The sequence below is a fragment of the Triticum aestivum genome, chromosome 4D (genome assembly GCF_018294505.1).
Source record: "Triticum aestivum cultivar Chinese Spring chromosome 4D, IWGSC CS RefSeq v2.1, whole genome shotgun sequence".
Classification (NCBI taxonomy): Eukaryota; Viridiplantae; Streptophyta; class Magnoliopsida; order Poales; family Poaceae; genus Triticum; species Triticum aestivum.
In genome coordinates this window covers 294,656,773-294,728,861 of record NC_057805.1, presented here as the reverse complement: position 1 = coordinate 294,728,861, position 72,089 = coordinate 294,656,773, and the positions used below count along the sequence as shown (strand labels likewise).

The window sequence follows — 72,089 nt, the reverse complement described above, 5'->3', positions numbered from 1 at the left end:
TATATCCTCTGAATGTAAGTGGATGGCCGCCCAGGCTCAAAAAGATCAGACAGACTTAGTGACTAGTAACTTCCATGCACAACCACTAGCTAAATGGGCTCTGGCTTAGTTGAGTAGGTTGTCGGATCCTCGCCCAGGTAAGCTAGCAGATGTAGACATGAGTAGGTGTACCGGCTACCAGTGGGTGGAGGTGACTAGTTCTGAAAGACTTCGTCTCAATCTTCGGGTTGAGTCTAGTAGGTAAAGTGTGCAAAACACTGCAGAGTATTAAAAACTAATCATGATTAGCCATGCCCCCGGTTATGGGCAAATTTGAACGACTATGCCATTACAGTTGTTGGATGATCTTGACAGATGTGACACTTAATAATATTTGTGGGTAACTTAATAAAGGGTAGGTTGGAGTTGATTTTGCCAACTCAACCTTTTGTATTTAATTGTAGTAATAAAAGAACTAAATTAAAATATGACTATTAGGTAGTTATGAGGACAAAATCAACTTTCCGCAAAAATAAACCCTCAAGCCTTCCTTTTGTTATACTATGCATATACATGTAGGTCTATTTTATTATTGCTCATGTGTAACTTGCCATTACATTCAAAGTATTGACCTATATGGCTGCAATGTCTCATGTTGCAGGATATTCAGACGAAGAGTAAGGTACCGTTAGGGTCACGAATCTGCACTCAGCATCGCCAGTGGGCTATGATGGGACTCATCGTTATTTTCTGCTACTTTCCGCTGTTTGATTGAATAAAGCTAGCCATGTGCTATGCCAATTGTTTTATTTTATACATTCTGGATCATACGTTGTAATAAATGATGCACTTGCTATTCTGGTATTCATCTATACTATGTGTGCTAGCGAGTTCGATCCAGGGACTAGCACGGTAAGCACAGAGACTCAAATCCTTCGAGGTTTGGTCGTTACAGATGGTATCAGAGTAGTGTGTTGACTGTAGGACGTGACCCTAGAAAATGGATTAGAAAAAGCCATGGGACTGGAAATTATTTTATAAAACTGTCTATACTTCTTACTATTTATTAGTTAACCCCCTCAAGTATCTTGACCAGTTAAGTAGGAACTAGTGCTGAGACAACCATTCATGTTTTTTTATATTGCAATGTTATCGTGTTAGCGCATCTGATTATGTCCACTTTCGTGGTATGAAGATACTAGATTGTTTGCTTGATTGGTAGTTTATTTGTTAAAGTACATCTTATTGAAATTATTTGACTATATATATAATATTATATTATTGTTTGTAATTTGTTTGTGGTGTTATTCGTTGTTGTGTTTTTGTTGGCTTGATCATATTATGCATATGGGTAGAATATATTTATATATACATAGTCTTTGGCCCTATTATATTTATAACTCATCTATTCTTGCCAACCAAAATCCTTAGTATGCCTATTAGAGTGAGTTCTCCCGGAGCTGAGATGATAGCAGGTGTTGGTTGTCATCAGTTGACCTTGTCTATTAGGAAGCATGTTTTTCCTACAGATTTGATTATATTGAAGTCCCAAGGTCTGGATATTATTGTGGGTATGGATTGGCTACAGTTATATAAAGGTCATATTGATTGTGTCAGTCGATCTATTACTCTCAGTGCACCAGGAGGGAAGAGGATCAAATTTAAGTATAAGCGTAATCAGGTACATGTGAACTCTCTTAAGGGGGTAGCCTGGAAGAGGTGCCAGTTGTGAGGGAATATCCAGATGTGTTTCCAGAGGAGTTGCCACGTATGCCACCTTGAGTTTCTTATTGATTTAACACGAGGCACTAGACCAATTGCAAAGAGACCGTATAGAATCCCTCCTCAAGAGTTAGAGGAATTGAAGAAGCAGATAAGGGAATTGCAGGCACACGGATTTATTCGCCCAAGTTCATCACCTTGGGGAGCTCCAGTTTTGTTTGTGGATAAGAAGGATGGGACCTTGAGGATGTGTGTTGACTATCGTTCCTTGAATGAGGTAACCATTAAGAATAAGTATCCTTTGCCTATGATAAATGATCTATTTGACCAGTTGGAGGGAGCTACTGTGTTTTCTAAGATTGATCTTTGTTCTGGTTATCATCAATTAAAGATTCGTGAGCAAGATATTCCCAAGACTGCTTTTACTACGAGGTATTGGTTGTTGAATATAGTGTTATGTCATTTGGATTGACTAATGCCCCTGCATACTTCATGAATATGATGAAAAAGGTGTTTATGGAGTTCTTGGATAATTTTGTGGTTGTTTTCATCGATGATATATTGGTGTTCTCCAAGAATAAGCAAGAGCATGAGGTGCATCTGCGTTTGGTATTGGAGATATTGAGGGAACATCAGTTGTATGCCAAGTTCAGCAAATGTGATTTCTGGCTGGATGAGGTAGCATTCTTTGGACATGTTGTGTCAGGTAATGGAGTTGCAGTTGATCCATCTAAGGTTGTTGCAGTTACAGAGTGGGAGACACCCACGATAGTTGGAGAGATTCGTAGCTTTTTGGACCTTGCAGGTTATTACAGGAGGTTTATTGAGAACTTTTCCAAGATTGCAAAGCCTATGACTGAATTGTTGAAGAAAGAGAAGAAATTTGTTTGGACTGATGAATGTGAAGCCAGTTTTCAGGACTTGAAGCAACGTTTACAGCACCAGTCTTAACTCTGCCGGATATACATAAGGACTTCCAAGTATATTGTGATGCTTCTCGTCAAGGACTTGGGAGTGTTTTGATGCAGGAAGGTAAAGTTGTTTCATATGCTTCACGTCAGCTTAAGAGTCATGAGCATAATTATCCTACACATGATTTGGAGTTAGCCTCAGTTGTGCATGCATTGAAAACTTGGAGGCCATATCTTATTGGTAATCATTGTGATATATTTCCTAATCATAAGAGCTTGAAGTATATTTTTACTCAGAAGGATTTGAACCTCAGGCAGAGGAGATGGTTGGAGCTTATTAAGGATTATGATTTGAATGTGCAATATCACCCTGGTAAGGCTAATGTTGTTGCTGATGCATTGAGTCGTAGGAGCCATGTTAATGCCGTTAATATTGATGATATGCCACCGGAGTTATGTGAGCAGTTCAGGAATCTCAGGTTGGAGATGGTTCCTAAGGGATATTTAGCAACACTGGAAGTAAAGCCTACTTTGCTTGACAGGATCAGAGAAGCTCAAAAGGGTGATAAGGAGATTGCTGAGATAACATAGAATATGGTTAAAGGTAAGGCAGAAGGTTTCCTTGCGGATGAACATGGGGCCATATGGTTTGAGAAGTGTATTTGTGTACCTCAGGATGCAGATATCAGGAAGTTGATTCTTCAGGAGGCGCATGATTCACCTTATTCTATTCACCCAGGTAATACTAAGATGTATTTGGATTTGAGGGAAGATTTCGGTGGCCTAGCCTGAAGAGGGAAATTGCTGGATATATTGCAACATGTGATGTGTGCCAGAGCGTTAAAGTAGAACATCAGAGACCAGTAGGTTTGTTACAGCCATTGCCTATACCTGATTGGAAGTGGGATGAGATTGGTATGGATTTCATTACAGGTCTACCCAGGACTCGGTCAGGTTATGATTCTATTTGGGTAGTTGTTGATCGTTTGACTAAAGTTGCTCACTTTATCCTGGTAAAGACTACTTATACCAGTGCTCAGCTAGCAAAGATTTATATGTCTAAAATTGTTTGTCTGCATGGAGTTCCAAGGAAGGTAGTGTCTGATAGAGGTACTCAGTTCACATCTAAATTTTGGCGTCGGTTGCATGAATCCTTGGGCACCAGGCTGGAGTTCAGTACAGCTTTCCATCCACAAACAGATGGGCAGACAGAGAGGGTAAATCAGATTTTGGAGGATATGTTGAGGGCTTGTGCTTTGGACTATGGGTCCAGTTGGGATCATAGTTTACCTTATGCAGAGTTCTCATATAATAACAGTTATCAGGCTAGTCTGAAGATGGCACCATTTGAGGTATTTTATGGTAGAAAGTGCAAGACACCATTGATGTGGGATGAGGTTGGAGAGCGTCGGTTCTTTGGACCAGACTTGATCAGAGATGCTGAGGAGAAGGTCAAGTTGATTCTTGACAGGCTGAAGATAGAACAGTCTAGACAGAAGAGTTATGCAGATGCAAAACGTAAGGAGGTGACATATGAAGTAGGAGACCGTGCATATCTTAGAGTTTCACCACTTCGTGGAATTAAGAGGTTTGGAATTAAAGGTAAGTTAGCACCATGTTTTGTGGGGCCTTACAAAATCTTGGGGCATAGAGGAGAGGTAGCTTATCAGCTGGAGTTGCCAGAATCTTTGTCTGGAGTTCATAATGTGTTTCATGTATCTCAGTTGAAGAAGTGCCATGCGGAGATGATGGATGTTCCATTGAGAGACACAGTGCCACTTGAGGCAATTCAGTTGGAGAGTGATTTGACATATGAGGAGAAGCCTGTTAAGATTCTAGAGACAGCAGAGAGAGTTACTCGCACCAAGACAATTAAGTTATGCAAGGTTCAGTGGGATCATCATACAGAGGAGGAAGCCACCTGGGAACGAGAGGAAGATCTCAGGCAGGATCACCCACACCTATTTGCTAGCCAGCCTGAATCTCGAGGGCGAGATTCATCTTAAGGGGGGTAGGTTTGTAACATCCTATTTTTTCCTAAATTAGGATGTTAATAGATCATACATATGCATGTCATATTTTCCATGCATTATTTGTTTTTCTGCAATACTCTTTTCATTATGCAACTAAAGGCAATTTATTGGAGTTGAGAGAACATGACTTCTCCCCTATTTTAAAAATGTTCATAATGTCCAGAATATTATTTCCAGTTCATCTGATATGGTCTGGTATTTTTCTTAGTCTCCATAATATTTTATTTGACTGTTTTATTGCTGTTTTGTGTGGCCTATTGCATAAAAACTATTTTTCAAAATTGCATTAGATGAGGAACTGGGTTCCTGTAGTTTATATTAGTAGGGTTATTTTTTACTATGTGTCTATATATATATTTTTCGTTTTTATTCTGGTGTTTCCATTTTAGTTATTTTGCTTCTGTAGTTCTGTTTTAAAAAAAGAAAACACCAGCCAGCCCGCGGCCCAGCGCGCAACAGCCACGGCCCAGCCCATCCGACTAAACCAGTACGTGTCACCGCACCGCACCATCCCGCTCGCTCACCTCCAGCCGCTAACTAGGGGACCCGCCCGCGGCCCTGCTCGTCTCCTTCCCCGAGTCGGACTGCAGCGCGCCGCACGCACAGCCGAGGCCGAGCCGGATCGCCACGAGCACCCAACCGACCCCGTGCATCCCTAGGGCTCCTTGGACGCGTAAGGATTCGCCCGGCACGACCGCAACCCCTTTCTGTCCCTTCCATCGTCTGCACGCCCCTGTTGGGCGAATTGGATCTCGCCGGGGAATTCAGCCGCCGCCGCCTTTGTTGCTTGCGCTCATCGCCGTTAGTAGCCCCTGTCGCTCCAGCTTGTGCCTTTCGAACCCGTCCCACTTTCGCATCTTATTGACGGGTTTTTTTGCCACAGAGCACGGGAACAAGCCTCCCGAGCAGACCCGACGCTGCCGGAGCACCACGTTCACGAGCCCGTCGTCGCCTACAGAGGGAGCCACGCCGCCGTTTAACACCACCTCCGTCACCGCCGAGACCTGCCGCCCCTGTACCTCACCTCACCTTTGCCGGAGGCCCGCTGGAGAAGCGCCACCATCGACGCCCGAGACCGCCGCCGTGTCCTCTGTTGCTGGTGAGCACACGCGCGCACATGAACTCTTCAGCCAATCACGTGGCGACACGTGGCAGATGCTGCAGTAAACGCTACAGCGATCGCTACAGTATTTCAGAGAACAAAGTTTTCTTTTTGTTTTGTTTTTCACAGATTTTCATCCAAAATTCAACTAGGTATATCTTTTAGTCTCTATACCCAATTTAGGTGATTTCTGCATGCTTTTATGCTACTATTGTTGCATTTTAAAATGGTTTTCTTGTTGTTGGTTTTATTTTGGCTTTATTCGAACTTCTGTGTTTGATTTGTTGATTGTGTGAAACGTGTAGATTGTTCGGAGTGCGACACGAACTATTGTCAGGAGTGTGACTTTTTGAACCAGAACCAAGGCAAGGTACATGTTGATCATCCTTTACCTATTGTTTTCTATGCATGTAGTCATATCACACTATGAATATATGCATGTATAGGATTACTATATTATTTTGCTATATTGTTGAGCTATCTCCCGTTAATGCAGATCGTGGTAGTTGTAGTTTGTTATGCTTTGTAAACGGGGGTGGTTCGTGTATTCATTGAGCTTGTGAGGATTATATATATAACAAAATTAGTAGTAATTAAGGACTTAATTCACCTATGGGCGGAATTGGTATTGATGGGTGGTTTCAAGAACATCATGGTTTATACCCTCTGAATCTAAGTGGATGGCCGCCCAGGCTAAAAAAGATCAGGCGGACTTAGTGACTAGTAGCTTCCATGCGCAACCACTAGCTAAATGGGCTCTGGCTTAGTTGAGTAGGTTGTGGGATCCTCGCCCAGGTAAGCTAGCAGATGTAGGTATGAGTAGGTGTACCGGCTGCCGGTGGGTGGAGGTGACTACTTCTGAAAGACTTCGTCTTAATCTTCGGGTTGAATCTAGTGGGTAAAGTGTGCAAAACTCTGCAGAGTATGAAAAACTAATCATGATTACCCATGCCCCCGGTTATGTGCAAATTTGAGCGACTATGCCATTACAGTTGTTGGATGATCTTGACAGATGTGGCACTTAGTAATATTTGTGGGCAACTTAATAAAGGGTAGGTTGGAGTTGATTTTGCCAACTCAACCTTGTGTATTTAATTGTAGTAATAAAAGAACTAAATTAAAATATGACTATTTGGTAGTTATGAGGACAAAAACAGCTTTATGCAAAAATAAACCCTCAAGCCTTCCTTTTGCTATACTATGCATATACATGTAGGTCTGTTTTATTATTGCTACTGCGTAACTTGCCAATACATTCAAAGTATTGACCTATATGGCTGCAACGTCTCATGTTGCAGGATATTCAGATGAAGAGTAAGGTACTATTAGGGTCGCGAGTCTGCACTCAGCATCGCCAGTGGGCTATAATGGGACTCATCATTATTTTCTGCTACTTTTCGCTATTTGATTGAATAAAGCTAGCCATGTGCTATGCCGATTGTTTTATTTTATACATTCTGGATCATACGTTGTAATAAATGATGCACTTGCTATTCTGGTATTCATCTGTACTGTGTGTGCTAGCGTGTTCGATCCAGGGACTAGCACGGTAAGCACAGAGACTCAAATCCTTCGAGGTTTGGTCGTTACAGACTGAGGGGCGTGCTTACACATTATGAAGGTACGTTATAATGTGCAACAGCCTGGGTTTGCCCCCCTTCTTGGAAGGGAACCTCTTGTTGGACAATGTGCCATTGAAGTCAGGCATTGTGAAGTGCTACGTGACTAAAGTAAAGCCTAGATTCAATGAATTTTCTCTAAAGAACGCCCTAGGGGTCTTTGATGAGTAGAGGACCTTGGGATAAACACTGTTACATCATATCCGGTGGCCACGAAAGGAAATAGACTTCATGGATGAGATCCCTCAAGCCCCGCCAATACCAACCAATGTTGCCCTTCAACCAGTGACTCTCATTGCCACAACAGCTCTCGCGTGCTTCCCCCAAGGAACCTAATACTCGTAATCCGACGGCTGATGCATCAATCTATGATCAGCCCGCCCGACTTTGTGATGTACAGGCCATGTCATCGTCCGCCCCTGAGCAGCCAGTGTCAAGGCCTACAACTGCTGAAGATGGACCACCGGTCCAGATGCCGGCCACTAAAGAGTAGGGGAGACTCAGCGGCACCGCATGCTGAGCAGACCAACCTGGTGGAATAGACTGCTGAGTAGTCGGATGCTTCGGAACCACCTGCTAAGCAGTACGGAGGTCCAGAACCTACTGCTCATCAGTTCGTCGGTTCGCAGCCGCGTGATCAGCATATCAATGCGTCGGCACTGCCTACTCAGCAAACGAACACGTTGGTAGAGCCTCGTCAACACACCGACAAGTTGGCACCACCTGCGTAGAAACCCGAAATAGCTTCAATGCCTGGTCAGCAATCTGATGCCTCTGCTCCTACAGCCCAGCAAGCCGTCATAGCAGCACCGCCAGCTCAGCAGTCTGGCATAGCTAAATTGTCTGCTCAGTAGTCTGCTGCTCGGCAGTCCACCTTTCAACCATCCAGACCTTGCACCAGAAGTGCTTCAAGTACCAGAAAGGAAGCGGGCAAACATGCCGCACCCCGAGGAAGCGGGCCTCGAGACTGAGGAGGAATGAGAATGATACCCACTTACTTGAAGCACTCATCGCCCAGAACCAAATTACTAGAAAGTTGTTGGAATCGAAGAGTAATATTGTTTCTGACATCATGGACGATAAAGAACTCAATACGATGCTTGCTAAAAATAAAGCAGGCGTACTTCAAGCACGTAATTACGTCCATGACCAGCCATTTCTTGTTGTCGAATACTCTGAGGAGTGTAGTTCCAGTTGTCGCATGTTACATAAATATTGCATGGATCAAATGTCAAAAGGTCATGGGGTTCTGCTAGTCCACTATGACGGAGATAATTTCTGTCACGGTCCGAGTTCCATCAGTGTGCATGTCGAGGACTTACATCTCTTCTTCAACTTCAACGTGCTCGATGCCACTCTTGTTAAATGCCTAATTTTGTAAGTACTTCACAAACTCTGATCAACTTCTCCATACAAGGTTCTAAACGATACAAAGCTAATTGTATTGTATTCCTCTCAGGGGATTGATCACGCAGAGAAGAAAAAGGCAGCGTGTGTATTTCATTGATCCTGCATTCGCAAATGGCACATTATTACGTGATAAGGATGAACGGGAGTGGGCCATTAACAAGGTCGCCAGAATCTTCGAAAACACATCCTGATGACCCATAAGTATAGGGGATCAATCGTAGTCCTTTTGATAAGTAAGAGTGTCGAACCCAACGAGGAGCAGAAGGAAATGACAAGTGGTTTTCAGCAAGGTATTCTCTGCAAGCACTGAAATTATAAGTAACGAGTAGTTTGATAGCAAGATAATTTGTAACGAGCAAGTAACGATAATAGTAAAAAAAAAGTGCAGCAAGGTAGCCCAGTCTTTTTGAGGCAAAGGACAGGCCAAAACGGTCTCTTATGATAAGAAAAGTGTTCTTGAGGGTACACTGGAATTTCATCTAGTCACTTTCATCATGTTGGTTTGATTTGTGTTCGCTACTTTGAATTTGATATGTGGGTGGACCGGTGCTTAGGTGTTGTTCTTACTTGAACAAACCTCCTACTTATGATTAACCCTCTCGCAAGCATCCAAAACCACGAGAAAAGTATTAAGAATAAATTCTAACCATAGCATTAAACTTTTGGATTTAAATCAGTCCCTTACGGAATAGCACATAAATTAGGGTTTAAGCTTCTGTCACTCTCACAATCCATCATCTAATAACTAATCCACAATGCATTCCCTTAGGCCCAAATATGGTGAAGTGTCATGTAGTCGATGTTCACATGACACCACTAAGGGAATCACAACATACATACCATCAATATATCAAGCACATATAAAATTCACATGATTACTTGCAACAAGATTTCTCTCTTGACCTCAAGAACAAAAGTAACTACTCACAAATAATAATCATGCTCAAGATCAGAGGGGTATTAAATAGCATATTGGATCTGAACATATAATCTTCCACCGAATGAACCATATAGTAATCAACTACAAGATGTAATCAACACTACTAGTCACCCATAAGTACCAATCTATAGTTCCGGTACAAAGATTGAACACAAGAGATGAACTAGGGTTTGGGAGGAGATGGTGTTGTTGAAGATGTTGATGGAGATAGCCCTCCCCGAGATGGGAGAGTTGTTGGTGATGATGATGACGATGATTTCCCCCTCCGGGAGGAAAGTTCCCCCGCCGGAGGGCAAAAGTGCTCCCGCCCAAGTTCCACCTCGAGACGGCGTCGCTTCGTCCCGAAAGTCCTCCATTTATTTATTTTCTAGGTCAAAATGACTTATATACCATAAGAGGGGCACCGGAGGTGGGCCGAGGAGGACACAACCCACCAGGGCGCGCCTGGGCTCCCTGGCGCACCCAGGTGGGTTGTGCTCACCTGGTGGACCCCCTCTGGTACTTACTGGCTCCAATATTTCTTATATATTCCATAAAAATTCCCCGTAAAGTTTCAGCTCATTTGGAGTTGTGCGGAATAGTTAGCCTCACGTAGCTTTTTCAGTTCCAGAATTCCAGCTGCCGGTATTCTCCCTCTTTGTGTGTACCTTGCATCTTATGAGAGAAAAGGCATTAGAATTACTCCAAAAAGCATTATTATTCATAAAAACAATATAAATAACAGTAGATAAACATGATGCAAAATGGACGTATCACATCCCATGCAGAATTATTTCTCTGGCCATACCATGAAGGGTAAGTCAAATAAACAACCACGCATATATTGATTGTCTTTCATATTTTGAGATAGTTCATAAGTTCATGGTTTTCTTAATCTGTAGAATTCATGGATACGTATTGAATTCTATGATGTCGAATTTGCATTCATATCTGGTTCAAGAATTGAGTATGTGAAAATCCATCTTCATTTACAGTGTGCTAGCATTATGCAAAACTAAACCAGGGACCCTAATCAAGAGGGAACTACCTCTGCAGCACGAGATCGTTTCTCCGGTAAGACACCGAAATCCGCTATTTTTGGAAAATGCATCCAATAGTTTTCAAATACCTTTTCTTACGCAAGTCAAATGTTCAGGTTTCTAAATAAACCTCTTTCTATTTCTGTCCAAGTAAAAAAATACCATACACCGGTTAGGTTGTTCTTAACAAGGGAAATACATGACTGATTCTGTACAAAAAATTCAAGTGTCCTCAGCAACAAGCAGGGACCAACCTTTGTGGATACTATGTTTGCAGACACATGATGTCCATCTGCAAATCTGCTGATTGTTGTGAAGATGCTTGCGGATTAGTACTAGTAAGTCTATCTTAATTCATATCTTCTACTCCACTCATATGGCACATTCTGATCTTAAAAATCATGCAGCTCATCTTTAAACCGATGACCCCTGAACCGCTCCCCGCTGATGAATTGTTGATGGTTAGGACATTTATCAGCAACTTCTTCTTGAATCACTACATCAAGCCCACTGGTGATAATGAAGATTTCAGCATGGCTTCTCCTCAAACAATGAGTAAGAGTTAGCCGCTAAACATATATGCATGGATGCATTGTTTTCCATGTCATGAGGTCTTAGTATTTTGTACACTATGATAATTATGTACTGCATATGTCGACAAATCATTGGAATTTAGCTACCATTTATTCAATTGCATATTGTTGCAAATTCTGATGAATGTTCTTCCTATGGACACTATTTGTTCAATTGCATATTGTGGTGAATTTTCTTTCTGCATGGCGATTCAAATGCAATATTTTTGCTTCAACCTGGCCATTGATGCCCACATGGTTCAACTAAATGAGTGTGTGCGATCCAGAACGGAAAGCACACGTCAATCATAGCAGAACGTTAGTGATACACAACAAATTGCAGACAATTTGCAGCACTTCTATGTGTGCGTAGGGGCTCCTGAACCGTTTGTGATAGCACATTACCACACATGAGAGCTTATAGTAAATCGTTCCCAATGCAAAATGCAATCCCACTCGTAAATTGTTCAGGAAACATGTGCGATCCAGAACGGAAAGCACATGTCACTCATACCGCAACCGTCGGTGATACACAACAAATCGCACACGATTTGCAGCACTTGTATGTGTGTGAAGGGGCTCCTGGACCATTTGTGATAGCACATTATTACACACGGTAATTGTTCAGGAAACATGTGTGATGGTGTCATGCATGGCAAACGATTGCCATAGAATACTCGTGTGTGATGGGGCACATATCACACACAGTTCCGATGATGGCCCGTGTGCCTTAGGTACTATTTCGCAAATGGTCCAATATGAAACACCATTTGGTTTCACTGTCTAATTAGAAACGTTTGATCACCAATCCCACACATGTGCTAGAATGTGGTGTGTGCGATATGTTGCTGCATCGCATACGATTAGATTTGGCAACATGTCTGCATCATGGCTCCCTGTCCCCGACGGTTTTTGGGTCGTGTGGGAAGGACCCCCCCATCACACACAGGCAAGGCGATGGTTTAAAACCCCACCGCGAAAAGGGGTTAAAAATTGTTTGTATAGCAGCTCGTTGTACCAGTGTTTATTGACTCATTAATATCATACTTAGGTGGCAAAAAATTAATTTTAAGAGTGTCCGAATCATGAGCAATTCTATCCATGTTTCTAGCCATATCATCAACTTTATGTAGTTTTTCTTCTACCATAGCATTGAAAATCTTTTGAGGACTATAAATTATTTAATGTGGTTCTCAAGATCAGTAGGTATCCTATTATTATTATTATTGTAAGAATTTCCATAGGAATTACCATAATTATTAGAGGAATTACCAGGATACGGTCTAGGATTGAAATTACCTCTATAAGCATTGTTGTTGAATTATTTCTAGAGACAAAATTCACATCAATAGCCTCATTATTTTTCTCAATATAAGTAGATAGTGGCACATCATTGGGATCAACATGAGAATTTTTACTAGCAAGCATTTTCATAAGAGCATCCATTTTATCACTCAGAGTAGCAATTTCTTCGACAGAGTTTACCTTCTTACCAGTTGGAGCTCGTTCGGTGTGCCATTGAGAATAATTTGTCATTATATTATCAAGTAGTTTTGTAGCTTCTCCCAATGTGATTTCCATAAAAGTACCACCTACAGCAGAGTCTAGAAGATTTCTCGACACAAGTTTAGTCCCGCATAAAAGTTTTGTATTATCATCCATAAGCTTAAACCATGAGTGGGACAATTTCTAATCATTAATTTCATTCTTTCCCAAGATTGTGCAACATGTTCATGCTCAAGTTGCTTAAAGTTCGTAATTTGATTTCTAAGAGAAATAATCTTAGCGGGAGCAAAATACTTGGCAATAAAAGCATCCTTACACTTATCCCATGAATCAATACTATTTGAGGCAAGGATGAAAACCAAGCTTTAGCACGATCTCTTAGCGAGAAAGGAAATAATTTCAAATTAATAATATCATTATCCACATCTTTTTTTTCTTTTGCATATCACATAATTCAACGAAGTTACTAAGATGGGATGCAATCTTCATTAGGATTTCCAGAAAATTATTTTTTCATAACAAGATTTAGCAATACAGCATTAATATCGTACGACTCCACACTAGTGGCGGGAGGAGCAATTGGAGTACTAATAAAATCATTATTATTAGTATTTGAAGAGTCACACAACTTAGTGTTCTGTTGAGACATAGTGACAAGCAAGCAAACAAACAAGCAAACTAACAAAGTAAAATATTTTTGTGTCTTCAATTTTTAGAGAAGTGGAGGGAGATGAAAAATGGAGGCAAATCAAAAGGCAAAATCAAAAAAGTCGAATAAAAATTAGAGCAAGTAGATGATAGTTTGTATGCGGGAACCTGGTAAGAATTTGGCGATGTCTCCCTGGCAACAACGCCAGAAATTCTTTCTGCTACTTGTAAGCTGCGTTGGCATTTTCCCCAAAGAGGGGAGGTGGAGTAGTATAGTAGAGATAATTATTTCCCTCGATGAGAACCAAGGTTATCTAACCAATAGGAGAACCACGCAAATTCTTGTCTTCAGAACCTACACACACAAAAGCAAATACTTGCACCCCAAGGCGGTAAGAGGGTTGTCGATCCCCTTGAACTCATTACTTGCAAGGATTAATTCGGATAGTGATAGATAGATAAAAAGAAAAGTAAAATAAAAAGAGTAAAATTGCAGCAAGGTACTTTTAGTTTTTATAATATGACTAAAGTAGACTCGGGGGGCCATAGTTTTCACTAGAGGCTTCTCTCTCAAAAATTTAGCATACGGTGGGTAAACAAATTACTATTGGGCAATTGATAGAAAAGCACATAGTTATGACATCATTCATGGCAATGACCAATGATCACACTGATACGTCTCCAACGTCTCTATAATTTTGATTGTTCCATGCTTTTATATTATCAATCTTGAATATTTTATAATCATTTTCTAGTCATTTATATCATTTTTTGGTACTAACCTATTGACATAGTGCCAAGTGCCAGTTGCTGTTTTTTTCCATGTTTTTTACATCGCAGAAAATCAATATCAGACGGAGTCCAAATGCCCCGAAACTTTATGGAGAATTTTTATGGGCCAGAAGGAACACGCGGGGCCCTGGCTGCACCTGGGGGTGCCCCGAGGGGGCACAACCCACCAGGGTGCGCCAGGAGGCCCAGGCATGCCCTGGTGCGTTGTGCCCACCTCGGGTGCCCCCCGGACCACCTCTTCGCGCTATAAATATCCCAATATTCCAGAAACCCTAGGGGAGTCGACGAAATATTCATCCAGCCGTCGCAGAGTCCAGAACCACCAGATCCAATCTAGACACCATCTCGGATGGGGTTCACCACCTCCATTGGTGCCTCTCCGATGATGCATGAGGAGTTCTTTGTAGACCTTCGGGTCCGTAGTTAGTAGCTAGATGGCTTTCTCTCTCTCACTGGATTCTCAATACAATGGTCTCTTGGAGATCCATATGATGTAACTCTTTTGCGGTGTGTTTGTTGGGATCGGTGAACTTGAGTTTATGATCAGATCTATCTTTTTATATCCATGAAAGTATTTGAGTTTCTTTGATCTCTTTTATGCGTATTGCTTATAGCCTCATATTTTTCTCCGATATTTGGGTTTTGTTTGGCCAACTTGATCTATTTATCTTGCAATGGGAAGAGGTGCTTTGCAGTGGGTTCGATCTTACGGTGCTTGATCCCAGTGACAGAAAGGGCAACGACATGTATGTATCGTTGCTACTAAGGATAAAACGATGGGGTCTATCTCTATATAGATAGATATTGTCTACATCATGTCATCGTTCTTATTGCATTACTCCATTTCTCCATGAACTTAATACACTAAATGCATGCTGGATAGCGGTCGATGTGTGGAGTAATAGTAGTAGATGCAGGCAGGAGTCGGTCTACTAATCTTGGACGTGATGCCTATATAATGATCATTGCCTGGATATCGTCATAATTATTCGAAGTTTTGTCAATTACCCAACAGTAATTTGTTCACCCATCGTTTGCTATTTTTCTCGAGAGAAGCCACTAGTGAAACCTACGGCCCCCGGGTCTTCTTTCTCATATATTTGCCTTTGCGATCTACTTTTCTCTTGCATTTATTTTCAGATCTATTAATCCAAAAATATAAAAAAATACCTTGCTGCGTTTTATTTCTATTTATTTTATTTGCGATATATCTACCAATTTACTACAAATTTATCTCACGTCCGTTTGCCTATCTTGAGGCGTCGTACCCCGGAAGGGATTGACAACCCCTTTAACACGTCGGGTTGCGAGGATTTGTTATCTGTGTGCAGCGGCTGTTTACGTTGTGTTGCTTGGTTCTCCTACTGGTTCAATAACCTTGGTTTCATATCTGAGGGAAATACCTACCACCGTTGTGCTGCATCATCCCTTCCTCTTTGGGGAAATACCGACGTAGCTTCAAGCGACATCAAAAGGAATTTCTGGCGCCGTTGTCGGGGAGGATCTTCAACATATACATGGTTCCTAATCACAAATCTCATCTCCTCGCAATTTACATTATCTGCCATTTGCCTCTCGTTTTCCTCTCCCCCACTTCACAAAAAATTTCCGTTTTATCGCACTCTTTTTGTTCGCCGTTTTCTCGTCAGATCTCATGTTTACTTGTGTTACCGTGTGCCTTCTATTTGCTTGCATCTTTGCTTGTTAAAAATCTGTTGATATGGATCCTCATCCACTTGCTAATCTTTTTAAGAGATCCAATTATTATGAACCAATTGCTAGTGATTTGAGTGAAGTAGATTATCTTTATGAAGTTTTGCTTGAGATTCGTGAATCTGAAAATTGTGATGAAGAAATTTATGAAGTGATTAATGATAGCTCCTTGAATGAAAAGCATGATTGCAATAATTTTACGATAAATTCTATTAATGTCAATTGTGCTAATAATATGCAAAACCCCAAGCTTGGGGATGCTTGTTTTGTCATGTCCGCTACTTATTGCAATGATCATGATTGGGGTGATGATGTTTCTTATGATCTTGAAAATTTATTCAAGCCTCATGATGAATATGTTTGCGATAATATTGAAAGTGGGTTTGGAAGAGTGTCAACTTTAGCTAAAAATAATCCCACATATTTGGAGAGTGTTCAATCTTATGAAATTTTTTATGAAAGTGGGTTTGGAGAGGTCATGACTTTATTTGATGATAATTCCACTATTTTGGAAGAGTGTCAACTTTGCATGCATGTGGATCATAAAGTGAAAATTTTATATGATAGCTCTATTGTTGAATTTGAATATGATCCCACATATAATTATATATGATAGAGGAAAATATGGTGGTAGAAATTTTCATGTCATTAAATTTCCTTTTGTTATGTCGAGATTGTCAATGTTTTATTCCTCTCCTTTGCGTATGCTAGATATTTCTTGTCTTGACAATTTGTTTTCCTATAAGATTTCTATGCATAGGAAGTATGTTAGACTTAAATGTGTTTGTCACATGTTTCATGATGCTCTCTTTGTGTTTCAATAATTATCTTTCATGTGAGCATGAATAAGATCTTATGCCTAGCTAGGGGCGTAAAACTATAGCGCTTGTTGGGAGGCAACTCAATAAATAAAATTTATTTTTGCTTTTTGCTTTCTGTTCTTGAGTGTTAGCGCAATTATGCTACTGTTATAATTGTGTTTTTTATGTTATAACTAGCAAAAGGGCCCGTGTGTTGCAACGGGGTGAAAGTATTATTCATTCTTGTCCTCATTGTTGATGGTGGCATGGTGTCCATATTGCAATGGGCGTGAACATTGCTCAATCCAAGGCGATGAGCTCGACCATCACACGATGCACACATGTCACAAAGCCACGCCGGAGCAATGGAAAGTTTAAAACTTTAAAACTCCAACCTCATCGAACTTGACGTGGGGGCAGCCTGCAAGGGATACTCCTTGCACCACCCCTCACATTTCTACTCATTTTTGACTTCTAATGTTGATAGTAGGCAATAGGATGATATCTCCAATAAGTCCCCGAATTGCGACACTAAATAGGATCGATTAGAAAATGCGGCTTACACACAATAGAGGGAAACAATCAGTATACACAGGATACATATTAAAAACTGGAAGTATATGCAATGCAGAAGATCAAGCTAGGTGAAAACATCATTGTAGATGGTACTGCCAGGCGGGAGGTTAGAATATTGTATGACAATTGACAAAAGAAATTTACCTGCTTCCTGTATCACATCAAAAAAAATCCTGTCAATATCATATATTCTGCCTAACAGATAACAAATTAAGTATGGTTCCAGTAATCAACCACAACATGATAAAAAGTTCATTTCAAGACATATGCATTCATTTGAAGTCGTTCTTTTATCACGTGGCATTTTCTCCCAGTATATCTGGTACATGCTTTACTGTACTACTTTTTCTGCCATAGTAACGACTTTGTTATACCTTTTGTGGGAGGTTGCTACTTCTCAGGCAGTAGTAACACCACAAAGTCATCTTATTTTTTCAACTGTAGCACTGCCAACACCTTTGATGCAGAACATCTTGATGACCCATCTTAGTGATAAATACAAACTATATATACAATTATAGCAGTTGCATGCTATAGTTGCTCTACAGTGATACCCTTTCAGAGAGCTAGTAAACCAGCAAATTTCAGCTAAGCACTCAAGGGACCTATAATAACAGGTATTTAAAATAAAAATACTGTGACATCCCCTTAGATAAGTACCATACATTTAGACAGAGCTTGCTGCTGACAGATTTTGAAGAGAAGAATGGAAGAGAACCATTGGCATCACGGGGCTAGATAGTTGAGGAATTTAACCTTGGGCAAGAGGGGATCCTGTCCTCACTGTAAGAAAGCTCCAGAGAGTCCATTTCCTCTTAATACCCCACGCGCCTGTGGACGAGCATTGACTAACTTAGAGAGAAATAACATACATCTAGACAGAGCGTCTGTTAACAGGTTTTGCTAATACGGTTTTGTAGCCCCAGTATTATATCTTTTTCCTTCCAATTTTCTTTTCTCACGTTACCTCATGTCCGTTGCTCAACAAAGATGCTCAGCTAAGGATCTTTTCACCTTGTTGCTACCTGTTAAATTTGGGATGAATGTTTTAGATATGGTGTGACGTTTGCATGTACTGGTTCGGATAAATAATTAGGAATTCAGTGGGCCAAACACACACACACACAAATACTTTTAAAGTAATTTTCCTTGTAAATAGGCATGAAGAAGAAACTTACAGTGGGCAGGTTGGGAAGCTTCTCATTCACCATCTTTTCAAGAGCTAGAGCCAACTCCATTGGTAAAATCACAAGAGGCGTACAAGATATAACACATGAATATTTCACAAGCTATAGAGTTCCACAAAATGAAAGCAGCAAATCAGATTTAACAACTTGCTACTTTCTTTCTGATTTGTTACGTGTCCTCCTTGTATATTTGATTGATGACATGTTGAATTCAAAAGGTCATTGGAGAGCAGCTACATAACTGACCAACAACTAAAACGTCACATATGTTTGACGAAGCTACATAACTTTACATACACCTACTAACTTTATTACCCTGTGATCAAGTGTTACTTTCCCTAGTTGATTAACCTGGCACAAATGACACCCCTTTTTCGAACAACTGAATATGCAATGAACAAACAGGGCAAACACATCAATAGAAACACACACAACCATAAATGACTTTGATCTCCAAGTCTTTCTTCAGCGAACACCACACAAGGACCCTGCCATACTTCTCACTCTCCATCTCCTTGTCAAACAGTATGTTGTCCTGAATTTTTGCCGCTCTGCATCCATACTGTCTGGCTGGCATATGCCATTGTTCCGGAAGTCTTGGCATCTCCTAATAGCTTTGGCACCTCACTGAGAGCCGGTCATCCCACAGACTGTAAAAGAGCAAACTTGATTTTCCAGAGCCGATCATCCCATAGACTGCAACACGCATGCCTTGCTGATCTTGAAAATTCAGATCCTTCAGTGTTGGTATCTCAGGTGAGCCGTCCCAGGAGAAGCACCCATTGCTGACCTTCAATTGCAAGATTGGAGCTACCACTTGGTAGCCTCTGCATATCATCCATCGGCAACTCCTCAAGGCATAGGAAAACATCTAGAACAGAAAGGTAAAATTATCAAGTTCAGTACCCTGTTTAGAACAGAAAAACAAATCTGCTTAATTGGGATGTACCTTATGCTGATATATAGAAGTTCAGTACCCTGTTCCTCCTTTCCAAATCTACCAGACTGCTTAATTTACAAACAAAGAAACTTGTGCTGCTTGCCATAATTTGTTTACATGTAACATCAACAGTATATACATGTAGTTGCCTCCAAAATTGACCATATGAGCTTTCAAATGAAAGAACAAAAATGAAAAAGGAACAAAATTGACCTTATGAGCTTTCAAATGAAAGCTTTCATGAACAGGATATACACGTAGTTGCCTCCAGAATTCTGCAACACTGAATTCAGAGGTTGCTAGCTGATGCCGCTGCACTGGGTAGCTGCTCCCTCGCGCGCGCACGTAGCCCTCAGCTCGAACGCGAGCTGCTCAGGTGCTCCCCTGGACGCGCGCAGCTGGCGGCTCCCTCGGGTCCAGCAGCGGTCGCGAGGCGACGCAAGCAGCAGCTCGGACGCATGCGGTGCCTCACCGTCAGCCCGGGACGCCACCCGAGCGGGAGGCACCGGCGGACTGGAGAGGCGAGCAGCAGCACGCCCCAGCGGCAGCAGCATCATGCGGCTTTAGTTCAGGGGCGGCAGCAGTTCTCGGCCGCATCCATGCGCGCCTGCCGTGGCGTGCTCCTACTCGCGCGGCTAGTCCATGGCCGTCGGCGCACGGCAGGGCAGGGGCGGCAGCAGTTCTAGGCCGCATCCATGGCCGATGGTGAGCTCCTGCTCGCGCGGCCGATGCTGGCGAGGAAAGAGATGAATCGGGAGGGGTGCTCACAGGCGGTGCAACTCATCTCCTCGGTGGCCAAGGGGCTCGCCGGGGCGGCGAGGAAGGCTGGCTGCAGGGCGAATCGGTAGGGGGCGGCGAGGGGATCCGTTACCGTGAGCGGCAGCCCGAGGAAGGCGCCGGAGTTGGCCGGAATCGGGCGATCAATGGAAGGACGGGGTGCCGCCGCCGTTGAAGCGAGGGGATCGAAGGTCGAGGAGGACCGCGCCTAGGATCCAGGACCAGCGCGGACACAGCGGCGGCGCGCCCAAGCTCGGGCGCACCACTGCGGGGCGGAGGGTCGGCGAGGGCCAGGCGTGAGTCCTGCGCTGCCGCGGCTGGAGAGGGAGCGTGTGGATAAGATAGAGGAAAGGAGGTCGGGTTGAATTCTAATAAATCCAGGGGTCAATTTGTCAAATCGAATCATTTTTTAGATATTACTTAAAGAGGGATTGCGGGTACAATTTCTAGAAAAGAGAAGGGCCTTTTTGCAAAAGTGTCACAACGTGTGTGCGGGCAGAAGCAATATATGCTTTATTATTTGGTAAAGATTAGTATTTGTGCCAAGTAGAACCGATAGGATCTTCTTGGGTGATAGTTGTTTGATCTTGCTGAAAAAGACAGAAACTTTGCGCTAACGAAACCAATTCTCATTTTATATCAAAAGTGTTTTTGCCCTGATTCTTTTTGCAGAAGATTAATATACAAATTGCTCAGGTCGTCCTATTTTTTCAGAATTTTTGGAGTTCTAGAAGTTTTCGTCTAAGTCAGATTGCTACAGACTGTTCTGTTTTGACAGATTATGTTTTCTTTGTGTTGTGTGCTTATTTTGATGGCTCTATGGTTTTCTTTGATGAGTTTTTTCCATAGAAAAGTTGGAATACAGTAGATATAATACAAAAACAAAATATGAATTGGTTTGATACAGTACTTATAGTAGTGGTTTGCTTTCTTACACTAACGGATCTCATGGAGGTTTTGTTGAGTTTTGTGTGATTGAAGTTTTTAAGTTTTGGGTTATCTTACGATGGATGAAGGAAGGATGGTAGAGCCTAAGCTTGGGGATGCCCCGGCATCCCAAGCTATTATGCAACAATGAGCAACCAACTAAGCTTGGGGATGCCCCGAGTGTCATCCCCGCTTTCTTCCAACGATCATCGGTATTTTACTTGAAGCTATATTTTTATTCGTCACATGATATGTGTTTTGCTTGGAGAGTCTTGTATGATATGAGTCTTTGCTTGTTTTATTTTGTGTTTTAAGTCTTGATCCCTTGCTGGACACACCTATTTGGTAGAGCAAAATTACGTTATGACTTGTTAGAATTGCTCTCTATGCTTCACTTAAATTTTTATGAGCTATGGACTTGCTCTAGTGCTTCACTTATATCTTTTTGAGCACGGTGTGCTTAGTATTTTTGAACAAATGCTCTCTTGCTTCACTTAGATTTATTTGAGAGTTAGTAAAAAATTCAAGAAATTCTCTCTTGCTTCACTTAAATTATTTTGAGAGAAAGAAAAAGAATTATGCTCTTGATCTTCACTTATATTTGTTTGAGCTTATCAAAAGCAACACATGAAAATTAGTCCCAAAGTGATAGATATCCTAGAAGGATATAATAAAAACTTTCATGAAGATCATTGGACAAAATAAACTTGATTCTTAGTAATATTTTTGAGATATGATGATGTGATATGTGAGTTATGTTGATGAGTAATTGTGCTTTAGTAAGAATATTGGTGTTAAGGTTTGTGATTCCCTATGCAAGTACGAAAGTCAATAGTCATGCAATGAAATTATATCCTACTTGTGGGGCATTATTCAGTGTTATTTATGCTTAATGCTTGCTTATGAGATTATCCGTTTCTTGGTTGGTCGCTCCTCAATCTTTTGCTAGCCTTCATTTTGCACTAAGTATGATCTCTACTTGTGCATCCAAAACCCTTAAACCAGTTTTGCCACATGAGTCCACTATATCTACCTACATGTGGTATTCTTTTGCCGTTCTAAGCAAATTTGTACGTGTCATCTCTAATTTTCAAAATAAACTTCTCTTTTGTGTGTTTGTTTCACTCGCGGAGTGGTGAGGGGTGGCTAATATTTTCCATGCTAGATGTGTTATTCTCAAGATGAGTGTTTATTCACTTGTCATTGCACGAGAGTAAGGCAAAGGTATTAGGGATGCCCAGTCCCTAAATGAAAAAAATGAATTAACTTTATGTTATCAATAATAAATTCCTTGGAAATTGTTGGTATGGAGGGCGACCGTGGATACGGCTAGCCATGGAAAGTGAAAGTATGGTGGGAAAAGGAATAAACTTTATTTTCTGTTTGGGAACCGCCTATGATATATCTAGCATGGAAAGTGTTGGGAACTCTAAGTCGTTTTCGTTGGTGGGATGGATACACCTCCCAAAATGTTTTTATCTCTAAGTTTTTTGCTTTGAGCTCTGGCACCTCTACAGATCCCTACTTCCCTCTGCGAAGGGCCTTTCTTTTTACTTTATGCAATTTTTATTTTTGAATTTGAGTCTCCATCTCCTCTTATAAAAGCACCAACTAGGAGGCAATATGATCGTACTTAAGTATTGGGTGTAGCTAATATTCGAGTGTGTTTCATGAATGGATCAATGTTTGAGCATGATGGGCTAGGGATAACTTATTTTAGCGTGATATTTTGAAAGACATGGTTGCTTGTTGATATGCTTGAATATCTAAATTGTTATGTCAAAACTAGACTATTGCTTTGAACAATATAAAAGTCCAAATGTCCATGCTATAAAGAAAAGAATATGATATGACATGTTAGGCAGCATTCCACATCAAAAATTCTGTTTTATCACTTACCTACTCGAGGACGAGTAGGAATTAAGCTTGGGGATGCTGATACGTCTCCAACGTATCTATAATTTTTTATTGTTCCATCCTGTTATATTATCAATCTTGGATATTTTATACTCATTTTCTAGTCATTTTATATCATTTTTTGGTACTAACCTATTGACATAGTGCCAAGTGCCAGTTGCTGTTTTTTACATCGCAGAAAATCAATATCACACGGAGTCCAAATGCCCCGAAACTTTACAGAGAACTTTTATGGGCCAGAAGGAACACAACGGGCCCTGGATGCGTAGACCTTCGGGTCTGTAGTTAGTAGCTAGATGGCTTTCTCTTTCTCGCTAGATTGTCAATACAATGGTCTCTTGGAGATCCATATGATGTAACTCTTTTGCGGTGTGTTTTTTGGGATCGATGAACTTTGAGTTTATGATCAGATCTATCTTTTTATATCCATGAAAGTATTTGAGTTTCTTTGATCTCTTTTATGCATGATTGCTTATAGCCTCGTATTTCTTCTCTGATATTTGGGTTTTTTTGCCAACTTGATCTATTTATCTTGCAATGGGAAGAGGTGCTTTGTAGTGGGTTCGATCTTATGGTGCTTGATCCCGGTGACAGAAAGGGAAACGACACGTATGTATCGTTGCTACTAAGGATAAAATGATGGGGTCTATCTCTACATAGATAGATCTTGTCTAGATCATGTCATCGTTCTTATTGCATTACTCCGTTTCTCCATGAACTTAATACACTAGATGCATGCTGGATAGCGGTCGATGTGTGGAGTAATAGTAGTAGATGCAGGCAGGAGTCGGTCTACTAATCTTGGACGTGATGCCTATATAATGGTCATTGCCTGGATATTGTCATAATTATTCGAAGTTCTGTCAATTGCCCAACAGTAATTTGTTCACCCACCGTTTGCTATTTTTCTCGAGAGAAGCCACTAGTGAAACCTATAGCCCCATTTTCAGACCTATTAATCCAAAAATACAAAAATACCTTGCTGCGTTTTATTTCTATTTATTTTATTTGCGATCTATCTATCAATTTACTACAAATTTATCTCACGTCTGTTTGCCTATCTTGAGGCGCCGTACCCCAGAAGGGATTGACAACCCCTTTAACACGTCGGGTTGCGAGGATTTGTTATCTGTGTGTAGGGGCTGTTTATGTTGTGTTGCTTGGTTCTCCTACTGGTTCGATAACCTTGGTTTCATATCTGAGGGAAATACCTACCGCCGCTGTGCTGCATCATCCCTTCCTCTTTGGGGAAATACCGGCGTAGCTTCAAGCGACATCACACACATATAGGCATCATGTCCATGACAAGTAGACCGACTCCTGCCTGTATCTACTACTATTACTCCATTAGTCGACCGCTATCCATCATGCATTTATGGTATTAAGTTCTTGACAAACAGAGTAACGCCTTAAGCAAGATCACATGATGTAGACGAAGTAAAATCAAGCAATATGAATAAACCTCGTCGTTTTACCCTTAATGGCAACAATACAAATACATGCCTCGCTACCCCTTCTGTCACGAGGTGAGGACAACGCAAGATTGAACCCATTACAAATCACCTCTCCCATTGAAGATAAATCAATCTAGTTGGCCAAACCAAACGGATAGATCGGAGGGAAATACAAAGCTATCATAATCATGCATAATATAAAGTTCAGAAAATACTCAATTATTTTCAATGAATAATCTAATCATAAACCCAAAATTCATCGGATCCCAACAAACACACCGCAAAAGAAGATTGCATCATATAGAACTACAAGAAGATCGAGGAGAACATTATATTGACGATCAAAAACAGATAAGAAGCTGTCTAGTTTAGCTATGGACCCATAGATCTGTGGTGAACTACTCACGCATCACCAGAAGGCGGCAAGGTTGATGTACAGGCCCTCCGTGATCGATTCCTCCTCAGGCAGAGTATCGGAAAAGGCCACCAGATGGGATCGCGGAAGAACAAAAGGTTGCGGCGGCGAAAAAAATGTTCCGGGTGACTCTCTATTGGTTTCTCAATATTTGAGAATTATAGAAGTGGAATTAGGTCACACGGAGCCATGTGGGGCCCACAAGGTAACATGGTGCTCCCTACCCCCTCGGCGCGCCTAGTTGCCTTGTCATTTCCTCGCTTCACGTCTAGTCTCCTCCCGAAGCTTCTAGGGTCTCTTTTTTCCAGAAAAAAATCGTCAAAACATTTCGTAGCATTTGGACCCCGTTTGGTACGATTTTCTGGAAAACCAAAAACAAGCAGAAAACAGGAATGGCACTAGGCAGTGGGTTAATAGGTTAGTTCCCAAAAATGATATAAAATAGCATAAAAATGCATATAAAGTATCCAAGATTGATAATATAATAGCATGAAACAATAAAAACTTATAGATACGTTGGAGACGTATCAATGTAGTGCTCCTGAATTGTATTGTAATCCTATCATGGACGTCATGTTGTTAGACAACGATGAACCTACGAACTATGAGGAAGTGATGATGAGCCCGGACTCTGGAAAATGGCTAGTGGGCCGGCCATGAAATCCGAAATAGGATCCATGTATGAAAACCAAGTATGGACTTTGGTGGACTTACCCGATGACCGAAAGGCTGTTGAGAACAAATGGATCTTTAAGAAGAAAATAGACGTTGATGGTAATGTCACCGTCTATAAATCACGACTCGTTACAGAAGGTTTTGATCAAGTTCAAGGGGTTGACTATGATGAGACTTTCTCACCCGTAGCGATGCTAAAGTCTGTTAGGATTATGTTAGCAATTGCTGCATTTTTTATTATGAATTGATGTCAAAATTGTGTTCCTTAATGGTTACATTAAGAGTTGTATATGATGCAACCCAAAGGTTTTGTCAATCTTAAGGATGCTAATATGGTATGCAAACTTCAGCGATCCATTTATGGACTGAGGCAAGCATCCCAAAGTTGGAATGTAGCGACCCAACCTCAGACGGTCAAGTCTCTGTGCTTAAGTGTCATCCCTGGATCGGTATGCTGACACACACAGTACTCGAGGATTTATAACAGAGGTAAATCACATGTATAAAGTAACATAAATACTATTACCTCAATCCAAATAGCAGAAGTAACAAGGTTGTAGATTCCCATCAACACCAACGGCAAGGTTGAGTGTAGAAATCGTAACCCTAACGTATCACTTACTCGTCGTAAGATCCTGCAACATGAGACGTTGCAGCCACAAAGGGTCAGTACATTGAATGTACTGGCAAATTCACACCATAGGATAATGATGAATAATAGCTATCACTACATGCATATATGGCTGGTGGAAAAGCTCTAAGGTTATAATGTTTTGCGGAAAGCCAATTTTTCCCTACTGCAAAGGAATAAATTTTATTTAACTACAAAGTTGGTTGGAAAATATTGAGAAGGTAAACCCCCTCTCAATCCCAATTAAAAGTAAACATTAACAACCCAACAAATTATTTAAGTAACGTGATGAGATCAATATGATAATCCAAGAACCAGATACTCAAGATGTCCATAACCGGGGACACGGCTAATCATGATTAGTTTGTACACGGTGCAGAGGTTTGCGCACTTTTCCCCACAAGACTCGATCTCCTCCGTTAGATTTCTCGCACTACATGGTGTTTGAGAAACGGATGACCGAGAAACAGTCTTTCAGAAGCGTTAGCACCTTACGATGGGTAGACCGGTACACCTACATCCCCTACATCTGCTAGTCTACCACTGTAAGAGTTCACACGACTTAATCAACTATGCTAGAGCCCATAATAGCTTGTGGCTGCACACGGAAGTTTCTAGCATGAAAAATCTTATGATCCCTTTGAGCCTGGGTGGCAGTCCATAGGAGAATCACACGGTACGCCGGGATTTCCAAAAAATACAGGCAATCACTGGGTTCCCCAGGTGCCTCAATCCACCCAGATGTGTATTAAAGTTGCCATCTTAAGTTGAACCATTATATAACAATCTCACATCTGTCATGGATTCACTCAAACCCAATCCACGTCTACGAGCATAGCATGGCAATACAAGCATAACGTAATAGTAACTCCCGAGGTTTGAATGCAGGGCAATAGGTTCCTACCTCATCAACTACTTCCCAATACCCACATGTTATCAATCCTACTCATGCAATGTTTGAGGGTGAAACTAATGCATAAAAACTGGGTATGAAAGGGATATGATCAAAGTGTGAACTTGCCTGCAATGTTGATGAAGATGATTCGCACTCAAAACTCTTGATAGTTCTACTCGTCACACTCCAGTCAATCTATCGTAAGCAAGCAATAGTAACCACACATAAGCAATCACTCAAAAGATCGGAAAGTACGATCAAAACAATTCAGAACGCTTCAAAACCAAGAAAATACTCTTGCAACATAAAACTATTTTTAACAGTACCAAAATTATATGAATTTGGCCTTATCAGAAATTTTAGGTCAAGAGCTTCAATTAGCAAAAAGAATCAACTAAATCGGGGTTACGAAACTCAAGTTACGAACAAAAGAAGTTTGAATACAAATCTGTTTAAATTCAAATTTTAAAACTTTCAAAAACATGTTTAAGTTGATTATCCGGATAGATGAGATCATAACGAAGAAGTGGGCGTTGGTTTCGTCGGATTTGGATAAACTGGCTAAAAGTTGTGACCGTTTGAAGAACAGGGACTATTCGGTAAAAACTTTAATTGTGAAAAGGTCCCTGACCTAAATAAAACAGAAAAACGAAAAGGCTAAATAATGAACGTTCGTTACAGAACGCTGACGAACGAATCCGTTCGCAGCGAAGAGTTAAACAGCGAACGTTCTCTGAATAGGACTAACCACAAAAAAAGATCTAAAAGGAAAAAACCGAAGAAAACCGGATCGGGTTTTTACCGGTTCGCGAAAAAACCCGTAGTGGCGGATCGGACCGGCAGATCGGCGACGGCGGCTCTTCTGTGAGGCAGGGCGAGGCGCGTGGAGCGGCGACGCGAGGGGATCGGGCGGCGACGGCGGAGCAGCGGCGGGCGGTGGTGGCGCGGGTGCAGGGTCCGGCGGGCGAGGCGTGGGATGGCGGTGGCATGCAGCGCGGGGCGGCGGCGCGGCGAGATGCAGGCGGCAGCGTGATGCGAGCGGCGGCGCGGCGAGATGCGGGGAAAGGAGAGAGGGGCCCGGGGTGCGGCTTTATAAAGGGAGGCGAGGCGGTGGCTTGGCGTGCGCGAGGGGGCAAGGCGGACGCGGAGTCCGGCCGGACTCCGGCGGCGGCGCTCCCGTGCGGGAGACGAACTCCTGCGGGAGCTCGGGGACGAGCGGGGCGCGGCACTGGGCTGGGCCGGCTGGCTGGGCTTCGGCCCAGTTGGCCCGCGGGGAAAGAAGTCTTTAAAAAAACATTTTCTCAGACAAACAAATTAATAATAACAAAAATATTATATAGGCATATAATATATCAAAAATTTCAGAAAATTATTTTCTACAACCTGAACATTTTTCTAACATCAAATAAAATCTATAAAAAATCAGATAAAGCAAAGAGTGCTACAGCTCTAATAAAAATCTAGTAAAAATCATTTTAAAAAATACCAAAATGATTTCAAATTTAATTTTCTCCAATTTTCTGATGTAGGGAATCATTTTACCCTATTTTCTGTATATTTTACTTTTGGAGAAAAATAATTTGAATAAAACTCAAATAACTCCAAATTGAAAATAATTTCAAAAGGACTTTAAATTTGATCCTTTTAAACTCCCAACTCATATTTCATATAATTTCAACATAAAGTTTCAGAATTGGAAATATTTTCAAATGAACTTCAAATATTTTCAACACCCCTTGTCATTTAAATAAATGGAAGAAGTCATGTCATCTTCTATCCAGGGTTTTGTGCTTGAAAAGAATTTGAATTCATGGAGATCATAAAAGCAAGATGAAAGTTTGGGAAAGTCCTTTTATTCCCTCTCATTTAACTTTCAAAAGTTTCAAATTCACTCACTTTCAGTCAATCAATCACACCACAAACAAGCAAACATTCAAATCTATCTATTTAATATAACATTCGAAAATTTAAAATTTTGGGATGTTACAAACCTACCACCCTTAAAATGAATCTCGTCCTCGAGATTCGGAGAGGCTAGAAAGAAATAGGTTAGGATTGGGGCCTTCTCAAAATCCATCGATCAACACAGGAGTCTCGGGTGCTACCACCCTTAAAAACTTTGTTACGGTCCCATCAATACTCATGTCCTCCATCCTTATTTCTTGACGGGGTCGGTCTTCTCAAATTCTCGGGAAAAATCCTTCTCTGGGCTCTTCCGGTAGTGGCATAACCTTTACCACAATTCTTCTGTCCTTTCATCTTGGTAAGGTTATTCCGAGATTGGGTCTTCTGAGCTGACGGGTCTGGCGCCAAAACTAAACAACTATCGATATCTCATGGTGGTCAACAATTTATGGTTTCTCCTGCAGGAAATGGGTCTGGGCTGTACCTCACCGTATATCCTACGATTGGCAAGAGCTGCCTTGCACAAGGGAGAATTGCTATACCATTCTAAGGTTGAAACAAGGTTTTGATCGTCGTCTCTCTACTATAGGAAAGTCACTCAGATTTACCATTCCATATAGCCAGGCAAATAATAAGAGTAAGTCGGTATGGTGATCAATCCATCCCGCACCCAAATCATTACCTTGTATACGGTTTAGCGAATCTCGCATTCTAACACTCGGTCATCCTCACAAGCATTGCAGAATTTCTCTTGTCAACGAACTAGGTTCGGATACATCCATTGATTCTGCAAGCCAAACAAACATCTATCGTTCCTTCACAACTCTCAGGTTTTGCGTTACTCCTATAATACCGTCTATCGATAAAATCGTAACTTCTTCCAGGGTTTTTTCCTTCAGCAAGATTGTGCTTGCTTCTTGGCAGGTCCTGGGGCCTGTGGGTTATGGCCCATCTCATCACTTGCAAACCTTGAACTCATCATCGGGGCAACTGACCATTATGCCAACATCAAGCTTCCAACATTCTTAAATCCATCCAATTGTACTGTCTCCCTTCCTTCTATTGGCACCAAACTAAGACGTGATTACTCAGACTCATCACGGAGTTACAATTGCTCCTTATTACCAACATTATACCTCCTTTATATCCAATAGTACTTCATCTCTTCATACTCCTGGGGATACCCCACATATCGAGACAAAACTCGTACTTATGAAGTCCACTCCGTGGAACATCATTATCCTTTCCAGGGTTCAAGTGTCCTCACAATTACTACCACCCTTAAAATGCACAAACTCATCCATAGACCATATTTCTCATATCCTCGAAAATGGTCAAAATCTTTCATCACAGAGTAACAGCTCGTAAAATCCAATCAGTACTAACGATGCTATCTTTATCCTCAAATTACTACAATCTCCTGCATATCCATTACATGCCTCAACTCATCACTTCAATGAAAAAGAATTGTTCCCACTACTACTACTACTATATTCCTTTCTTGCAAACTCAACTATTTATCACAAGCCTCCTTCTCTTTGGGACAATCCCTGGCAAAGTGCCCTGCTTCATCACAACGGAAACATATTACTTCTGACAAATCTCGAGGTTTCCTTGTGATTATATAGCCTCCTGGGGTCCTCATCTTCCCTTTTGGGCAATCATTGAAGTAGTGTCCTGAATTTTTGCACCTGAAACATGTGATATGACTCAGGTCTTTCTTTGTAGAAATTGAGTTGTTCCTGGGATCCAATCTACTTCTCTTCCTGGACTTTTCCGTTCCAATCAGGGCTTCTATTTCCTGTGGGTCATACTCTACTTCCTCCGTCGGGAATTCTACTAGATCCCCATTCAGACAATTTTGGGAGATGTGTCCTTCTTCTCCACATGAATAGCACGACTTGGTGCATGGTCTAAATGGTTCTTCTTTAGGTGTGTCCTCCACCTCTTCCTTCATCACATGTTCTTCTAAAATTTCCATAAGGGCTCCTTTCGTTGCTTCTTTCTTCTGCTGGATGGTTCTTCGAACCATGGGGTAAATGCGACACTGAGCAGGGTAGTGGGTAGTCCCTTCACACAAGAAACAAGTAATCTGCCTAGTTGGGCATTCTTCAGCTGGGTGGCTTTCTTCACAATGAGGGCATTCCCTCTTGTGTTCTTTATGGGTGTGTCCTATTTCTCCACAGAGCTTGCATGCACAAGTTTCTTCATATCACTTCCATAAGGCTTCAATTTCTGGGACACAAACCGAGACTTTGGCAAAGTCAACTTAAATTCTTTCCAAGTGGTTACTCCCTTCCATCCATTGATGGTTTGGTACATCCTCCACCAAGTAGCAGAACCTCCTTCAAAGCACTGAAGAGCATGCTGGGTCATATCCTTTCCGACTATAGGGTTATTCTTCATGTGATCCTCCATGTTCTGAATCCATCGGTCCGTCTCCAATTGACTCATCGATCCAGAAAATATAAGCTCATCATTCATCCTCTATTGGGTCCAAGGGTTTTGGGGAGAGATAAGAGAGAGAGAGGGATACACACAATACAAACAATAGTTTTGAAAAGACAAATTTTATTTGTGGCTGTCGAAAAAACATCAAACAAGTGACAGCTCACAATCGGCGCATCTAACGCAGGTATATAATAGGGGTTTGGGCTTCTAAAGGTCAACAAATCTTCAACATCGCCAAACTCTTCAAGTCTTGTTCATGTCTCCGAGGGCTTCTTCCGATCGTGCTTGTCCTTCTCAAGTTCTTTTGCCAGATCCTCTCTGTTGACGCGAAGTCTCTCGTGGCGTCCTTTAATAATTGCGTTCCAAACTTCTGGATTTCAACATCCTTGGCATGAACCATGGTCCTACTGTCCTTCAGTTCCTCACGCATCTCCGGTATCTCGAGGTTTTGCTCCTCCAGATTGGCTACTTTTAGATTCCGGGTCCTGAGTTCTTCACGAACGCTTCCTTATCAAATACTGCTTCCTGCAGGTCCATCTTAACTTCTTGATGTAACACTCCAGATCCTGGCGATACACCAGCTAAGGTTTAAACTTCGTCTTGCAGATAGGTGCTCCATCAGCCTTCTTGTCATCCAACCCTTCCGAAGAAAATGCATGCTTAACTCAGCATGGTGACAATAGCATAAGCAGGCGATAACACCATATATAGCCGTGTTTCTGCTCTTGTCATTTCCATGAGCTACCATTCCATAGTTGATATCTCCTGCCTTAGGGTTTTCTTGACAAAACTTTGAGTTCTAATGCTCCATGTTCCGGTCTTTCTCTGATACACCTTGATCTCGGGTATTGACAGCTTCCATTGTCTGACAAGTTCCATAAGGGTAGTCTTACTAGGTCATACTAAATCTGGAATTTCTTCATAGCCTCCAATTCTCCTAGTCTTTGGAGTCTTCAGTCGTTGTAGTTTCCATTATTCAGGTACACGGTAAAATCTTCTTCATTCCGTAGTAGTCTTGGTTGTCCGGTATCTTGTCCTTCTTGGAGTGGTCTCATCAGTCGAATCTTCGTGGTCAAATGGGGAAAGGGGTATAGTCTCACTAAAAGGGAATGCTTGAATAAGCTCAGAAGAGAAGAGAGGTAAAAGATCTTTTTGTAAATGAAGTTGTAGAGAAAATCTTTCCTATGGGCTTGCCAGTTTCTAGGGTCACGTCCTACAGTCAACATGTGCTCTGATACCATCTTGTAGCGACCCGACCTCAGACGGTCAAGTCTCTATGCTTAAGTGTCATCCCTGGATCGGTATGCTGACACACACAGTACTCGAGGATTTATAACAGAGGTAAATCACATGTATAAAGTAACATAAATACTATTACCTCAATCCAAATAGCGGAAGTAACAAGGTTGTAGATTCCCATCAACACCAACGGCAAGGTTGAGTGTATAAATCGTAACCCTAACGTATCACTTACTCGTCGTAAGATCCTGCAACATGAGACGTTGCAGCCACAAAGGGTCAGTACATTGAATGTACTGGCAAATTCACACCATAGGATAATGATGAATAATAGCTATCACTACATGCATATATGGCTGGTGGAAAAGCTCTAAGGTTATAATGTTTTGCGGAAAGCCAATTTTTCCCTACTGCAAAGGAATAAATTTTATTTAACTACAAAGTTGGTTGGAAAATATTGAGAAGGTAAACCCCCTCTCAATCCCAATTAAAAGTAAACATTAACAACCCAACAAATTATTTAAGTAACGTGATGAGATCAATATGATAATCCAAGAACCAGATACTCAAGATGTCCATAACCGGGGACACGGCTAATCATGATTAGTTTGTACACTCTGCAGAGGTTTGCGCACTTTTCCCCACAAGACTCGATCTCCTCCGTTGGATTTCTCGCACTACATGGTGTTTGAGAAACGGATGACCGAGAAACAGTATTTCAGAAGCGTTAGCACCTTACGATGGGTAGACTGGTACACCTACATCCCCTACATCTGCTAGTCTACCACTGTAAGAGTTCACACGACTTAATCAACTATGCTAGAGCCCATAATAGCTTGTGGCTGCACATGGAAGTTTCTAGCATGAAAAATCTTATGATCCCTTTGAGCCTGGGTGGCAGTCCATAGGAGAATCACACGGTACGCCGGGATTTCCAAAAAATACAGGCAATCACTGGGTTCCCCAGGTGCCTCAATCCACCCAGATGTGTATTAAAGTTGCCACCTGAAGTTGAACCATTATATAACAATCTCACATCTGTCATGGATTCACTCAAACCCAATCCACGTCTACGAGCATAGCATGGCAATATAAGCATAACGTAATAGTAACTCCCGAGGTTTGAATGCAGGGCAATAGGTTCCTACCTCATCAACTACTTCCCAATACCCACATGTTATCAATCCTACTCATGCAATGTTTGAGGGTGAAACTAATGCATAAAAACTGGGTATGAAAGGGATATGATCAAAGTGTGAACTTGCCTGCAATGTTGATCAAGATGATTCGCACTCAAAACTCTTGATAGTTCTACTCGTCACACTCCGGTCAATCTATCGTAAGCAAGCAATATTAACCACACATAAGCAATCACTCAAAAGATCGGAAAGTACGATCAAAACAATTCGGAAAGCTTCAAAACCAAGAAAATACTCTTGCAACATAAAATGATTTCTAACAGTACCAAAATTATATGAATTTGGCCTTATCAGAAATTTTAGGTCAAGAGCTTCAATTAGCAAAAAGAATCAACTAAATCGGGGTTACGAAACTCAAGTTACGAACAAAAGAAGTTTGAATAAATCTGTTTAAATTCAAATTTTAAAACTTTCAAAAACATTTTTAAGTTGATTATCTGGATAGCTGAGATCATAACGAAGAAGTGGGCGTTGGTTTCGTCAGATTTGGATAAACTGGCTAAAAGTTGTGACCGTTTGAAGAACAGGGACTATTCGGTAAAAACTTTAATTGCGAAAAGGTCCCTGACCTAAATAAAACAGAAAAACGAAAAGGCTAAATAATGAACGTTCTTTACAGAACACTGACGAAAGAATCCGTTCGCAACAAAGAGTTAAACAGCGAACGTTCTCTGGATAGGACTAACCACAAAAAAACGATCTAAAAGGAAAAACCGAAGAAAACCGGATCGGGTTTTTGCGGGTTTTTACCGGTTCGTGAAAAAACTGCAGCGGCGGATCGGACCGGCAGATCGGCGACGGCGGCTCTCCGGCGAGGCAGGGCGAGGCGCGGGGAGCGGTGACGCGAGGGGATCGGGCGGCGACGGCGGAGCAGTGGCTGGTGGTGGTGGCGCGGGTGCGGGGTTCGGCGGGCGAGGCGCGGGACGGCGGCGGCGTGCAGTGCGGGGCGGCGGCGCGGTGAGATGCAGGCGGCGGCGCGGCGAGATGCGGGGAAAGGAGAGAGGGGCCCGGGGTGCAGCTATATAAAGGGAGGCGAGGCGGTGGCTTGGCGTGCGCGAGGGGGCAAGGCGGACGCGGAGTCCGGCCGGACTCCGGCGGCGGCGCTCCCGTACGGGAGACGAACTCTTGCGGGAGCTCGGGGACGAGCGGGGCGCGGCGCTGGGCTGGGCTGGCTGGCTGGGCTTCGGCCCAGTTGGCCCGCGGGGAAAGAAGTCTTTTTTAAAAAAAACATTTTCTCAGACAAACAAATTAATAATAACAAAAATATTATATAGGCATATAATATATCAAAATTTTCAGAAAATTATTTTCTACAACCTGAACATTTTTCTAGGATCAAATAAAATCTATAAAAATTCAGATAAAGCAAAGAGTGCTACAGCTCTAATAAAAATCCAGTAAAAATCATTTTAAAAAATACCAAAATGATTTCAAATTTAATTTTCTCCAATTTTCTGATGTAGGGAATCATTTTACCCTATTTTCTGTATATTTTATTTTTGGAGAAAAATAATTTGAATAAAACTCAAATAACTCCAAATTGAAAATAATTTCAAAAGGACTTTAAATTTGATCCTTTTAAACTCCCAACTAATATTTCATATAATTTGAAGAAGTCATTTTATCTTCTCTCGTGAAAATCATTGAGTTGGATAAAGTTTCAGAATTGGAAATATTTTCAAATGAACTTCAAATATTTTCAACACCCCTTGTCATTTAAATAAATGGAAGAAGTCATGTCATCTTCTCTCCAGGGTTTTGTGCTTGAAAAGAATTTGAATTCATGGAGATCATAAAAGCAAGATGAAAGTTTGGGAAAGTCCTTTTATTCCCTCTCATTTAACTTTCAAAAGTTTTGAATTTACTCACTTTCAGTCAATCAATCACACCACAAACAAGCAAACAATCAAATCTATCTATTTAATATAACATTCCTAAATTTAGAATTTTGGGATGTTACATGGAATCTTCGCTCTGATAAGGTGATCAAAGGGTTTGGATTTATCCAAACTTATGGAGAAGCTTGTATTTACAAGAAAGTGAGTGCGATCTCTATAGCATTTCTAATATTGTATGTGGATAACATATTATTGACTGGAAATGATGTAGAACTTCTTGAAATCATAAAGGGTTATTTGAATAAGAGTTTCTCAACGAAAGACCTCGGTGAAGCAGCTTACATGTTGGGCATCAAGATCTATAGAGTTAGATCAAGACGCCTGATAGGACTTTCACAAAGTACATACCTTGACAAAGTATTTAAGAAGTTCAAAATGGACCAGTCAAAGAAGGGGTTCTTGCCCATGTTGTAAGGTAAGAAGTTGAGTAAGATTCAGTGTCCAACTACGGCAGAAGAAAGAGAAAGGATGAAAGTCGTCCCCTATGCCTCAACCATAGGCTCTATCATGTATGGCATGCTGTGTACTAGACCTAATGTGTGCCTTGTCATTAGTTTGACTGGTAGGTACCAAAGTGATCCAGGAGTGGAACACTGGACAATAGGAAAAAAAATCCTAAAGAGGACTAAGGAAATGTTTCTCATTTATGGAGGTAATGAAGAGCTCATCGTGTAGGGTTACGTTGATGCTAGCTTTGACACTAATTTGGATGACTCAAAATCTCAATCAGGATATGTATTTATTTTGAATAGGGGAGCAGTAAGCTGGTGTAGCTCCAAGCCGAGCATTGTAGCCGCATCTTCAACTGAAGCGGAATATGTAGCTACTTTGGAAGCGGCGTAGGAAGGAGTTTAGATGAAAGAGTTCATATATGAACTAGGTGTGGTTCCTAGTGCATTAGATCCCATGGCTATCTATTGTGACAACACGGTGCCATAGCCATTCCTAATGAGGCAAGGTCTCACAAGAAAACAAAGCATATCAAATGCCACTTTAACTCCATCCATGACTACGTCAAGGAAGGTGACATAGAGATTTGCAAAGTTCATACGGATCTGAATGTTGTAGATGTTGGGGAACGTAGTAATTTCAAAAAAATCCTACGCACACGCAGGATCATGGTGATGCATAGCAGCGAGAGGGGAGAGTGTGTCCACGTACCCTCGTAGACCGAAAGCGGAAGCGTTAGCACAACGCGGTTGATGTAGTCGTACGTCTTCACGATCCGACCGATCCAAGTACTGAACGCACGGCACCTCCGAGTTCAGCACACGTTCAACTCAATGACGTCCCGTGAGGTCTGATCCAGCAGAGCTTCGCCGGAGAGTTTCGTCAGCACGACGGCGTGATGACAATGATGATGTTGCCACTGATGCAGGGCTTCGCCTAAGCACCGCTACGATATGATCGAGGTGGATTATGGTGGAGGGGGGCACCGCACACGGTTGGGAGAGATCAACTCATCAACTTGTGTATCTAGAGGTGCCCCCCTGCCCCTGTATATAAAGGAGCAAGGGGGGGCCGGCCGGCCCTCTATGGCGCGCCAGGAGGAGTCCTCCTCCTAGTAGGAGTAGGACTCCCCTCTTTCCTACTCCTACTAGGAGGGGGAAAGGAAGGGGAGAGGGAGAAGGAAAGGGGCGCCGCCCCCCTCTCCTAGTCCAATTCGGACCAGAGGGGGAGGGGCGCGCGGCCTGCCCTAGGCCAGCCCTCTCTCTCTCCACTAAGGCCCATAAGGCCCATTATTTCTCCCGGGGGGTTCCAGTAACCCTCCGGCACTCCGGTTTTCTCCGAAACCACCCGGAACACTTCCGGTGTCCGAATATAGTCGTCCACTATATCGATATTTACGTCTCGACCATTTTGAGACTCCTCATCATGTCCGTGGTCATATCCGGGACTCCGAACTACCTTCGGTACATCAAAACACAAAAACTCATAATACCGATGGTCACCGAACTTTAAGCGTGCGGACCCTATGGGTTCGAGAACTATGTAGACATGACCGAGACACGTCTCCGGACAATAACCAATAGCGGAACCTAGATGCTCATATAGGCTCCCACATATTCTACGAAGATCTTTATCGGTCAAACCGCATAACAACATACGTTGTTCCCTTTGTCATCGGTATATTACTTGCCCGAGATTCGATCGTCGGTATCTCAATACTTAGTTCAATCTCGTTACCGGCAAGTCTCTTTACTCGTTCCGTAATACATCATTCCGCAACTAACTCATTAGTTGCAATGCTTGCAAGGCTTATAGTGATGTGTATTACCGAGTGGGCCCAGAGATACCTCTCCGACAATCGGAGTGACAAATCCTAATCTCGATATACGCCAACTCAACAAATACCTTCGGAGACACCTGTAGAGCACCTTTGTAATCACCCATTTACGTTGTGACGTTTGGTAGCACACAAAGTGTTCCTCCGGTAAACGGGAGTTGCATAATCTCATAGTCATAGGGACATATATAAGTCATGAAGAAAGCAATAGCAACATACTAAACGATCAAGTGCTAAGCTAACGGAATGGGTCAAGTCAATCAGATCATTCTCCTAATGATGTGATCATGTTAATCAAATGACAACTCATGTCTATGGTTAGGAAACATAACCATCTTTAATTAACGAGCTAGTCAAGTAGAGGCATACTAGTGACACTATGTTTGTCTATGTATTCACACATGTACTAAGTTTCCGGTTAATACAATTCTAGCATGAATAATAAACATTTATCATGATATGAGGAAATAAATAATAACTTTATTATTGCCTCTAGGGCATATTTCCTTCCGTCTCCCACTTGCACTATAGTCAATAATCTAGATTACACAGTAATGATTCTAACACCCATGGAGCCTTGGTGTTGATCATGTTTTGCTCGTAGAAGAGGCTTAGTCAACAGGTCTGCAACATTCAGATCCGTATGTATCTTGCCAATCTCTATGTCTCCCACCTGGACTTGATCCCAGATGGAGTTGAAGCGTCTCTTGATGTGCTTGGTTCTCTTGTGAAATCTGGATTCCTTTGCCAAGGCAATTGTACCAGTATTGTCACAAAAGATTTTCATTGGACCCGATGCACTAGGTATGACACCTAGATCGGATATGAACTCCTTCATCCAGACTCCTTCATTTGCTGCTTCCGAAGCAGCAATGTACTCCGCTTCACACGTAGATCCCGCCATGACGCTTTGTTTAGAACTTCTCCAACTGACGGCTCCACCGTTAAATATAAACACGTATCCGGTTTGCGATTTAGAATCGTCCGGATCAGTGTCAAAGCTTGCATCAACGTAACCATTTACGATGAGCTCTTTGTCACCTCCATAAACGAGAAACATATCCTTAGTCCTTTTCAGGTATTTCAGGATGTTCTTGACCGCTGTCCAGTGATCCACTCCTGGATTACTTTGGTACCTCCCTGCTAAACTAATAGCAAGGCACACATCAGGTCTGGTACACAGCATTGCATACATGATAGAGCCTATGGCCGAAGCATAGGGAACATCTTTCATTTTCTCTCTATCTTCTGCAGTGGTCGGGCATTGAGTCTTACTCAACTTCACACCTTGTAACACAGGTAAGAACCCTTTCTTTGCCTGATCCATTTTGAACTTCTTCAAAACTTTGTCAAGGTATGTGCTTTGTGAAAGTCCAATTAAGCGTCTTGATCTATCTCTATAGATCTTGATGCCCAATATGTAAGCAGCTTCACCGAGGTCCTTCATTGAAAAACTCTTATTCAAGTATCCTTTTATGCTATCCAGAAATTCTATATCATTTCCAATCAACAATATGTCATCCACATATAAGATTAGAAATGCTACAGAGCTCCCACTCACTTTCTTGTAAATACAGTCTTCTCCAAAAGTCTGTATAAAACCATATGCTTTGATCACACTATCAAAACATTTATTCCAGCTCCGAGAGGCTTGCACCAGTCCATAAATGGATCACTGGAGCATGCACACTTTGTTAGCACCTTTTGGATCGATAAAACCTTCAGGTTGCATCATATACAACTCTTCTTCCAGAAATCCATTCAGGAATGCAGTCTTTACATCCATTTGCCAAATTTCATAATCATAAAATGCGGCAATTGCTAACATGATTCGGACGGACTTAAGCATCGCTACGGGTGAGAAGGTCTCATCGTAGTCAACTCCTTGAACTTGTCGAAAACCTTTCGCAACAAGTCGAGCTTTGTAGACAGTAACATTACCGTCAGCGTCTGTCTTCTTCTTGAAGATCCATTTATTTTCGATGGCTTGCCGATCATCCGGCAAGTCAACCAAAGTCCATACTTTATTCTCATACATGGATCCCATCTCAGATTTCATGGCCACAAGCCATTTTGCGGAATCTGGGCTCATCATCGCTTCCTCATAGTTCGTAGGTTCGTCATGGTCTAGTAACATGACCTCCAGAACAGGATTACCGTACCACTCTGGTGCGGATCTTACTCTGGTTGACCTACGAGGTTCGGTAGTAACTTGATCTGAAGTTTCATGATCAACATCATTAGCTTCCTCACTAATTGGTGTAGGTGTCACAGGAACTAGTTTCTGTGATGAACTACTTTCCAATAAGGGAGCAGGTACAGTTACCTCATCAAGTTCTACTTTCCTCCCACTCACTTCTTTCGAGAGAAACTCCTTCTCTAGAAAGGATCCATTCTTAGCAACGAATGTCTTGCCTTCGGATCTGTGATAGAAGGTGTACCCAACAGTTTCCTTTGGGTATCCTATGAAGACACATTTCTCCGATTTGGGTTCGAGCTTATCAGGTTGAAGCTTTTTCACATAAGCATCGCAGCCCCAAACTTTAAGAAACGACAACTTTGGTTTCTTGCCAAACCACAGTTCATAAGGCGTCGTCTCAACGGATTTCGATGGTGCCCTATTTAACGTGAATGCAGCCATCTCTAAAGCATAACCCCAAAACGATAGCGGTAAATCAGTAAGACACATCATAGATTGCACCATATCTAGTAAAGTACGAGTACGACGTTCGGACACACCATTACGCTGTGGTGTTCCGGGTGGCGCGAGTTGCGAAACTATTCCGCATTGTTTCAAATGTAGAACAAACTCGTAACTCAAATATTCTCCTCCACGATCAGATCGTAGAAACTTTATTTTCTTGTTACGATGATTTTCCACTTCACTCTGAAATTCTTTGAACTTTTCAAATGTTTCAGACTTATGTTTCATTCAGTAGATATACCCATATCTGCTCAAATCATCTGTGAAGGTGAGAAAATAACGATACCCGTCGCGAGCCTCAATATTCATCGGACCACATACATCAGTATGTATGATTTCCAATAAATCTGTTGCTCGCTCCATAGTTCCGGAGAACGGCGTTTTAGTCATCTTGCCCATGAGGCATGGTTCGCAAGTACCAAGTGATTCATAATCAAGTGATTCCAAAAGTCCATCAGTATGGAGTTTCTTCATGCGCTTTACACCAATATGACCCAAACGGCAGTGCCAAAAATAAGTTGCACTATCATTATCAACTCTGCATCTTTTGGCTTCAACATTATGAATATGTGTGTCACTACTATCGAGATTTAACACAAATAGACCACTCTTCAAGGGTGCATGACCATAAAAGATATTACTCATATAAATAGAACAACCATTATTCTCAGATTTAAATGAATAACCGTCTCGCATCAAACAAGATCCAGATATAATGTTCATGCTCAACGCTGCCACCAAATAACAATTATTTAGGTCTAAAACTAATCCCGAAGGTAGATGTAGAGGTAGCGTGCCGACGGCGATCACATCGACGTTGGAACCATTTCCCACGCGCATCGTCACCTCGTCCTTATCCAGTCTTTGCTTAATCCGTAGTCCCTGTTTCGAGTTGCAAATATTAGCAACAGAACCAGTATCAAATACCCAGGTGCTACTGCGAGCTCTAGTAAGGTACACATCAATAACATGTATATCACATATACCTTTGTTCACCTTGCCATCCTTCTTATCCGCCAAATACTTGGGGCAGTTCCGCTTCCAGTGACCAGTCTGCTTGCAGTAGAAGCACTCAGTCTCAGGCTTAGGTCCAGACTTGGGTTTCTTCTCTTGAGCAGCAACTTGTTTGCTGTTCTTCTTAAGTTCCCCTTCTTCTTCCCTTTGCCCTTTTTCTTGAAACTGGTGGTCTTGTTGACCAGCAACACTTGATGCTCCTTCTTGATTTCTACCTCCGCAGCCTTTAGCATTGTGAAGAGCTCGGGAATTGTCTTATCCATCCCTTGCATATTATAGTTCATCATGAAGCTCTTGTAGCTTGGTGGCAGTGATTGAAGAATTCTGTCAATGAGACTATCATCTGGAAGATTAACTCCCAGTTGAATCAAGTGATTGTTATACCCAGACATTCTGAGTATATGCTCACTGACAGAACTATTCTCCTCCATCTTGCAGCTGTAGAACTTATTGGAGACTTCATATCTCTCAATCTGGGCATTTGCTTCAAATATTAACTTCAACTCCTGGAACATCTCATATGCTCCATGATGTTCAAAACGTCATTGAAGTCCCGGTTCTAAGCCGTAAAGCATGGCACACTGAACTATCGAGTAGTCATCAGCTTTGCTCTGCCAGACATTCATAACATCTGGTGTTGCTCCTGCAGCAGGTTTGGCACCTAGCGGTGCTTCCAGGACGTAATTCTTCTATGCAGCAATGAGGATAATCCTCAAGTTACGGACCCAGTCCGTGTAATTGCTACCATCATCTTTCAACTTAGCTTTCTCAAGGAACGCATTAAAATTCAATAGAACAACATCACGGGCCATCTATCTACAACAACATAGACAAGCAAAATACTATCAGGTACTAAGTTCATGATAAATTTAAGTTCAATTAATCATATTACTTAAGAACTCCCACTTAGATAGACATCCCTCTAATCATCTAAGTGATCACGTGATCCAAATCAACTAAACCATAACCGATCATCACATGAAATGGAGTAGTTTTCAATGGTGAACATCACTATGTTGATCATATCTACTATATGATTCACGCTCGACCTTTCGGTCTCAGTGTTCCGAGGCCATATCTGCATATGCTAGGCTCGTCAAGTTTAACCCGAGTATTCTGCGTGTGCAAAACTGGCTTGCACCCGTTGTAGATGAACGTTGAGCTTATCACACCCGATCATCACGTGGTGTCTCGGCACGACGAACTTTGGCGATGCATACTCAGGGAGAACACTTTTACCTTGAAATTTAGTGAGAGATCATCTTATAGTGCTACCGTCAATCAAAGCAAAATAAGATGCATAAAGGATAAACATCACATGCAATCAATATAAGTGATATGATATGGCCATCATCATCTTGTGCTTGTGATCTCCATCTCCGAAGCACCGTCATGATCACCATCGTCAACGACGCGACACCTTGATCTCCATCGTAACATCGTTGTCGTCTCGCCAACTATTGCTTCTATGACTATCGCTACCGCTTAGTGATAAAGTAAAGCAATTACAGGGCGATTGCATTGCATACAATAAAGCGACAACCATATGGCTCCTGCCAGTTGCCGATAACTCCGTTACAAAAACATGATCATCTCATACAATAAAATATAGCATCATGTCTTGACCATATCACATCACAACATGCCCTGCAAAAACAAGTTAGACGTCCTCTACTTTGTTGTTGCAAGTTTTACGTGGCTGTTAGGGGCTGAGCAAGAACCGTTCTTACCTACGCATCAAAACCACAACGATAGTTCGTCAAGTTAGTGTGTTTTAACCTTCTCAAGGACAGGGCGTAGCCACACTCGGTTCAACTAAAGTTGGAAAAACTGACACCCGCCAGCCACCTGTGTGCAAAGCACGTCGGTAGAACCAGTCTCGCGTAAGCGTACGCGTAATGTCGGTCCGGGCCGCTTCATCCAACAATATCGCCGAACCAAAGTATGACATGCTGGTAAGCAGTATGACTTGTATCGCCCACAACTCACTTGTGTTCTACTCGTGCATATAACATCTACGCATAAACCTGGCTCGGATACCACTGTTGGGGAATGTAGTAATTTCAAAAAAAATCCTACGCACATGCAGGATCATGGTGATGCATAGCAACGAGAGGGGAGAGTGTGTCGACGTACCCTCGTAAACCGAAAGCGGAAGCGTTAGCACAACGCGGTTGATGTAGTCGTACGTCTTCACAATCCGACCGATCCAAGTACCGAACGCACGGCACCTCCGAGTTCAGCACATGTTCAACTCGATGACGTCCCGCGAGCTCCGATCCAGTAGAGCTTAGCCGGAGAGTTTCGTCAGCACGATGGCATGATGACAATGATGATGTTGCTACCAACGCAGGGCTTCGCCTAAGCACCGCTACGATATGATCGAGGTGGATTATGGTGGAGGGGGCACCGCACACGGTTGGGAGAGATCAACTGATCAACTTGTGTATCTAGAGGTGCCCCCATGCCCCTGTATATAAAGGAGCAAGGGGAGGCTGGCCGGCCCTCTATGGCGCGCCAGGAGGAGGAGTCCTCCTAGTAGGAGTAGGACTCCCCTCTTTCCTACTCCTACTAGGAGAGGGAAAGGAAGGGGGAGAGGGAGAAGGAAAGGGGGCGCCGCCCCCCCCTCTCCTAGTCCAATTCGGACCAGAGGGGGAGGGGCGCGCGGCCTGCCCTAGGCCAGCCCTCTCTCTCTCCACTAAGGCCCATTATTTCTTTCGGGGGGGTCCGGTAACCCTCCGGCACTCCGGTTTTCTCCGAAACCACCCGGAACACTTCCGGTGTCCGAATATAGTCGTCCAATATATCGATCTTTATGTCTCAACCATTTCGAGACTCCTCGTCATGTCCGTGGTCATATCCGGGACTCCGAACTACCTTCGGTACATCAAAACACAAAAACTCATAATACCGATCGTCACCGAACTTTAAGCGTGCGGACCCTACGGGTTCGAGAACTATGTAGACATGACCGAGACACGTCCGGTCAATAACCAATAGCGGAACCTGGATGCTCATATTGGCTCCCACATATTCTACGAAGATCTTTATCGGTCAAACCGCATAACAACATACGTTGTTCCCTTTGTCATCGGTATGTTACTTGCCCGAGATTCGATCGTCGGTATCTCAATACCTAGTTCAATATCGTCACCGGCAAGTCTCTTTACTCGTTCCGTAATACATCATTCCGCAACTAACTCATTAGTTGCAATGCTTGCAAGGCTTATAGTGATGTGTATTACCGAGTGGGCCCAGAGATACCTCTCCGACAATCGGAGTGACAAATCCTAATCTCGATATACGCCAACTCAACAAATACCTTCGGAGACACTTGTAGAGCACCTTTATAATCACCCATTTACGTTGTGACGTTTGGTAGCACACAAAGTGTTCCTCCGGTAAACGGGAGTTGCATAATCTCATAGTCATAGGAACATATATAAGTCATGAAGAAAGCAATAGCAACATACTAAACGATCAAGTGCTGAGCTAACGGAATGGGTCAAGTCAATCACATCATTCTCCTAATGATGTGATCCCGTTAATCAAATGACAACTCATGTCTATGGTTAGGAAACATAACCATCTTTAATTAACGAGCTAGTCAAGTAGAGGCATACTAGTGACACTCTGTTTGTCTATGTATTCACACATGTACTAAGTTTCCGGTTAATACAATTCTAGCATGAATAATAAACATTTATCATGATATGAGGAAATAAATAATAACTTTATTATTTCCTCTAGGGCATATTTCCTTCAGTAGACCCATTAACTAAACCTCTTCCATGAACAAAACATGATCAGCACCAGACCTCCATGGGTGTTATATTTGTAATAATGTAAACTAGATTATTGACTCTAGTGCAAGTGGGAGACTGTTGGAACTATGCCCTAGAGGCAATAACAAAGTTGTTATTATCACATTTCTTTGTTCTTGATAAGGGTTTATTCTCCATTCTATAATTGTATTAACCGGAAACTCAAATACATGTGTGGATACATAAACAAATATTATGTCCCTCGTAAGCCTCTGCTAGACTAGATCGTTGATTAAATATGGTTAAGGTTTCCTAACCATGGAAATGAGTTGTCATTTATTAACAAGGTCATGTCATTAGGAGAATGATGTGATGGATAGACCCAATCATAAGCTTAGCATCTGACCGTGTCACTAAGTTTAAATTGCTACAACTTTCTTAATGTCAAGTATTTGTTCCTTACACCATGAGATCATGTCGCTCCCTAGTACCGGAAGAATGCTTTGTGGGCATCAACCATCACTTCACAACTGGGTGATCACAAAGGTGCTCTTCAGGTATCTTTGAAGGTACTAGTTGGGTTGCATGGTTCAAGATTGGGATTTGTCACTCCATGTGACGGAGAGATATCTCTGGGTCCTCTCGGTAATACAACAACGTAAGTAGCTTGCAAGCATGTGACTAATGTGTTTGGTCATCGGGGTACTATATTAGGGGACGAGTAAAGAGAACTTACCGGTAACGATATTGAACTGGGTATGGTGATATCAACGATCGAATCTCGCGCAAGTAACATATCACAAGACAAAGGGAACTATATACGGGATTATTTGAATCCTTGACGTGGTGGTTCAACTGATGAAATATATTTGTGGAATATGTGGGAAACATTATGGGCATACATGGTCCCACTATTGGTTACTGATCGGAGAGGAGTCTTCATCATGTCCACATATTCTTGAACCCGTAGGGTCACACACTTAATATTCGATGTCGCTAGGGTTGATGAGATAATAAGATGGTGTTATCAAATTTTTATTCGGAGTCTTGGATGGGATCCCAGACATCATGAGGAGCTTCGTAATGGTCCGGGGACAATGAAAACATATATGGAAAATATTTTCGGGGTTACCGAAAAAGTTCGGGATTTTGCGGTATTATACTAGGAGGGTTCTAGAAGGTTTCAGAGTGGGACCCACCTACGTGGAGAGACCCACATGGACATGGGTGGTGGGACAAGGCGCCACATTTCTGGTCCATGCGGACCAAAATCCTCTTTAGAAGGAATAGGATCAAATCCCGAAGGGATACACTACTGGGAAAGGGCTTATAGGTGAACCCCAAATAGTGGCGGGCGGGGTGTGGCACCCGCCATAGTTAATTTTGAAAGAAAGCAGTGGCGAGTCCTAAAGCACACTCGCCAGTACTAGGCGAGTAGCTATGGCGGGCGACGAAGATTACCCGCCACAGCTCCGCGTTTTCTAATTTCTTCCTGACTGGCAAGCTACTGTGGCGGATGAAGTCCGTCGCCCCCCACAGTTCGCTCGCACATCTGTGGCGGACAGCTTTAATCGCCATCCACAACTATATTTGGGCATCCAAGCGCCAACCATTTTCAAATATTTTCAGACCACGGGTGGCGGGTTTTAGCAGTCGCCCGCCACAGCTATATTTGGTCACGTTGCCACCTCCCACGCTTATACTTGGGTGGCGGGCTACTACTCGTGCCCATCACTGCTCTACGAGACATTACCTACCCCCGCCCGCCACTTGAATCTCATTCTACACCCAAACCCTTTCTCCCCTCCTCTCTCGCCGCCGCCAATGTCGTGGCATTCTTCGTCGCCACCGACGAGGTCGCGGTCCGCCGCCTCGAACGGGGTCGAGGAGCCAATCTTCCCCATCACCCGCGCCTCCGCCCCCGCCTCGAAGTTCGTCAGCGTCACCATGCAATGCTACCTCGAACTACTTCCCCGTGACCGTCGCTCGTGCTTTCCTCCGCATCCAACGCCGTGCTCGTCTCCGTCGAACTCGCCGTCCGCCGACGCCTCCGCCATCGACCTCCGTCTCGTACAGCCACCGTTCCGACTATGGCCCCGTAAGCACACCTCCCTCCTCTCTATCAATGGTTAGTTGTGGTATGGTTTCTCTCTCTTTTTATTAGTGTAGTTAAAATGTACAAAATATTGATAAAATTCTAGTGCAACATTTTATTAATGTAGCTAAAATTTGTTGTATGATGTATCATTGAATCTTCATAAGTGATTGCGTGTGTTAAAATTGATTGCGTGTGCTATACCAAAAGTACTACATATAGATGCAGGTGTTTTCATAGTGAGTGCCAATGTTTTTGCGAAGCGTGGGTTAAGTTCCGTTTCACTTAATTTCTGGCACTCAATATGATCATGTTGTTTTTTTCTAAATGTTATATCTGAATGCCAAATTGTTTAATGTGATTTAGATGAAGAAGCCAACACGCCTCGTTAGGACTCCTACACCCATAGACGGGATTCCTACTGTCGTAGACATTCTCACGAGGATGGCTCAGTACACCGAGATCGTGCTCGCCCATGTCGAGAGTGCTCGAGCAGCCACCGAGAGCGCTCAGTCATATTCTGAGAGCGCTCAAGCATATTTTTAGAGCGCTCAGGCATATTCCAAGAGCGCTAGAGCAGCCGCTACAAGCGCTAGAGTAGCCGCTGAGAGTGCGCAAGCAGCTGCAGAGAGTGCGCGAGCAGCCGTCGAAGCTGTGAGGACCACCCAAGACGAGATCACGAAGATGACGGAAGGCGAGGATAGCTCATGATGGAGCTGAACAACTAGTGCACAACTTTCATGTGATCTATATTATCAAGGCGAATGATGGAGCTAAACTTTTGCTTTCGAACTACTAATGAATTGTGCAACGTGGTGATTTGTATCGTCTATAATGCTATGAAGATTATGATGTGACTTTGCTCTATGTGATTGGATAACTATGAAATTAACTTGTTGGCTTCTTTATTTATTTACGTAGATGAAGTGAAACTGGTATGTGGTGTACATCAGGAGGAATCCTGGAATTTATGATTCATGGGAGATATGCAAGGAGCAAGTGAATAGATACAAAAACAGCAGCTACAAAGGATATAAGTCTAAAAAAGAAGTTGACGATCATTATGCTAACTATATCCGCAGAGAAGTTGAGGATCATTATGTCAATTACGTTCGTAAAGAGAAAATCAGCTATGAAGTATGCAAGACCGTGTGGACAAGTGGACGAGTAAAGAATTTGATTATCTTTATCTAACTCATTGTCATTATGGTATTGTTGTTATCATGAGGTCTTGTATGTATGCGTTGTTGTACTAATGATGTGACATGAGTTGTTGAACACTAATGAGTACATCTATTTGTATGAAGTTTAGATTATTGCTATGTTAAATGTAATGTGTATAATCGCTTATGTTAGTTGTATGTTGTAATGTGGTTAGTTGTATGCTGTAATGTGATTATTTGTATTGGGTGCTGGAATGGCTGGAGGGATGTAGCTGTGGCGGGCGACAGGTACAGCCCGCCACAACTAATAACATAAACCAATGGCGGGCAGGTAGCACTGCCCGCCACCGGTGGACTCTAACAGTGGCGGGCACCCACCCGTCACTGATGGCATCATAGTAGTGGCAGAAGGTTAGAGGTGGGCGCCCCTGGGAGCCTGACCCGCCACTGCTGGCCATTTGACGCCCGCCACTACTAGGCATTCCTGCAGTAGTGATAAGATCAAGATCCCTAAAAAAGAGGGATCACGATCGGTGGGGAAGGAAGGAGGAGATTTTCTTCCCCCTTTGGTGCCCATACCCTAGACGCTTGGGGGAGGGGCCAAGCCTCCTCCCCCACACGCCTATAATAAATAGAGGAGGGAGGGGCTGGCCACAGGATCTAACATCCCTGTTGCTGGCCGCCTCCCTCTCGTTCCATACATCTCTCGTCCGTGCAGTTCTTAGCGAAGCTCTGCCAGATTTTCCATCATACTTCGGCCACCATGTCGTCTGCTGCCGATATCAATCTCATCCACCTCTTCCCCTTGCTTGCTGGATGAAAAAGGAGCATACGACATCAAGCTGCACGTGTACAATTCAGAGGCATCGTTCGTACCGTGCTACATCGAATTGATCCAACGAAAGTATGACTACATCACCCACGATCTTTGGATTGTTAAATGGGTGTGTTCTACAAGGGTTTTGTAGACCTTTTCCCACTCGTTGCTAGCATTTGGTAGATTGGATCTTGGGTTTATTCTTTCTCTCATAGGAAAAAAATTGGTTTTCCTTGCAATGAATCACATCACATTCATCTAAAGAACTCATATCGAATAACCTCTTTTCGGTAGCAAGTTTAAAATCATAATTAAGTTCTTTCATGGCCCAATAAGCTTTATGTTCTAGTTCAAGATGTAAAAACAAATGGAACATCTTTTTGCAAGAGAGTATTAGGAGGACTAATTTTTTTAGAGAAGTCCTTAATGAACCTTCTATAAAAACTAGCATGAGCAAGAAAACTCCTCAGACATTTGATACCTTTAGGACGTGGCATTTTCTTTATGATATCAACTTTAGCTTTGTCTACCTCAATGCCTCTTTCAAAAAACTTATGACCGATGACTATACCTTCATTTACCATGAAGTTACACTTCTCTCGGTTCAAAAGAAAACTAGTTTTCTCACATCTCTGCAAAAATTTATCAAGATTGTTCAAACATTCATCAAAAGAAGTTTCATAGATGGAGAAATCATCCATGAAGACTTGAATAAGATTTTCACAGAATTCAAAAAATATGGCAGTCATACATCTTTGAAAGGTAGCAGATGCATTGCATAAACCAAATGGCATACTGATAACCCACAAGTATAGGGGATCGCAACAGTTTTCGAGGGTAGAGTATTCAACCCAAATTTATTGATTCGACACAAGGGGAGCCAAAGAATATTCTCAAGTATTAGCAGTTGAGTTGTCAATTCAACCACACCTGGATAACTTAGTATCTGCAGCAAAGTGTTTAGTAGCAAAGTAGTATGGAAGTAACGGTAACGGTGGCAAAAGTAATATTTTTGGGTTTTATAGTGATTGCAACAGTGGCAACGAAAAAGTAAATAAGCGAAGAACAATATGTGAAAAGCTCGTAGGCATTGGATCGGTGATGGAGAATTATGCCGGATGCGATTATTCATGTAACAGTTATAACATAGGGTGACACAGAACTAGCTCCAATTCATCAATGTAATGTAGGCATGTATTCCGAATATAGTCATACGTGCTTATGGAAAAGAACTTGCATGACATCTTTTGTCCTACCCTCCCGTGGCAGCGGGGTCCTAGCTGAAACTAAGGGATATTAAGGCCTCCTTTTAATAGAGTACCGGACCAAAGCATTAGCACATAGTGAATACATGAACTCCTCAAACTACGGTCATCACCGGGAGTGGTCCCGATTATTGTCACTTCGGGATTGCCGGATCATAACACATAGTAGGTGACTATAGACTTGCAAGATAGGATCAAGAACTCACATATATTCATGAAAACATAATAGGTTCAGATCTGAAATCATGGCACTCGGGCCCTAGTGACAAGCATTAAGCATAGCAAAGTCATAGCAACATCAATCTCAGAACATAGTGGATACTAGGGATCAAACCCTAACAAAACTAACTCGATTACATGATAAATCTCATCCAACACATCACTGTCCAGCAAGCCTACGACGGAATTACTCACGCACGGCGGTGAGCATCATGAAATTGGTGATGGAGGATGGTTGATGATGACGACGGCGACGGATTCCCCTCTCCGGAGCCCCGAACAGACTCCAGATCAGCCCTCCCGAGAGAGATTAGGGCTTGGCGACGGCTCTGTATCGTGAAACGCGATGAATCCTTCTCTCTGATTTTTTTTCTCCCCGAACATGAATATATAGAGTTGGAGTTGAGGTCGGTGGAGCACCAGGGGGCCCACGAGGCAGGGGGCGCGCCCGGGGGGGGGGGGGGGCAGGCGCGCCTCCCCCCCTCGTGGACAGGGTGTGGGCCCCCTGGCCTTGATTCTTTCGCCAGAATTTTTTATTATTTCCAAAAATAATCTCCGTGAAGTTTCAGGTCATTCCGAGAACTTTTGTTTCTGCACAAAGATAACACCATGGCAATTCTGCTGAAAACAGCGTCAGTCCGGGTTAGTTCCATTCAAATCATGCAAGTTAGAGTCCAAAACAAGGGCAAAAGTGTTTGAAAAAGTAGATACGACGGAGACGTATCACATACATCTATAAGAAAAAGTTTCAAAGGGACAAGTAAAGGTAGTTTTCTCCTAAGGAGAGACATGTATTTTTGAGAGAAGCCGGAATATCCATCTAGGAAACAAAAAAAAGGTATGCTTACACAATCTTTCTAACATTTGATCAATAAAAGGCAAAGGATAATAATCTTTTCTAGTAGCCTTTTTCAATTTTCTAAAATCATAATCATCATATAACCAGTTACAACTCTTTGTAGGATGCGACATTTCTTAGGACCACAATGTAAGACTTGTCTATTATCAGTTATAAGATAAATTATACCTGTTACAGAAGTTTTAGTATTTCATTCCTTACCACTTATGATCTACTTGTTTGGCATCTGGCTCCATATGAATTTATGTTGACACATAGAAGGACAAATGTTTTAAGACCATCCAGAGGATATCCAATTGCAGCATGACGTTTCTTTAATGTTTTCAATAATCTCTTTTCTTCCCATCATCATTGACAAACTTCCGCCCTTGATTCATATAAGGGTTATTGATTTGTTAGTACCTGGCATGTCATGACAAATTGTCATCTGCTTAGTAGCTACTCATAATTCCAGAATCTAAGGTGCATTTCTGATAAAATTCCAGAATCTAAGGTGCATTTCTTCTAATTCATTGTAATTCCCTTGTTATCCCTCCCAAAAAAGAAAGTATATCATTCTTGATTGTCTGTATCTCTTCTTGTAGCAAAATAAGGAAAATATCTCTCTGTCAATTGCATGCATCTCTTATTTTTCTGGACTAACTGATTTACTTGTCACTAACCAACAAATTTGATAAGAGTAATTTCGCCGTAACATGTCTATAATTATGTGTCTTGGTCTCCGTCGAAAATAATACATCTTACATAAGACGGCCTTGATTTGGTACCGCCTGTTGAGAGGCCACGAGCAACCAAAAGCCAGCCTTTTAGCCTCATGTGCTGCCAACCAAACACCACGTATGCAGAACGTAATCGACACAGGGCGGCAGGCAACCAAACAATCCATCATACTTCATTCAAGAGGATCAGATACTTGAAAGATTTCCAGTTGAGAGAGGTTAAACAGTACAGTATCGGGTAAAACAGATGTAAATTTCTTACACAGTGCATGACGTTCGAACAAAATTTAGATGATCCTAGCAATTAATAATAACATAACTCAGACTCAAACAAGAGCTGTGTAGCACATGAACAAGCAACAACCTAGACCTTGAAGCCTCTGCTGTTCCTCCTTCCTCTTGCCTTCTCAAACTTCCTTCCCTTCGAGCGGACATAAGGCTTGGTATGGCTGTGCGGCACACCAGGAGCCTTACCGAAGTGCCTCACTGCCTCACGGGCGTTCTTAGGGCCCCTCAGGAGAACCTGTTAAGACGATTGTAATTTGTGATGATTTGCTTGGTACACAACCAACAGCAGAGTAATGGGCCAGTTGCAATGCCAGTATGCAATGACATATATTTGCATATTTAGAAGCGCAATATCTTGAAGAACAGGAACAACATTATGAAACGAATAGGAATTTTTACAGCGCAACAGTGTACAGACATGAATACTACACACAATAGGGGCAATACATGGTCGCAAAAAAGTGGGAGACAATACTCGACTAGCATTCAAACATCAAGGCTGAAACATCACAACCCAAAAAAATGTGCACTAAAATAAATCATGCCTAAAGTGTAGGTTTTTATTGCATCAATGGCTGAAAATGCAAAATGCAATGCACGAAAACATTTCTACAATAGAATCACGATATTCAGAGCACCCTAGAATAAGCAGTATTTGTCAACAGATTGAGCGTAGCATAATATACAGGTGCATGCATTTTCAAGTATTACCATAGTACATACTCAAGTATAAACTGCCCACCACTTAAGCAAGCAAAAAACATTCATATAACAAAATCATGATGCCATTAGTGGGAACCAATAAGCAGAGTATTGGTCCACACTGCATACAGCATGTACCACTAGAGTATGCATCGTATGATGTTCTTCCAAGAACACAAAAAAAATTCAACTATTGAAACTACATCATTCAGGAAGAAGAAAAAGGAGAGAGGTAGTGTTGTTAGAACATTTGACTGAAGGAAACCAGAAGAAGCAACCTACCATTATGTAGAGAGACAAAAGAGCAGAATTTCGGTTAGATCATTTGGCACCAAAGCAATCATAATAGTGCAATGGGCTGGTAAGACAACCATATAGATTTATGCACCAGCTAAACCTCCTTGGTCCAGAGTAAGGTTCCCAAGAAGAACATAACTAATGCAAGTGTCAAAATCATTAATGATCCTAGAAAAGATGTGCAGGTTCAAGGCTCAGAGCTATCTCAACTTTCTCAGTCATGAATTCTCAGAAGCAGAACTGGCATGCAAGCTGAAGGTTTGTATCATCACTGCCGCAGTAAACCAGAGCACATACAAAGATAATAAATCTTTAAGAATAAAATGAAGGAAGAGTAATAATGATGTATTAGTTCATTTGAAGAAATTCAACCACTGTTTTCCCTTGTGCTTCACAGATTAACAGAAGCGCAGGTGTGGTCACTGCCATCCTTCCAATGCAAATTTTGTTACTACATGGACAAGAGATGCATGACCACTCAATCAGTGACATGACCTGCAACACCGAATGGGATAGTAGATCTATGTTGACACATACGACTCAATCACAAGTGACATGACCTGCAACACCAAATGGGATAGTAGATCGAACATCTAAGCACAGAAATTGGGGGTCTCTTCTTCATAGGATTGTGATCTGACAAGCATGGGGGTAGCACTGTGCAGACACCAATATGCTCAGACGAAAGGAAAACAAACTGTACTCAAGAAACAATCATATTGCCTACTGGAGTCATAGCGATTAAAACTAGTTCTGGGCACATCAGTCTATCTCCTACTTGCAAGACAGTAGCACCATGGTGATACAGGTACATCCACCTTCGCAGGATGAAGCAAGACTGAATGAATGAATATAAAAAGTAGAACCATAAGATATTTTATATGGCTGAGATGGCAAGTTGAGTTCAAATTTCGCAACATTAAATCTGATTATGCAACAGGATCTGAAATAGTACGGTCAGACATGAGCCGACAACAACAAAAAGAAGTCTAGTAACAAATATGTTCCCTGTGGATCACCGGTTAGGCATTATTGAGTATAGAAAACATTGTAATCCATAGCAATGCTCGTATGTAGACAAACTTAGTGACGAGTGAGGATGAGAACATAAGTGGGCAGCAGAAATTACCGTGTACTGGCCAAGAGGAGCACGAAGGGCCAGCTGGTCAAAGGTGAGGCATTCTCCACCGGCATTCACAATGCGGGCCCTTGCCGTCTCAGTGAACCTGAGCGCTGCCACCTTGATCGCCGGCACCTCGTAAACTCTCTTGTCGTCGGTTATGGTACCCACGATCACAGCGATTTGGTTGTCCTGCACTTCCAGAATCGCAAAGCCGAACAGCGTCATGCAGAAGTAACGAAACGAACCTAATCACGCATCAATAAACACCAAAGCAAACGAACAAGAGACCTTGCCGTCCATGAACTTGACGAGGCGACGAAGCGAGAGCGGCGGGCGGTTGGTCTTGCTCATGAAGAGGCGCTTCAGGATCACAGCATTGAACTGGCTCTTGGTCCTCCTCACCAGGAAGCGGTAGAGCTGCACGCACACGGATCGGGATGAGACGCTGCTCGAAATAAATTCCGAAATTCGGCAGGAAATGGGGAGGACTCCACCGGATCGAGGTGAACGTGTGGCTTACCTTCACCAGAAGCTTGAGGTAGACATCGTCCGACTTTGGCGCGGTGCGCTTGGTCCTCTTGTTACGGCCGCCGGCGACGAGGTCGATACCCTGCCACGAGAGAGGACAGGAGATGGGTCAGATCGTGCCCACGGTTACATAGATCAGCGTCGACAAGGCAGGCCGGGAGGTATGTTACCATGGCGGCGGCGGCGGCGGCGTAGGGGTGGGTTCTAGGGTTTTGCGGGCGAGCCGAAAGAGTGAGGCATATATAGGCTTGGCGGTGGAGTCGACTCGAATGGGTTTGTGCGCACCAGCACTAGGTCAGGAACCTGTGTTGTGTTGGGTCCGGTCCGGTGGCTTGGAGCCTTGGATCAGATTCAGATGTTGCCGAGCGTGCGCAACCATCAGAAACATCAGCTACCGCCGTTTTTTGAAAAGAAAAAAAACATCAGCTACCTCCTGATAGGGTGCTAGACATGGATCACTGCACTTTGTACTGGGACAATATGCCTTTTTTTAGAAAAGAAGGAAGACCCCAGCCTCTGCATCTGGATGATGCATACCGTCATTTTAATAATTATTAACACAAGACCTTACAAAGTCATACAACAGTAAGACTGAAGCCACCGTCTGAGCAACATCTGTCGCTACTCATATCCAGTTGATGAAGGGGCGCTGATAGTCTAGGCCTAATACCAAACATACCTCGCAGCCAAACCTAACATCTAAGGCCTGAGGTCCCAACCAGGACGCCTGCCGGGTATGGGCACCCACCAGTCCAGCGTGCTCCTCAACCAGGACGCCCGCCGGGTATGAGGCCGCCGTAGCCACCTGCCACCAATCCATCTTCAGAGTTGTACTGCTGCATCTACCTAGCCCGATCTAGCTGCCGCCGACGCCACCACGACGCCAGACAACGACACCCTCCTGCGCGAGTCCATCTCCGCGCATCGGGCGCCGAGTCTCCACTACGCCACGCCGCCGAGATCCGCCGTCATCAATGGGCAAGATAAATCAAGTCAGGCTAATATATCTCAAGTCGTTTCAATACAGGAAGCTCATATTGGCACGGAATGAAGCACAGTAAGACAGGAAGGACTAAATTCAGTCATCAAAGATTGCCAACATAGTACAGTAGTATATGTCTCGCTCCAAAAGAAATATGGTTCGTGTTAAAATTCATGAGAAAAATGTAACCAAGAGCAAGAGCACAATGATTGCGATTACACCTTATATATCATCTAAATTCAACAGGTTAACCAACAGAAACAGTTCAAAACTATCTACGAGTATTGCTCTATAATTCCTACGAGTATGACTTGTGCTTTCTGATTGCTGCCTACAGAAAATTCACTCGCCTTCAGCATCTTCATCAGATTCAGAATCTTGGATGATTTGGTTTGTCTTGGCTCTCTTCCTCCGTGCTAACAGTTCCTCCTCTTCTCCATCAGACTCAGAATCTTGGACCATCTGGCTTGTCTTACCTCTCTTCCTGCGTGCTAATACTTCCTCCTCTTCTCCATCGGATTCAGAATCTTGGACAACTTGGTTTGCATTAGCTCTCTTCCTGTGTACTAATACTTCCTCCTCTTCTCCGTCGGATTCAGAATCTTGGACGGCGTCATCATGTTGTGCACTTGCCTGCAGGTTTTCATCAGCGGGAACATCTGGACCTTCTTCTACATCCTCCTCAGGGTCACTCTCAGGTGATGCAGCAGTCGCTGGAGGAGAATCCCCTTCACGTTCTTCTTCTGCAGCTTTCTCCTTTGGTTGTATCCGAAAATCTCTTGCTACGCTACGCTTGGCATGCCTCAAAAGGTTCACCTTTGTGAGTTTGCTTAACTGGATTAGGTACTTCTCATAATCCTCCACCTGGAAAATAAGATCAGGAATGCATTTGCTCTCCCTTTTAATCTTCGCGAGGATTCCTTTTTTGTGTGGTTGCTCACTCTGTAACACACAAGAAAGTAAACGAGAAAACAAGAAGCTTTTAAACTGAGATCACAGGAGCCATAAGCGTGGACAGTGTATTTATAGAGTGCCACAGACCTCTTGAAGTGTAAAGACAAAATTGTAAAGTGGAGCAGTAAGCATCCTGCAAGTTACTTCCGCCATTTTCTGAAATTTGAGACCTGGTATGAACTGCTTGTAGCCCTTAGGTGCAATCTGAGACTTTGAGATGCGAGCCAAGAGCTTGTAGAACTTTGCAGTCAGTTTCAGAAACTGCTCTGCCTGAGAATCTGAGTATGCAAAGGTAAAATCAGACTGAATAGAGGAATGTAACAATATAGGCGTTTTATGATACTTTTTCAACCTACCCTTAAGGCTCATATGTGTGAAAGACGAAAGGACATGAACTACTGATGTTGATCTTGAGTAGAGTGCTTCCTCCAGAAACATTCTTTGCGTCCTTTCATCTGCTGGCTGGTCCTCGTCAACATTAGAAGAGCCATAACCTAATGTGAGCATTGCCTTAAGCTTACCAAGACCCCATTCCAGTTCAATAAGAGATGAATCAACCATGTGAAGGAAGACAGCAACAAGTGAATTTTTTGTTTTACAATTGACAATGAGAAATGCCTCGGAAGAATCTACAGACTCCTCGTCTCCGGAGGCTATTAATTTCTTCAACTCTGTTGTCATCTCATGCACAAGAATCATGTCATCTGGAGTTGTCATAAGATGGACAGCAAGTTTTACCATCTCTTGTGCGGTGGTTGGGCTTTGGACAGTATTCTTTCGACATAAGCCTGCAGCCCAATGTCCCACAAGATGCCTCTGATCCGGATGCAGTTTCCTTGATATGCCAAAAATCAGTTCAGATACAGCCTGCAGAAATGAACATGAACTTTAGTTTTTCCATTTGTGAGAGAACTTTAGATTATCTACCAAAGCAAACCATTAAGATCAAATTATTCACTTGTATCTTCAATGAGGATTATTTTGTGGATAGTTATTTGTTAACACATAACATGGTATCTGGCATGACATACCCGCACATACCTAAAACAAAGAAAACCAAATCACTCAAAGACTGAGAACAGCAAGTTTGGACGGATAAGTTATCTAGAATATGAAAATGTCAACTAATCTATATCATCTATTACCTCTGTTCCAAAATAATTGAAGTTCTAGGTTTGTCCTAAGTCAAACTTGTTTAAGTTTGACCAAGTCTACAGAAAATATATTAAATCTAGAACATCAAATTAGTCTCATGAGATTCTTTATGAAATATATTTTTATACTATGTGTTGGTGTTGTAGATCTTAGCACATTTTTCTATAGAGTTGGTCAAACTTAAGCAAGTTTGACTTACGACAAATGTATAACTTCAATTATTTTGGAACGGAGGGAGTAGAACTAAACTGTGGCACAACTTCCGCCCTAAATAACATAAGCAGGCCAACAAGTAACATGTAAACTAGGAGCATGTGCAAATATTTCCAACTAAATGAACAGTACAGAAGCAGAAACATCTACTGTGCATTATGCTTATTATGCTAAATAGGTGCAACTGATCATCAGAGTTATAATAATGTAAAACAGTAGAAACAGCATCCATCATATGTTGCTTTCCTACTCAGATTACCATTATGCTTACCTCGGATTCACGTGAAAGGGATTGGGAAAGGGCTCTAGCATATAACATCTTCAATATGTTCAGAAAAACATGAGCGCCTCTTTTTTCTGGATTCTCAGTCACAGTAGTGTCATTGTCATGAAGCTGGTCAGCTTCCATCATATCCTCTATATTTGAAGGAGCTGAAGATATCAGAAGATCAATAATGTCACTAGAACGGTCTTCTGATACACTTAGTTTAAAAAGTTCTTTAAAGCATGTCAATGCCAGATATAACTGATCCTTTTTGTTTTCAACTGTTCTCTTCCCTTGGGTTGTGTTCTTCTTGAATCCACCATTCTTTTGCTCTGAATCCAACGTAAGCCACCATATGAGCTTCACAATTGGCTGCGCTAAGTTTTTTACATCTTCATACAGCGTTCTTCTTAGATTTCCAATGGCCAGACCACTTGACTTAGCTGTAAGTGATCTGAACATCTCAAGGCAGGCTTTCAGTACAAAGGATAATAGACTGGAGCTCTGATTCAATTTAGATTGGCTAGGACGCTGGCTGCCTTTATCATATTTATCAGCATGGCACTGTCTGGCACACATCACTACAAGCTCATACAAACTTGAATTCATAAATTCCCCCCTCTTTTCATGTAATTTCAGCAAAGAAGCATTTGAATTTTCCTTAGGTTCATTAGTCTGCCTATCTGTAGCACCTCTTGAATCCCCTCTTCTTCGTGCAACTTTCTCCCTGCTCTTGCTTGTTTTCCTCTCAAAGCCACTGTGAGCATCAACGAGCTCCAGTATTTCTTTTTCTAACTTCTCCTTTGGTTCATCAGCAGCTTCCGCTAGTTTTGAAGCGGCAAAATCAACAAAAACCTCAACGATTCCAGGCATAAAAACATTATGACACTGGACTATCTCCAAAGATGAAGAAGCAGAACCAGCTTCTTGGGTCTGTCCTCGTTGATCTGTCATAAATCAACAGCAAACTGTAAGCACAAAACATGTGTCATATAAAATAATAGGGTTAAGCACCAACAGGATGCCTTTATCACAAACCTTCTGTGAGGCATTTCCTCAAATACTTTTGGATATTTGATAATCCTTTCATGAACAAGTCCCTTGATGAGGATCTTCCAACCTGACAGTAGCATAGATTCGGAATATATTATGCTTAAACCAATTAGTTAAGGATTTCAAAGTGAGGAAAGAGCAAACCTCATTATCCTGGGAAGGAGCAAAACCGAAACACTTCCAATATGCATCACGTGGTCGGTGACATTTACTATTTTGTTGAGCTCGAAGAATGCACGAGACACATGACAGTAGGCAATCCAAAGGTTCCACCATACATACTTTGGCATTCTCAACTTTAAAGCATGAATCCATTTTAAGGGGGCATTCTGCATTCTGAAGCAATTCAGGCAACAGCATCCCATAAGAACAACTTTATTTGGCTTGCGAAAAGAATGTACTTGAGCGAATCTATAGTATCAAGTGGACAGAAGCGGACACAAGAATCTCTTGGGTAGTTTTACCTCTATGTAATAATTTAAGAAGTGGGGCCACAGGAAATCAAGTACATTGTCTGCAACATCTGGATCGGAGGTAACAATTCGAATGAGACCCTCGTACAAAACTGTTTTGACTCTAGCCTGTAATAGCAGAGTAGCTATGTCAGGAACTATATCTGCATTGCTATAGATGAAGGATAGAACAAATAGGTGGCACAGTATATCTGTAAGATACCTGCTGCGAAAGACATCTGCGAAGCAATCCACTTAATTCTTGAAAGAGTTCCACACCAACCTCTCGATGTATTTCAGGTTGCTGGCTAGAGCTCGGTTGACTTGATGAATCTTGAAAAGGATTAGCTTCATTTTTCCTATACTCGCTCTCTGTTACAATCAGCTCAACTATAGCATTTGTAGCGGCAATCCGGACAGCATCCGCCCGCTTGAACATGGCCTTCCTTACTACCAATATTATGTAATCCTGAAAATTGATTCCACCACAATCATCATACCCCAGTTCACAACAACAAAAGCATGGAATACTGTTAAGGTCACAGACCTTGAGATCACGGCTGAACTTAGTGAGTGGCAAGATGCAATTTATCAGACCCGTCGATATCTTGTCATTCATGAAGGGCAAATAGTCCAGTAACTCCTTCAGGTGTGCAACGTATTCTAGCATTGGAAACGGATGACTCCGAACTAAGCATCCAAGCAACCTGTAGAAAAAGACAGAATTTACTAGAAAGAAAGTATACTCCGCAAGCTTTTAACGGGATTTCGAGCTTCTGTTACCGAAGAACTGGTGCACTTTGCTGGGGCTTTGCTGAGAGGATCCGGAACTTGCATTGTTCAATTATCTGACCTCAAGTAAACCAATGGGAAAAAAAGTAAACCAATGGAAACATGCTATGTCATATTAAATGAATCGAGCATCTAATCATAACTGACTCCCCAACAAAAAGATCAAACCGCCTTGATCATAATACCTCAGTGCGTGCCATTTCATGGGTCTCAAACAACGACTTGAGCATATTAACACCAATTTCTTCAGTGCTCATAACCCCTTCGTCTGGACCATCTTCGTCCCCTGGATCACCATTTGAGGCTTCTAACAGGAGAAAACCTACCTGAACAATGCTTGGAACAACATGCTCCCTCCCACCAATGCTCTCAGCGACCTGCATATTAGGCCCAATTTACAATCCCAAAGAGAAATAAGAATCCAAGGTAGAGTATTCTGATCATCACAGATTCAAAATACAAATTCCTCACTGCTTTCAGTAGTGCCTTCTCAACACAATGAGCAGCCTCCACGCTTTCCTCTTTGAGGGGATCTGGCAACCACTTGCAGCGCCTATAAGACATTGGTTACGAAACCAGCCAATCAGAACAAATATGGATGCTAAATAGTACATCTCAGAACAAATATGTACGCTAAATACATCCCAATTAGACAACAATGCCCTCACCTCGACATCCGATAATCCCGGCGTGATGTAGTGGCAGCGTCCCGGAGCACGCCCACAGCACTGTCATTGAACCTCCGCACGCGTGCCACGGACAGCAGTACCGCCACGGCGAATCCGTTGAGCACACCCGCGGCATTGGCCTTGACGGCGGCTACCACCTCCCTTGCCAGTGCAGGGTCCTGCTTAACCGCGAAGGCGACGTGCATCAGCACGGTGCCCGCGACCTGCCGTGCGATGGACGGCGGGGCGCGCACACGGGCGCCGTGGCGGCCGCCGAAGAAGCGGAGGAGGCCGGAGAGGACGAGCCGGGGGTGGAGCGGTTTGGAGGCGAGGAGTAGGAGCTGATAGGCGAGCGCGGGGAGGTCCTGGACATCGGCGCCGGGGAGGAGGGAGAGAACCTTAGATAGGCAGTCCGGAACGCGGGATCGGAATGACACGGGGAGGTCGCGCAGGAGGGAGGCGACGGCGAGGAGGGTCGGAGACGGCCAGCTGGGCGCGTTGAGGAGGGAGGAGAAGGCAGCGGAGGCCGCCGAGGGGTTTGGGGAGAGGGAGAGCAGGGCTGGGAGGAGGGAGAGGTGGTTCGGGGGGGAGGCGGCGGAGAGGGAGCAGAGGAGGTCGGCGAGGGCGTCTGGCGGGAGAGCGGGTAGGAGGGGAACCGCGGCTGAGGGGTCGCGGGAGGCGAGTTGGAGGACAGATTCCACGGTGGGCCGTGGGGGTTGCTGCGACGAGGGAGGGCCATCGACGGCGTCCGCCGACATCACCGTCCAAAGGCGTGGCTGCCGGCGGGGAGTTTGGGGGTTCGGGCGGGAAGCGGGTGGGGTTTTCGCTCGCCTTCCGTGACACGAGAAGGTTTTTTCTCTTTTGTGTGTGTGTTTCTGCGCGCTGTGAGAAATGATCCTGCACCTTTAGGAGGTGTTTAGCATCGATTTTGGTTGCATTGCATGTGATTTTTAGATGGGCTGGCTGAGGAAAAACAGCCTATAAATCATCTTCTGCATATAGTTTGGTGGTTTGTATACAGGTTAGCTGCCTAAGAGCATCTACAACCGAACTTTGCAAATCTGACCCCTCAACCGCGGACGCGTTCGTGGACACTGGCGGGGCACTCCTTAAATCCACGCCTCCACACCCAGGTATCTCATATCCAGCACCTCATGTCCATATAAATTCATGCAACGTAATACGTAGATCACCAAACGATCAAAATCGATAGAAAACGGACATATAAACCGATACCAAACGGGCATAATTCACATAAACATTATCAGAAGATCACCAAACGGGCATAGTTCACACAGTTCAACGATCCGGCACATTGTAACTACATACTAGAACTGTGTTATATAAAAGGAGAGGGCGAGCTTCACCACTTCCTCGCCGGCCCTGCTGTAGGCGTCCGCAGTAGGAGGTGGGTCGACATCGGAGCAGTTGGAGTCGGGCCCGTCGACGGAGGAGGAATCGGGGATGACGATGTAGCCTTGCAAGCACCAGACAATGCGGTCTTGCTTGCTCTTGAGCTTGGCCACCCTCGCCGCCTCCCGCTCGGATTGCTCAATGCCGGAGCTGCTTGGCGTTGATCCTCCAGAGCCGTCGGGCATCCTTCTCCGTCGTGGTAAGTGACCGACGGTACACCCACTGGAGGAGACGCTCCTTCTCATCGGGCACCGACATCACACCGCGGCGACGGACGGACTGCGCAGCCCCGTCAGACCCGCCGCCCCATCTCCCTTGCCCTCTGCCTCTCACGACGGGTGGCGCGCGCCTCCGAAGTCCGCATCCGCGGCGCCGGCGGAGCAGGCACTAGAACCCACCGCTGCCTGCGCGGAGCAGCAGCCGGAGGTGGAGGAGGTCGTCGGGGGGGCGGAGTGGATTGGGCAGGCAGCGCAGATCCGCGCGCGGGGCGGGAAGGCTCGGTGTCGGCGCTGCGGCCCAGAGCTTCCGCCCGTATCGACCCGCGAGCGCTCGAGCATGATACGGGAGTGCCAGCTCGTACTCGTCTTCGGAGCTGCCATCGAAGTGGCTGCCGGTGCTTGACATGCTCACCAGTGCTAGGGATTGGACGAACTGGGGAAAGGGGAGCGTCGGGGAGCGGAGCGGAGTGAAGTGAGCTAGGTTTGCTCCGGAGGGGGGTTTCGCGAGGTCGGGGTGGGGCAATGGTGGGTCGGGCTGACGTGGTGGACGCACCCGGGCGGCCTCATATCAGCCCTATATTTGGGCTGGATATGAGGGGTGCCGGTCAGCCTGGGCGTTTATCCGCAGTTTGAGAGCTACGGTCGGGTCGGTTTTTTGTAGCCATTTAGTCACCGGACGGCCTGCCCGGGCGTTTGAGACATGTTTGAGAGGTCCGGTTGTAGATGCTCCGAGGGAACTAAATTTGACCCGCCTTTTGGTTGGCCGCATTGCCTTAGGCGCACATATCACACGTTGGTTGGTTGTAACCTGCATAAGGTGGTGTCACCACTTCTCACTAGTGGTGACCTTACCACACACGATCTGAACAGTTTCACTCCTAGCTACGAGTTATAGAGGGGAAAGCATCATAAAATTCAAGGAGTAAGACACAAATCATCACAAAAATTAGAGGAGGGAGCATCATATGATCCAACTATATTAACAAAGTTCATGATACAATCAAGATCTGAATCTTTTAGGAACATGGGAGGGAGAGATCAAACACATTGCTACTAGTACATACCCTCAACCCAAGGATGAACTATTCACACATGACCATGAGAACGGAGAGATAGTTGTTGGTGATGGTATAATGGAGATGTCCCTGGCAGCGCTCTGGCACTACCAGAGGAGAAGGGGAAGGGGGCCCTCCTTCTTCTGCCTTGGCCCTTTGAGAAAAGATGGAATCTCCCCATAGACCGGATCTCTCTTGTTTGTCTTGTTTTCGGTACTATTTCTGCCGAGCATCATTTCTTTTATAGATGGAGATCCGTAACTCCGACCAGACTAAAATTTTGAGTTTTTTTATTATTATAATATCTTTCTTGCTGCAAGGAAGGTAATCAACCGACATAGGGGTCTCCAACGCGACCCCCTCACGTGGCCAGGGGATGGGCGCACTGGCTGGATGTGTGGGGCCCTCGTGGCTCCCTGGCTCCCGTCTTCTAGCTATAGGACGCTTTTATTCCATAGATAATTAACAGAAATCATGTCATCCCTGCTCCATAATTTTTTGACCTAAAAACCCAAAATAATAGAAAACATGAACTGGCCTCTAACACTGATTAATAGGTCAGTCCAAATAAATATTATGCCAAAAACTTAAATAAAGTATGAATACTTCATAAATTATGTATATGTTTGAGATGCATCACACACCAGGACCATAGCTAGCAAGTCTGTCATGACTACTCAAGCAGGGAACGAGGGACAGAAAAGGCATCCAACTTGGAGCACGTAAGCGACACAGTACAACGGCTACCCACTCTCTCCTTCCTCCCTTCCTTTCTTCTTCCTCTACTTCATCTCACCAATGCCACTCCTCTAGGAAAGAACTACTTATTTTGAAGTTAGATTTTGAGAAAGCATTTGACACAATTGTACATTAAACCATCAAAGAGATCATGATTGCTAGAAGTTTTAGCCCAGGTGGCTAATGTGGATGGACATGATCTTCTCACACATGCTTCTCAATGGGGTCCTTGGCAAACAATTTTGTGTAAGAGAGGAGTCAGACAAGGAGATCCTCTATCTCCCCTTCTCTTTGTATTAATTGTTGATCTCCTACAATCCATCCTAAATACTGCCATACAACATGCTCTCGTCAATCAACTTATTGTCACACCACACTGCCCAGATTTTCCAGTGACCCACTATGCTGATGATACTGTTATGATTATGCCTGCTTACAAATTTTAGTTGGAACAAGTTAAAAACCTTCTCATGTACTATTCTATCTACACAGGCCTAAGGATTAACTTTGATAAGCCAGTGATGGTTCCAGTTAGTAATAGACACGAGAAGATTCAAACATTGTATGGTTCCTTTGGATGCAAAGTAGGCAGTTTTCCATTTAATTATTTGGGTATACCTTTGGGATTGGCCAAACCAAGAATTGAAGAATTTCAGCCTATTATGCAAAGGATCGAAAAGAGACTGCCTGGCTACTCCACCCTGCTATCATATGGAGACAAGTCGACTCTCATCAAGTATGTGGTCTCTAGCTTGCTTGTCTTCTTCATGCGCACTCTAGCTCTTCTTGTTGGGGTTTGGAGCAAATCAACAAGTATCCAAGACACTACTTTTGGGGGAAATATGACTGCTACTTCTTGAGCTTGCGTTGATTTTTCCCTTGAAGAGGAAAGGGTGATGCAGCAAAGTAGAGATAGGTATTTCCCTCAGTTAAGAACCAAGGTATCAATCCAGTAGGAGGTACAAGCAAGTCCCCAATAGATGCACATGCACAAACTAACAAACACTTGCACACAACGCGAAAAAGGGGTTGTCAATCCTTTCACGGTCACTAGCAAGAGTGAGATCTAATAGAGATAGGTATAAAAGATAAGTAAAAGGCAAAATAAAGTAAATATAAATAAATTACAGCAAGGTATTTTGGGGTTTGGGGTTTTATATATATCTTAAAATATATGATGAGAAATAGACTCGGGGGCCATAGGTTTCACTAGAGGCTTCTCTCTTGAAGAAAGCATGCGGTGGGTAAACAAATTAATGTTGAGCAATTGATAGAAAAGCACATAGTTATGATGATATCTAAGGCAATGATCATGAATATAGGAATCACGTCCATGACAAGTAGACCGACTCCTGCCTACATCTACTACTATTACTCCACACATCGACCGCTATCCAGCATGCATCTAGAGTATTAACTTCATAAGAATGGAGTAACGCCTTAAGCAAGATGACATGATGTAGAGGAATAGATCCAATCAATATGGTAAAAAACCATGTTTTTATCCTTAATGGCAACAATACAATACGTGCCTCGCTACCCCTACTTTCACTTGGTGAGGACACCACAAGATTGAACCCATCACAAAGCACCTCTCCCACTGCAAGAAAAAACAATCTAGTCGGCCAAATCAAATCGATAGATCGGAGAGAAAGACAAAGCTATCTTAATCATGCATAAAAGAGTTCAAAGAAGACTCGAATTATATTCATAGATAATCTGATCGTAAATCCACAATTCATCGGATCTCAACAAATGCATCGCAAAAGAAGATTACGTCGAATAGATCTCCAAGAACATCGAGGAGAACATTGCATTGAAGATCAAAGAGAGAGAAGAAGCCATCTAGCTACTAGCTATGGACCCTTAGGTCCGTGGTAAACTACTCACACATCATCAGAAGGGCAACAAGGTTGGTATAGAGGCCCTCCGTGATCGCATCCCCCTCCGGCAGAGTGCCGGAAAAGGCCCCAAGATGGGATCTCACGAGAACAGAAGCTTGCGGTGGCGGAAAAGTATTTTTGGTGTGCCCTCTGACGTAAGGGGAATATTTGGGTATTTATAGAGAAGAGATTAGGGTTAGAAGAGTTGCGAGGGGCCCACAAGCCTAGGGGCGCCCCCCCAGGGCGCGCCCCTAGGGCTTGTGGCCTCCTCGTGGGTCTTCTGGCCTCCTCCGAAAGCTTCCTAGGTGTCTTGTTGTCCAAGAAAAATCGTCAAAAAGTTTTGCTCCGTTTGGTATTGATTTTCTGTAAAAGACAAAAACAAGGAAAAAGCTCTTATTGATTTTCTGTAAAAGACAAAATCGTCACAAAGTTTCGTTTCGTTAGGCCAACTAGATCGAATTTTCTTGCCATGGGAAGAGGTGCTTTGTGATGGGTTCGATCTTGCGGTGTTCTTTCCCAGTGACAGAAGGGGCAGCAAGACACGCATGTATCATTGCTATTAAGGATAACAAGACGAGGCTATTCCTACATGAATAGATCTCGTCTACATCATGTCATCGTTCTTATTGCATTACTCCGTTTCTCCATGAACTTAATACACTAGATGCATGCTGGATAGCGGTCGATGTGTGGAGTAATAGTAGTATATGCAAGCAGGAGTCGGTCTACTAATCTTGGTTGTGATGCCTATATATTGATCATTGCCTTGGATATCTCATAATTATTCGATCTTCTATCAATTGCCCAACAGTTATTTGTTTACCCATCGTGTGCTATTTCTTGAGAGAAGCCACTAGTGAAATCTACGGCCCTCGAGTCTATTCTTTATCATATTTGCTTTCCAATCTGTTATTTGCTTTGAGACCTATTTTTATTTGCTTTTATTTTTAGATCTATTATTCTAAAAACCCAAAAATACCTTGCTGCACTTTTTATTTGCATCTTTTATTTCATGTTTTATCGAGATCTATTTATCCAATCTACCACAATTTTTATCCCGTCAACTTGAAAATTGAGGGAAATACCTACCGTAGTTGTACTGCATCATCCCTTCCTCTTTGGGGAAATACCGACGCACTTTCAAGCGACATCAAAAGGAATTTCTGGCGCCGTTGCCAGGGAGACATCATCAACATCTTTCAGGTTCCTAATCACAAATCTCATCTCCTTGCAATTTACATTATTTGCCATTTGCCTCTCGTTTTCATCTCCCCACTTCACAAAAAATTGTCATTTTATTCACTCTCTTTTTCGTTCGCTGTTTTCCCATCAGATTTGTTTTTGTTTGCAATCTTGTTTGCGTAGTCACAATGTCTCAAGAAAATATCAAGTTGTGTGATTTTTCCAATACCAATAACAATGATTTTATTAGCACTCCGATTGCTCCTCCCGCCAGTAGTGCGGAATCTTGTGATATTAATGCCGCTTTTGTTGAATCTTGTTATGAAAGAGCAATTTTCCGGTACTCCTAATGATGATGTCGCGTCCCATCTAAACACATTCGTAGAATTGTGTGATATGCAAAAAAAAGATGTGGACAATGATATTGTGAAGTTGAAATTATTTCCTTTCCCTTTGCGGGATCGTGTAAAAATTTGGTTTTCTTTGTTGCCTCGCAATAGTATCGATTCTTGGGATAAGTGCAAAGATGCTTTTATTACTAAGTATTTTCCGCCCGCAAAAATTATTTCCCTTAGGACTCAAATCATGAATTTTAAGTAACTTGAGCATGAACATGTTGCGCAATCTTGGGAAAGAATGAAATTGATGCTAAGAAATTGTCCTACTCAGGGTTTGAATCTTTGGATGATTATACAAAAAAATGATGCGGGACTGAATTTTGTTTCTAGAAATCTTTTAGATTCCGCCGCAGGTGGTACTTTTATGGAAATTACTTTGGGTGAAGCTACTAAATTGCTTGACAATATTATGGCAAATTATTCACAATGGCATACCGAAAGAGCACCTACTAGTAAGAAGGTTAATTCGATTGAAGAAATTAGTACGTTGAGTGAAAAAGTTGATGCTTTTATGAAATTGGTTGCTAGTTAAAGTGCTCTTATTTATCTTATTTGTCTACTTCGATTGGTCAAAATAGTGATCCCGTAGATGTGAATTTTGTCTCGCGAAACAATTTTAATAACAATGCATATATAGGCCTTTTCCTGGAAATTTCTCTAATAATTATGGTAATTCTTCTTACAATATTAATAGGAACACCTCTGATCTTGAGAATAATATTAAATAATTTATCAAAGCCTAAAAACCTTTCAATACTACGATAGAAAAAAAGTTGAATAAGATTGATGATATGTCTAGGAGTATTGATAGAATTTCGCATGAAGTAGAAAACCTCAAGATTAAATTTCTTCCAGCTAAGGTTGATATTAATGAATCAATTAAAGCTTTATATGTTTCTATGGATGAAAGTAAGAAAAGAACCGCTATGCTTAGAGCTAAAAGAGAATTTTTAGAAAGAGCATTTTCTAGTGATTGCTTTCATAAAAATGATGAAGATCTTAAAATGATTGGTGTTTCTTCTATTGATTCCTTATTTAGTAAAATTAAAATTGATGATGAAGGAACTGAAGAAGAGTCAACTTTAGCTAGAAGGCGTCCCGATAATTCGGAGGGTGAAAATCTTGTTGAGACAATTGATAAAAGTGGGTTTAAAGAGGTCAAAACTTTAACTAGTGATGTGCCCACTCTTTTGGATTACAAAGACTTTAATTATGATAATTGTTCTTTGATTGAATGTATTTCTTTGTTGCAATCCATGATAAATTCACCCCATGCTTATGAAAAAATAAAGCTTTTACTAAACATATCGTAGATGCCATGATGAAAGCTTTAGAAGAAAAGTTGGAATTAGAGATTTCAATTCCTAGAAAATTACATGATGAATGGGAACCTACTATCAAAGTCAAGATTAAAAATTATGAGTGTTTTGCTTTTTGTGATTTGGGTGCTAGTGTTTCCACAATTCCGAAATCTTTATGTGATGTGCTTGGTCTTACCGATATTGAAGAATGTTATCTTAATTTGCACTTGGCGGATTTTACTATTAAAATCCTATGGGGAGAATTAATGATGTTCTTATTCTTGCAAAAAGGAATTATGTGCCCATAGATTTTACTTTTCTTGATATTGATTGCAATCTGTCTTGTCCTATTATACTTGGTAGACCGTTGTTACGCACTATAGGTGTTGTGATTGATATGAAAGAAGGGAATATTAAATTTCAATTTCCACTAAGAAAGGGTATGGAACACTTCCCTAGAACAAGAATGGAGCCACCATATGAATCAATCACGAGGGCATCCTACGGATCAAAAACTAAAGATGACAATACTTGAATCTTTGCGTTATGCCTAGTTAAGGGCATAAAATGATAGCGCTTGTTGGGAGGCAACCCAATGAATAAATTTTATTTTTGCCTTTTTCTTTCTGTTTTTGAGTGTTTGTACAATTATGCTAGTGTTATGATTGTGTTTTTTATGTTTTAGTTAGTGTTTGTGCCAAGTAAAGCCTTTGGGATCATGTTTGGTGATAGTTGATTTGATCTTGTTAAAAAATAGAAACTTTTGCATAGTAAAATAATTTTAATAAATAATAGAAGCATGATAAAATTCTGAACACAGGATTTATATACAACTTTCCTATGATGTCCTAATTTTCAGAATTTTTGGAGTTACAGAAATATATGAAGTTACCAGATTACTGCAGATTGTTCTGTTTTTGACAGATTCTGTTTTCTTTGCATTGTGTGTTTATTTTGATGAATCTATGGATTGTATTGGGGGGTATAAGCCATGGTAAAGTTAGAATACAGTAGATATAATGCAAAAATAAAATATGAATGGGTTTGCAATAGTACTTAGAGTGGTGATTTGCTTTGTTATACTAACTGACCTCACGAAGGTTTTGTTAAGTTTTGCGTGATTGAAGTATTCAAGTTTTTGGTGAGATCACGATGGATGAAGGAATAAGGAGTGATAAGAGCCTAAGCTTGGGGACGCCCCATGACACCCGAAGTTATTATTCAAGGAGAACCAAGCAACTAAGCTTGGGGATGCCCCGGAAGGCATCCCCTCTTTCTTCAAACGACCATCGGTATTTTACTTGGAGCTATATTTTTATTCGTCACATATCATGAGTTTTGCTTGGAGCGTCTTGTATTATATGAGTCTTTGCTTGTTTTGCTTTTTAGTTTGTGTCATCTATCCTTGCTAGACACACCTATTTGAAAGAGCCAAAATTCTGCTATGATTTGATAGAATTGCTCTTTATGCGTCACTTAAATTTTTTGAGCTATGGAATTGCTCTAGTGCTTCACTTATATCTTTTTGAACATGGTGTGCTTTAATATTTTTGAAGAAATGCTCTCATGCTTCACTTAGATTTATTTGAGAGTTAGTAAATTTTTGAAGAAATTCTCTCATGCTTCACTTATATTTTTTTGAGAGAAGAAAAATGTTATGCTCATGTTCTT

General features: G+C 42.5%; 2 protein-coding genes, 1 long non-coding RNA gene, 1 other non-coding gene and 1 pseudogene across 5 annotated transcripts; all 5 read right to left on the bottom strand.

Moving 5' to 3' along the window:
* Positions 1 to 17,031: 17,031 nt before the first annotated feature.
* On the bottom strand, positions 17,032 to 20,587 carry LOC123097518 (uncharacterized). Of its 2 annotated transcripts, XR_006447353.1 has the most exons (4): positions 19,479 to 20,585; positions 18,521 to 19,400; positions 18,310 to 18,367; positions 17,034 to 18,173 (listed from the first exon to the last, which is right to left on the bottom strand). It is a non-coding gene; the product is annotated as an uncharacterized lncRNA (long non-coding RNA). The 2 variants fall into 2 exon arrangements; XR_006447352.1 differs by having other exon boundaries at positions 17,032 to 18,173; positions 18,310 to 19,400; positions 19,479 to 20,587.
* A 32,320-nt stretch (positions 20,588 to 52,907) lies between these two features.
* Positions 52,908 to 56,060, bottom strand: LOC123097517 (60S ribosomal protein L18-3). The gene is made up of 5 exons (XM_044519284.1): positions 55,867 to 56,060; positions 55,689 to 55,778; positions 55,457 to 55,585; positions 55,175 to 55,357; positions 52,908 to 53,281 (listed from the first exon to the last, which is right to left on the bottom strand). Exons 1-5 carry the CDS (start codon positions 55,867 to 55,869, stop codon positions 53,123 to 53,125), a joined length of 564 nt encoding a protein of 187 aa, XP_044375219.1. The 5' UTR covers positions 55,870 to 56,060; the 3' UTR covers positions 52,908 to 53,122.
* On the bottom strand, positions 54,233 to 54,325 carry LOC123100849 (small nucleolar RNA Z223). Its single transcript, XR_006448482.1, has one exon. It is a non-coding gene; the product is annotated as a small nucleolar RNA Z223 (small nucleolar RNA).
* LOC123100941 (uncharacterized) lies at positions 54,395 to 54,473 on the bottom strand (annotated as a pseudogene).
* A 694-nt stretch (positions 56,061 to 56,754) lies between the features above and the next one.
* Positions 56,755 to 63,096, bottom strand: LOC123097516 (Fanconi anemia group I protein). The gene is made up of 13 exons (XM_044519282.1): positions 62,231 to 63,096; positions 62,034 to 62,115; positions 61,748 to 61,939; positions 61,554 to 61,618; positions 61,318 to 61,477; positions 60,994 to 61,239; positions 60,783 to 60,899; positions 60,463 to 60,654; positions 60,304 to 60,385; positions 59,272 to 60,212; positions 57,989 to 58,499; positions 57,720 to 57,910; positions 56,755 to 57,620 (listed from the first exon to the last, which is right to left on the bottom strand). Exons 1-13 carry the CDS (start codon positions 62,986 to 62,988, stop codon positions 57,021 to 57,023), a joined length of 4,137 nt encoding a protein of 1,378 aa, XP_044375217.1. The 5' UTR covers positions 62,989 to 63,096; the 3' UTR covers positions 56,755 to 57,020.
* Between the last annotated feature and the right edge of the window lie 8,993 nt (positions 63,097 to 72,089).

What these genes read in the sequence shown, in the direction of transcription:
- LOC123097517 (XM_044519284.1), bottom strand. An exon ending in ACCTCAAGCTTCTGGTGAAG is followed by an intron (nt 55,586 to 55,688) that starts GTAAGCCACACG and finishes GTGTGCGTGCAG; the next exon opens with CTCTACCGCTTCCTGGTGAG. An exon ending in CTCCTCTTGGCCAGTACACG is followed by an intron (nt 53,282 to 55,174) that starts GTAATTTCTGCT and finishes TCGTCTTAACAG; the next exon opens with GTTCTCCTGAGGGGCCCTAA.
- LOC123097516 (XM_044519282.1), bottom strand. Translation starts at nt 62,988, where the DNA reads ATGTCGGCGGACGCCGTCGATGGCCCTCCCTCGTCGCAGCAACCCCCA. An exon ending in GCAGATGTCTTTCGCAGCAG is followed by an intron (nt 60,900 to 60,993) that starts GTATCTTACAGA and finishes CTGCTATTACAG; the next exon opens with GCTAGAGTCAAAACAGTTTT. An exon ending in TTGTCTTTACACTTCAAGAG is followed by an intron (nt 57,621 to 57,719) that starts GTCTGTGGCACT and finishes TGTGTGTTACAG; the next exon opens with AGTGAGCAACCACACAAAAA.